The sequence below is a fragment of the Wyeomyia smithii genome, chromosome 2, assembly GCF_029784165.1.
Source record: "Wyeomyia smithii strain HCP4-BCI-WySm-NY-G18 chromosome 2, ASM2978416v1, whole genome shotgun sequence".
Classification (NCBI taxonomy): Eukaryota; Metazoa; Arthropoda; class Insecta; order Diptera; family Culicidae; genus Wyeomyia; species Wyeomyia smithii.
The window spans coordinates 108,404,747-108,476,835 of record NC_073695.1 but is presented as its reverse complement, the minus strand read 5'-3'; the positions used below and the strand labels follow the sequence as shown (position 1 = coordinate 108,476,835).

The following is a 72,089-nucleotide window of genomic DNA, read 5'->3' as shown; positions in this document are numbered from 1 at the left end:
ACAGCATTGCGTAATTTTTACGGGGGAGTAGGTGTTAGCGTTACGTTTTGTTACATATGGGGGATTGGAGGTCCAAAAATTGGGTTTTTTGCGTTACGTAATTTATGGATGTCGCTCAAGACTCGAAAATAATTAATGCGTTCCGTGTGGAAACGCTATTTTATGTTTGCTTTACCACAGCAAACATAAAATAGCGTTTTCACAGGTGACGCATTAACTATTACGGAGTCTTGTGCCTTTGAAAATTTGTAGTAAGCTCAAAATCGACCATTTCTAACTTCAACACAGTCTAACCTCAATTCAATCTATTGTTTTACCGATTTTTATTGGTTTCATGATTCTGCTGTTATCTTTCGGAAACTATTATTCATTTGAGTGTTTAGTGAATGTTGAAGCAATTTTTCTATTTTTTTAGGTTTCTCTTAAAATTTTAGTTGTTTTGGAGCAAAATCCTTATATCCTAAATAATTGGTGGATGTAATTGGTGGTGGAACGGTGTAAAAATAATTGTTGAGAAAATTGGTATTAAGAATGATAATAAATATTAGTTTCAAGCTTCAATATCATTTCTCTTTTGTTCAAATTTCAGTCAAGTTTAAGCATAGAAGCTAACATTATGCTACCGAAACTTTACCTTTCTGTTCATCGGACATGTATTTTGCAGCTAACTTCTAATTACACTGGGAAATATAGGTTTTGCCCTAGCACTAGAACTGAAAAAAGAAAGGTTAGAGCTTTTTAACCATTCCTGTGAATTTTGTTGACTTTAGTAAAAATAACTTTATCAGAGACTTTAATGAGTTTCAAAACCTAATGAGTAGAGTTAAGCGTAAGGTAAGTTGAATGAAATAAATATGCCAGAAGCTTACTAATGGGTTATAATTTATTTTCTGAAAGTGTGAGATGGATCGGTCAACTAGGTAATTTTCTACAACGTTTTTTCCGTGACGCAATTTGATGTGGCACACCCTTCACACTATACCACTGTTATGCCCGTTTATGTTGAAGTGTGTCAACCTGCAACAACGTAACAACGTTAAAAATTTTGATGTTTTCCAGTTTTATTTTCTGAATAACTTTATGTTTACCGACTGATTCACGATGTTTCGCAATAACAATCATTCTAAATTGTATATAAATGGATTATACAAACCTTTATCCATGTAATCCATGCCAAGTTTCGATTAAAAGTCACTTAGTTTTTGTGTATCAGAGAGAAAGCGTCATACACCAATTTCAATCTTCGGAAACACGTGCTTTTTCGCTTGCTAACCTTTGTTTTTGTTTCCACTTACTACGCGTGTAAGAGACGTCAGAAACTTGCACAAATACACTCAAAAGATGGTAGAAGGTTGCACTAACATAAAAACATAGTTTAAAATGACGAAAAAATTCATCAATTTTCCGACTTTTGTCTATGGGTCAACGCACTGTGCAGCGTCCCAGACGGTGTTGTGGCGCGATGTCTGTTGATCGATTGGAAAATTGAAACAATCGCTTTTTAATGGCGATGGAGCTAGGCTCCAGCGTAACGAATGTTAGTCAGTGCTAATAACAAGCAATGTACCTATAGGATAAACTTTATATTTGTTTGGTCAATCAAATATTTTTTTAGTAATCCCACAACTTTCGAAGTAATTTTAAGGCGATTCAGGATGAGCGGTCCTTTAATGGAGGTACCAACAGTGGTTGTGCCACATACAAACAGACTTAGTACTCCATACAAAATTCTAAAAAAATGTGGTTCTGACTAACTTGTGCTACAACTACTGGACATATTCCGCACCAAATAAACTTTCAGTATTTCTAACAGCCATATCCCTTATCTGCGGTTTCTGGCATCACGGCGCGCAACAACTGTCAACTAGAGATCCCCAGAGGGAGAGATAAGCGATGAAAAACCGCTGATTTGGCAACTAGGTTTCACATATCAGAGGTGCCAGATCTCTTCTCAAAGCTTTCTAATTTTTTAATTTGGCTCGTATAACTGATGGTGACGGTGGAAGTCCTGGGGAATAATAAAGTGCATCACTAAAACCGTGAAGGTGTTAAATTTTATGTTTATGTTTAATTTTCTATACTTTCATCATTAATCTGTAGATTATACAAAGGGTTTGTGAACCACCAGGTAAAAATCACTGTGATGAAGGCACTTTGGAGCATTCTCAATTCATGTTTTAGCAATAAAACATGAAAAACGTGTAAAAATAAATATATTCTTTATTGAACCTTATTGCAATACCTTTCAATGTGTTACCTTTCTTGTTCGTTTGGCTCGAATTTTGACATGTTCGTTTGGCTCACAACACTTTCTTCGCATATCTCTCCCTCTGAGTATTGCTACTGCCAACTGAGTTCAAAGAGAAAAAGCACATCAATTTTATTACCGCTGCTGCCGGCATATTCCGCGGAACTGAAACTCATTTGAATTGACCGTTATTTTGATCCGCGAAAATAAATTTCGTGGTACGTTTATTCGTATGTGGTTGTACTGTGTACTTTATAAAAAAAATGACGATTATCAATAAACTAGTTACGAGTATTTCACTTGGTATTAACGCAGAATCAGAGGTGTGGTTGACTTTTTTATCTGGTAGAAAAAAACGAAAGAAACTATTTTCAAAAATAGTTACTAGAGTGTGTCGATTTTCTTATAATTTTTTTGAGCAATTACTAATGTCCCGCTATAACTTAGGAGTAGTAAGATAATATCATTCCACGACTTAACTGTTTTTCAAAGGGAAATTACCTTTTTCAACCTATTGAGAGTATTTGAAAATATTTAAATTAGTTTTTTCTGCTTCATACCTCTGTGCCACTATAGGTTGAGGACCTTTCTCGCATGTTCATTATTTTTTTCTTATATTATATTATGTTATTTTCTTTGTTTTCCAGAAACTGAAAATGGTCATCTTCGAATTCAAAATGGTGTCCAGGATCAATGCTTGGCTTCTTTACATCATTTCGATAACGGACATATCCATATGTAGTAGTATTCGGTTATTTTCGGCCATTTTACAATTCAAACTGGTGTCAGAGGTCAATTTTTAGCTCCTTGCATCATTCTGGTTCCGGTGATACTCATATTGGGTGGTATTTGGTCACTTCAGGCTATTTTTCAGAAACCGTAAGTCGCCTTTCTGACCTCCGGGTGTCATTCTGGCTCCGAAAACATTCATATTGAAGGATATTTGGTCATTTTCAGCTGTTTGCAATTCTGAATGGTGTCTGTGATCGATTTTAGCTTCTGTGCATCATTCTGGTTGCGGAGATACTCATATTGGAAGGAAATCGGCCATTTTTAGCTGTTTTCCAGACACCGGAAGTTGCCATCTAACAATTCAAAATGTTGTCTGAGGTCGATTTGTGACTTCAGTGCATTATCACGATTCCGGAATACCCATATTGGGTGGTATTTGGTCATTAGGCGCTGTTTTCCAAAAACCGGAAGTCGCCATCTTTGATTTCAAAATGGTATTTGGAGACATACCTGAAGAAGGAAGGGTGTCGAAACATTATGGACATGTTTGTTACACCTAAAAACATTCACTTACCAAATTTGTTTGTATTTGCTTGATTGGTTCTCAAGCTGTGCGAAATTTGTGTTTCATTTGTATGGGAGTGTCAAACCATTATGGATATATTTGTTATCCCTAAAAACATCCACCTGCCAAATTTGGTCCCATTAAGTTGGTTAGTTTTCGAGATGAGCAGAAATGTGTGTTTCATTTGTTTGGAACCCCTCCCTCACAGAAGAGGGAGGGGTGTCTAACTATTATGAACATATTTGTTATCTCTAAAAACATTCACATACGAAATTTGGTTGAATTTGGTTGATTGGTTCTCGAGCTGTGTCAAATTCGTGTTCCCTTGTAGAAGAGGGAGGGGTGTCAAACAATTATGGATATATTTGTTATCCCTAAAAACATCCCCATGCCAAATTTGATTCCATTTGCTTGGTTAGTTTTTGAGATGTGCATAAATTTGTGTTTCATTTGTGTAGGACCCCTCCCTTTCAATAAAGGGAGCGGTCTCGAACTATCTTAGTCACCTTTCTCGGCCCTTAAAACATCTATATAAAAAAATTAACGCCGATCGGTTCAGTAGTTTCCAAGCCTGTATGGATCAGACAGACGACAGAGCTGCATTTTTATATGTTTAGATTTGAAAGTTTATGACTACTTTTCGATACACTCCTGAAAATTTAAACTTTATTCTACAATGCGTCACAAACAGTTATGCACATTGTTCAATATGATTTTCGTTGTAAAAGTTATAATTTTTATTTCGAAGCAATACCAAACTTCAAGTCACTTACATTCGTATTAGTTCTGATATTGCAAACTAATAAAGTTGAATTTTGAAAGCTACATTAATCATGGAAATGAAAAAACAACATTAATGTTACAAGGTCCCCGAAAATAATTTAAACCTCATTGTATAAGAGAAGATTGACGGCAGTAGTAGTTAAATTCAAATTATGGCTCGGGCTTACTTCGCACTTCATTAGAAACTCAGTTCGAAAAGCATTTGCTGCATCACGGAGTTGACCACCTGCAAACACTGATGTGATTACTGTCCACGGGACAAAGGCCACGGTTTAAAACAGTGCATGCAGTTGACGGATGAACCATGTGCTGTACCATTTGCTGATAGAACCACTGTTTGAAACGTCAAAGTTGACCGGTTTTAGCAGACTGGGTTTGTGACAAGAATGCCAATCTACTTATTCTCGTTACAAATAATAATCAGAAGTAAATTACCTAAAGGACAGTGTTACGTTTCATATGTCTGTTTGTAACACTCCAATCAAATCAAGCAGCTAAAGGAGCCTACGCATTTGAATTTTGTTACAGAAATTGGTGCATTGCATTTCCTTAAGACGCTATCGCATAAAACCTTAATTGCTCTCTCCATTGTCCATTGTAGGTTGTAACAACTCTAAGAAGAACATTTGCACGTATCATGTTGGCGGTAATTGATGTCGGCATCCGTGGAATTTAATGTCGATGACTGCAGTTGTGTCATGAGTGTAATTTATTTCGCGCATAAACACAACCATAAATGATTTTCAAGCGTCAGTGCGAATATTCCTCTTGTACGAATTATTCATCAAAATACGTTTCGACGCTTGTATACAAATCAGTTAGGGAGGACATAAAATAAACTAAAATCTCTTGCTTCTGGAAGGCATAGATTTTACCTAAATTAATCTTCTATTACTGGTACAAAGCTTAGTTGTTGTTTTTTTTTTTTTTTCATAAATAGATGCTCAAACGATTTGTTGTTACATTTTTAACGAACGTGTTTTAAACAGACAAATGAAGGATTAAACACTAAACGATTTGAAACATTAAATGATGAATAAAAACCTATGAACAGAAGAAGCTGCTATAATGATATTGATATGAAGAGTTCGTATTTTACTAAAAAAGAATAAATCTCGTTTGATCGACAAGTGACGCAACGATCTTACGCTCAAGGCACGGCTGAAAAGTTTTTGGTTACTCCACAGAATTTATATGGGCAGTTGTCCACGGACGGGGAGGGGGGGTTTGTCAAAATCGTTAAAAATCTGTCCACGTGGTATGTGGATGGTCCCTAAGGTGATTTGTCCGTGTTTTATCTGGATGAGAAATTTTTTCTCTAAGTCTGAGCCACACCTTTTGTCCTTCATTTTTCGCATTTCGTTAAAAAACATACATTGCCCACTTCAGTAAACTAAAAACGTAAACGTAGGAAAACGATAATGAATCACAGACCGAAATCGATAAGTGATTCATAATTTACCATAACTAAGGGAACAGCTCTTATATTTATCTCATGCTCTACAGGGTGTTCATTAAGTTCGAATACAACCCTTCACCGTTGTCTAAGTGCGCACCATTAGGGTTTGCAATCCCGGGAACGATTTCCCGGTAATTATCTTTTCCCGGGATTCCCGAATCCCGGGAATAGAAATCTTTATTCCCGGGATTCCCGAGCCCCTCGAAAAATTACCCATACAATATTGCAATAAAACTAAATATCGTATCGAAACGCAAATCTTACGTCGTAAAAGTGTAAAGCAGCTGCATTATACAAAGCAAATATTTGCCTGAAATGGCGATCAATATTTGCTTGCCGTGTAATATCAAATTATTCGCTTAAACTATTTGTCTAAAATATATGCTGTCTTATTCAGTAAACGACAAATTAAGCAAATATTTGCTTCATCCAATGTAATTTTTTTACTAGTAAGTTCACTACTAAGTGGAAAGTTGCTTGATTTTTACTTTTTTTCGACAAGTTTTGAAACCTGTAAATTGCTAAATTGATTACGTAGGCATTCAAAAGCTATAAAACCTGCCCAACACTCAAATATCTCTTCAACTCTTTATCTTCAACAAACTAAAAGTATTGGACACTTCAGTGATTTAGAAATATTTCAGAAATCAGCCACATGCGGTGAATCAGCGATCTTAAGCGAAGTTTTACAGCAGGAAATAACATTATTTGGGCTTGACGAAAAGTTGTCAGCGGCTCTGAAGCGATTGTTCGACGGCATTAAAACGCTGAAACCCACTCTTCTGCTAACATTTGCGACAAAAATCGATCATGAATTTCTGAACATGAACTTGATTAAGTTTTGTTTTTTTTTTTAAATTCATTTTTTTATGTGAATTGATGATAAAATTGTAAACGATTGCTTGATACCTTTAATTAATAAACCTAATAAACTTTGATATGTCATTTTTGCTAAGATTTTTTTTTTCTTTCCCGGTTCCCGGGAATTCCCGGGAAATGAGATTTTTGATTCCCGTTTCCCGGGAAATCAATTCCCCGGAGTATTGCAAACCCTACGCACCATGTGAATTCTGTGTATTGGTATTGGTGTCAACTTTAGTCTCGTGTATAGGCTGACCGACGCATATGGTGTTGGTTTGCTGACATTTGTTCTTTGTTACATTACCCGTCGTAGTAAAATTGTTCGTAAGTCAGAAGTTTGTGTTTTCTGATGAGAAACTTTGTGTTCTGCAACAGCCGCACAATGGCCAAAATGATTCAGCTGTGGGCGCCTACGTTTGCAAGCATCCCCCCGCCCCAAATATACATCACGCGGTTCCAGAGCGCCGCGTCGGTGATGGTTTGGGGCCGTATTCAGACTTTAGAAGTTCCCACTGGTGTTTAACGAGAAAAAACGTGAAAATCCACGCCGCGTGCTATAAGGCCGATGTTCTGTAGAAGGTTGTGGCCCCGGCACTACGGGAAGGATCATTACGTCCGTCAATAGCACGGTGCACCGGTTCACAAATCAAATATCATCCAAACGTGGCGTCGGTAAAATTGGACTGATTTTCTCGATAAGATTTCGTGGCCTCCTAGCCTCCCAAACCTGATTACCCTGGTCTTTTATGGATAGTTGTACATGCTAGTTAAACAGAGCGAACATTAAGTGAGCACTATGGACCAATTTAAAAAGCTTATTTCCCGATGGACCAGATGCGTGCCACGTGCCATTTTATACGCTAAGCTTGTTATACGCTAATATCTCGTGAAGATTCTCAATAAACACTGCTTCAATAAAAATTGATTCAAGCAGGAATATCTCATCTTTTATTTTTTCATACATTTTTAAAATGTATTCGAACTTATTGAACATCCATCGCATCGCTCTCATTTGTCTAAATTACTCTCAAATTTGACTATTTTTTCAAAGTTAAAGTTATTTTAATTTTCATCGCTCGATTTACTCGAGTGGTCGGTAGTTTTAATTTGGAAAAAAAAATATAAAATTTAACGGTGAATTGAACAAACAAGAGCGATGAGATAAATATAGATTATAAGATGAAGATAGCAGCGGCTCTCCTACGCAGTGATACAATCATGCCTCTGTCTGTCTCGTCTGTCTGTCTGTCTCGTTTCGTTCAATATCTGTCACGTTTTCAACGCTTTGCTAGCCATATCGATTTTTTGTTTGCGAAGCGATGCAAAACGTCTCATTGTATGCTTTGTATGCTTAGTAGAATATAATAGGATTATTAAGTGCAGGCTTCTTTCAGAAAGGGTTCATATCCAAACTGAGAATAACCTCATTTTTACTTGAGTCTTTTGGTACTAAATTACTGTTATTCTGTTATGTTTCAAACCCACGACCACCCGTTTGCAAAAGCGGCTTCTGTAACCTTGCGGTTACGAATCTTGGACTTTGAAACTATTTGGGTCCTTCACGAATACCTTCAGCTGGAAGTACTTACCGGGCCGAACGATTTAGAGATGGCCAGCTTCTTCTGTCTTGGGCAGCCGTATTCCAGCCTCCTCTTACACCAGCAGATCGTGCATTTTCTTTCACCGCGTACGAGGCCTACCACGGAGTCGACGGCCTCTTCCTGGTTTTCTACTGAAGATAGTTTTAGTGGTTCTATCGTAAGGCATTCTGGCTACATGTCCAGCCCACTGAAGCCTGCCCCGCTGTATTACCTTCACTATATCAGCATGTTTGTATACCTGGTACAACTCGTGATTCATGCGTCTCCGCCACACTCCATCTTCCAGTTTACCGCCAAGTATCGATCGCAGAACTTTACGCTCAAAAACTCCGAGCACTCGTCGATCAGCTTCCTTCATCGTCCATGATTCATGTCCGTAAAGGGCCACCGGGAGTATTATCGTCCTATACAGCGCTAGTTATGTGCGAGTTTGCAAACTACGGGACCTTAGCTGCTTACGTAGTCCGTAGAAGGCCCTGTTCGCAGCTGCAACTCGTCGTTTAACTTCACGGCTTACATCGTTGTCACATGTTACAAGTGTACCAAGATAAACGAATTCGTCAACCACTTCAAATCGTTCTCCATCTATTTCCACCTCAGCTTCAACACCACGGGAACTCCCACGCTCCCTGCCAGCTACCAAGTACTTCGTTTTGGCAGAGTTAATGACAAGTCCCAATCTCGCTGTTTCCTTCATAAAAGGTTCGAAGGTCTCCTCCACGGCCCCACGGTTGATACCGACGATATCGATGTCGTCCGCAAAACCAAGAAGCATATGAGGTTTCGTGATGAGCGTACTGTTTCTTTCCACGTTTGCTCTCCGTACTGCACCTTCAAGGGCGATGTTGAATAGTAAGTTAGAGAGCGCATCCCCCTGCTTCAGTCCCTCCAACGTTACGAACGCGGCAGATGTCTCGTTGGCTATCCGCACGCCTAATTTCGATCCCTCCAGCGTCATACGACTCAGCTTAATTAGTTTCGCCGAGAAACCGTGTTCCAGCATGATTTGCCACAGCTCGTTCCTTTTCACTGAGTCGTATGCCGCCTTGAAATCCACAAACAGATATTGAGTCGGTAAGTTATACTCCCGGAGCTTATCGAGGATCTGTCGCAGGGTGAAGATTTGATCCGTCGTGGAACGTCCCTGTCGAAAACCAGCCTGGTATTCATCAACAATGGATTCCGTTAACGGTCTCAATCTATAGAACAGGATACGGGAGAGCACTTTATATGTGGAGTTAAGCAACGTAATGCCTCGAAAGTTGCAACACTCCAATCGATGACTCTTCTTATGGATAGGGCATATGAAGCTTTCCAACCAGTCGTTCGGCATTTGTTCATCCGCCCAGATCCTTAGTATTATCTGGTGGATCGCATAGTACAGCCGCACGTTTCCCGCTTTCAGAAGTTCGGCCAGGATACCCTTACTAACACGCAGAGAATCCATCCCCAGGATACCTATAACTCGGTGACGGAATCGTCACCGCAAAATCGCAAACACGATCCGAAATCGCAAACACGATCCGGAGGATTCCCACTCATGATTCTTATTTCAAGAATCCTAGAGCCATACACAGGGTATTCCTGAGGATTTTTTTTTCAGGAATCCTTTTCAAGGACGCTCAGGAATCCAATGTGAGGAATCCTAGAGAATCAATGCGAATCGTATGTGTTCATCCGGGTACCGTCCTTCCCAGCGGCCTTACCGCTTTTCAGCTCACTAATCGCCTTTTTCACCTTATCCTGTGTTGGTGACTCCACAGCTTGTTCGTCACTTATAATCGTTATCCTGTTCCTGTTTTGCTTATCCGGCTCCTCACCGTTCAATAGCGCCTGAAAATGCTTCTTCCGCCTGGCTGCAACCGTCGGTTTATCAGTAAGTAGGTTGCCGTCCTTGTCATTACACATGACCGGCACAGGGAAATTCCTGCTTCTGACACTGTTGACAGTTCTATAGAATCTCCTAACGTCGTTTTGAGCATAGCTGTCCTCTGCGCTGGTGAGCACAATCTTTGAAGAGATTAACATTCACCAGTAACAGATCGTAGCACACGATACGATGAAACCTCATAAAGATTCATGAAGGCGAATGATGAGTAGAGCATCGCATCAGTTTGCAATTAAGTCTAACCCCCTGGCGTTCTGAAAAGTCTGAAATTAGTCATTATTTCATGAAAAATGTCGTTAAGCTTTCAGTCTACAATTCGAATTGTCGACATATTTTCAATTTTATAACACTAAACTGCTAGTTATCTAAGCAGTAGCGTAAGAGCTTCAGGGTTAAGACTGAAACATATGAACAAATTGATTGCTTTGTGTGGTTCTGAAGGTGTACATTGGCGATTTATATTCATATATCATTATATTTGTATTTTTCCAAAAAAATGAAGCGACTAAGTTTAATTTTTATTTATCCTAAACTTAATTTATAATATCATGTTTGACATTTAGTTTTTGTTTCGTACCTGCGTTAGTATTTTGTGTAATTCTATTATTTCCTATCCGTTTTATAGCCCTCCTCATGCAACATATCAGCTCAATCGGACATCATTTAGTGGTGTGGCGAACATTTTTTTAAGTTTCCGAATATAAAAATGTACTGTAATAGTTTTAAAATTCATTGTCGCCATCGGCTCGGTTATTTCGAAAAAAATTCTGTTGGAAAGCGATTGTATTGTACGAACTGTAATAATTCTAGTTATAACATAGAATGAGAATTTATGTTAAATCTGGTTAAAATCTCTAAAAGTTACTCTGCAAGAGCTTTGTTTCACTATAAAATTATAGACTTTCCTCGGTGAGAACAATAAAACGCACAAGCCAACTGAATGTAAAAATGCGAACACAACAAAATAACATCACCGCAGCGGCGTCGGCAACGGCGGCTGTGTATCGTGTGTGTTGTGTCGTGGCAATGCTCCGTCATCCATGTTCACATTACTTGGTGGTTGGTATGCCTGCTAGTTTTATTATTATTTTTTTTTCTGCTGGTTTCTTCCTTCAGCTCATTTATCTTCGGCAGCTGCCTGCGGCTTGGCTTGGCTTGGTTTTGGTTTGGCTGGCTTTCTGCCTGTTGTACGGTGTGTCTTGCCACGCGGAGGAAGGGCGGAGCTATAACGTTAACTGCAGCCAATATACGAGTGTCTGGCTTTGCTGCCTGCTGTGGTCTGGCCTGGCCTGACGAATGCAGATGAAAAAGGGATTACAAACATCGAGAGTGGGACTACCGGTTACCAGTTTCGAGTTTTGGGGAACAGGTTTTTGGCAATACTCCGCGTCCGTTGTCTTCATTCTGCCATTGTGTTGTGAACAGGGACGGCTAATGGATGAACAGCGAGGATGGAAAAATTTTGGTTGGCGGTTGACCCCGAGTTGAGGCTTTAATGACGGGTATTATTTATGAATCAGAGATTTATCAACATTTTGGCTTGTATCAATAATTAACTCATCAAATTTAAATAGGACTGCGTGGTGTACTATATCCGTGATCATCTTTCGAAATTAGAATTGGCAATTCAACTTTAAAACATTATACCAAAAAAATCACGGATTAAATTCTTATAAACCCGTGCGCTGCCACCACAATTACTTTTTTATACAATGGTTATTTTGAGTTGCCTCACCGTTGAAAATATTGTTAACACATCGGATGCAGTGGTGATTATTGGACATTTTTCTTATTGTTTATTTGCCGTCGGTACCTTTTATTATTATCGTGCTACCCATATACACCCGGAAAGATAGTTACTAAGTTACTCGCAATCAGACTTCCCGAGCACGCGCTTTTATTTCAAGCGACGAGAGAAATCTTTCTCTCGCTCGTAGAATTTCCATGCATGTGCGACGAGACGAGACACGTCACATGCAATTTGCAGGTTGCTCTTTCGCTTCTCTTTCGGTTCGGATTGCGATGCGCAAGGCGATGTTTCATCGCACTACGAACTGAGCGAGACGCCCGTACTGTACATACTTGATACAGCTCGTGCGCTACAGCTCGTGAGACTTTCTCGTGTACACAGACTTCCTGTACACGCGCTGAAACGACGAGAGGTTTCTTTTCTTTTTTTTCTTCGGTAAGAGACTGCGGCGCACCACACGTTGTCTTATCGCTTTACGAACTGAGCGAGACGCCCGTACTGTACCTTAGTGAAACTGTATATTAGAGAAATGACAAAGCACTCACCGTTGAGGAAACTGTCAACATCAAAACGGGCGAGCTGTATAATTTTGCATTGCCGTTATCCGTTTTGATGTTGACAGTTGCCTTAACGGTGAGTGTCTCTGCGTCTCTCTGGTATATAGGCTGCCTACACCAGAGAGACACTCACCGTTAAGGCAACTGTCAACATCAAAACGGATAACGGCAATGAAAAATTATACAGCTCGCCCTTTTTGATGTGTACAGTTTCCTCAACGGTGAGTGCTTTGTCATTTCTCTAATATACAGTTTCACTACTCTGGTGTATAGGCTTCCTACCGTACCTACATACGATACATGCCGTCAGACCCTTGAAGAATTCACAAAACTATATTACTACGATCAGATTATCACGAACCTTCAGAACCTGATTTGCAATATCTATACACTAAGGTCGCTTTTACGCGGTTTTTTAAGGTGGATTCTGGAATTTAGGCGGTATTTTTTTTTACTTGCGGATTTCGGTTCCTCTTCACTCGGATTGCAGAATTTACGCGGGTTTTTTTTACGCGGATTCCGGAATTTACGCGGTTTTTTACGCGGCATGTATCCCCCGCATAAAAAGCGACTTTAGTGTACTCAATTCGAAAATTCTATCAAACATCAACATGTACTAGAAAATATAAACAATTTCAATGGTTTTACTATTTTTAACTCCCGAAAAACTTATGTTGTAATTTCAAACCACATTTTTTATCCTTAGAACTACAAAACAAAGTTCTATCATAAGATAGTCAAAGACATCTAAACCGACGAAAGGAACACTTCTGTTAACCAACGTAACACTCTGCATCCGGTGCATTTCCGTACCGTTAGCATAATAAGTATAGTAACAAAACGTTCTTAATTCATGTTAACAAAAGTCGGATGAATTAATCATAGAATTTTGAATTGATAAATAAATGAACTAGGTTATATCATTGATAATTCTAACGGTGTTTTGATGCATGCTGCTATAACACCGTAAATGAAAAAAACATAAAATCCCCTGCCTGTTTCCTTCTGCGCAAAATCAATTTCCTTCTCGCACCATTAGCGCAAAGCAACATGCGAGGCAAGCTCGCGAGACGAGCTCACGAGAATTTGCACGCAAGCTGTCTCAAGTACGCGACGCTCATGCACCGCACTCGTTAAGTTGAGAGACGAGATATCTTCGTGTACGTCGCAATAAAAATTCCCATGCGACGAGACATGGCTCGTACGAATGGTAAGTTTTCTCGCTCGCACGCTGCACACAGCACGAAGCGACTGAATGAGAAACGAGACTTGTAGCGCAAAGCACACTGTCTCTTCTTTGTGCGAGCGAGATTTCAGGAAGTCTGCTCGCAATCCATTACTCAACGTCCGTGCATCACAGAGTTTACTCTCTCGTTAAAAAACGTCTGCAAAACTAACCTGAAATTCATTCTTCATTCATACCTTCATTTGATTCGCTAGGAATGTTATAGAAGTGACTAGATAGTCCAGTCCTTACCAATTGAGTTGAGTAGTTTCGATACGTTCGAGAAATTAACAATCTTGCTCATGGAATTGATCTCCGGAACATCTTCGGGGTTGTAATGCAGGAAGTCCTCCACTTTCTCAGAGACATTGAATTATCGATTAATCCTCTCATCTTCTTTTTTTTCTGAGGTGAATTAATTAAAAATTTGGTTTTCTAGTCTTTTGCGAATTTTCGGAGGGAATCTGTTGACTTTACATGTTTGCCTAAATATGACTTGGTAAGAGCGCAAAAAGTCTCGATTGGCCTTGCCTGGGGACAGTTTGGCGTATTCATCTCCTTTGGCACGAAATTAACTCCGTTGGCCACCGTGTCTTTAAGTAGTGCACTGCCAAATCTAGCCAAAGCAGTACTGGGTGGTCATGTTTACGGTTTTTTTTTCTGTATGGACCCCTCTGCGATCAGTACATTTTGATCTTTTGTGGCATTGTCCGGACTTTTTTGCTGTTCGCACTTTTTTTACCCTTCTGCAGTGTTACTTATTGAGAAGTAACCTGCTCCGTGTTATAGTGCTTTTTGTCTTCTCCTTCAGACTTAGTAACCTACTTCCTTCCTTATCGACCTTACATACCATATCCTCCTGCAAGCTATCACTCTAACAGCATATAACGTGCTATACTCTATGATATTATCGATACTTTGGAACCGAGGGTTATTAAGTCTGGAGGGAAGATTTGTGTGGAGGAGCCTGAGAATAAACCCATACTTAAGTCCTTTTCGCCAACGAATGGCTTGGTTTTACTAAGATTCGAACCTATCACCACTCGTTTATCAAAGCGGACTGTGTAACCTTGCGGCTACGAAGCTCTGCAGTTTACGATTCATGGGCAGCAGATTTCGGCTTGTCCTGAAAGCTACAATCTTCACCATACTTCCCAAGCGCGTTTCGAACCGCTGCAATGCTTAAACCATCCATTTTCGCCAATTTACTCAGCAAAACGTCAGGGATAGTACACCTTTTGTTAACGATCATTTTACGTTTTTCCTGGGAAAATGGTTCGCTTTGTCACAAAAGTGATAAAAACCGACGCTCACAATACACAAAATTTTAGGTTGAACTGTAACCACAAACTGGAGATAAGCTGTCAAAACGTCAGACGGACTGAGCAGGGTCATGTCAAAATTGTGCTTAGACATGATGAAACACCCTATTCTGCCGCCGTAACGTTTTTTTTAAGAAACTGCTCACGTAATTAAGAAGCAAAAAATTCCTATTATCAATATTTTTATAAGATATAATCAGGTTTATGTTTTTGTCTTTTCCATCTCATCTCTTTCACATTCTAACTCCCGCTGCCTTGCTCTCTTTGTCTATTTGTCTCTTTCTCTCCCTCTATCTTTCACTCTTGCTTTGTCTCTTGCTCTCTCTCTCTCTCTCTTGCTCTTTCTCTCCCTCTCTCTTGCTTTCTCTATCTCTCGCTTGCTATCTCTCTTTTCCACTCTCACTTGCTATCTCTCTCTCTATCGCTCTCCGCTCTTTCGCTCTCTAGCTGCCTTTCTCTCTCTTTCGCTCTCTCTTCCAATTTCTCTCTCTCTCTCTCTCTCTCTCTCTCTCTTGCTCTCTCTCTCTCTCTCTCTCTCTCTCTCTCTTGCTCTCTCTCTCTTGCTCTCTCTCTCTCTTTCTCTCTCTCTCTTGCTCTCTCTCTTTCTCAATTTCTCTCTCTCTCGCTCTTTCTCTCTGTCTCTCTCTCTCTCTATCTCCCTCTCAATTTCTCTCTCTCTCAATTTCCCTCTCTCTCTTTCTCACTCTCTCTTCTCTGTTTCTCTGTCTTTCTCTTTTTTACTCTTTATTTTTCAATTGCAATTGCAATTTCTCTTCCGCTCACTTTCTATTGATTAATTTCGTCATCTGTTCTACCATTCTTCTGCTCCGCTTTTACACAGCTAGAGTTGATGAAACCGACACCTTATTTTAAGAAATTTTAAAAAATTTTATTTTAAAAGCATAAATACCATAATACCAAATTAAGTATGCACCAAGAGGTTTAGAGTACACTAGGGTATTTTTTTACGCGGTTGATTGTACCGCGCTGAAAAAAATCCGCATATAAAAAACCTCGTTATTTGAAAAAATCGCGTAAAAAACTCCATTCAATATATAAATAAATATAAATATACATATTAAATAACTTTAAATCACGGCTGAAAAAACATTTACTAGTAAATCAATTCTCAAACATGTAGTCTAAAACCATACTGAAATAATCTAGTTTATAAACTGTACGGTATTATTTAAATAATGTCCGTTCTTTCGATAATGTTCTTTTTTTGTTGTAAGAAAAAAAAGCCAAACATATGTTAATTGTCAAGCTAGTCAGTCTCTATGAGCCCAAGGCTCACAGACATCATTATAAGTAAATAAAATAAAAAAATAAAAATATAGATCCGCTTAACCATAATAACACGTAAGTAAATATGTATATGCTTGAAAAATCATATAAAAATGAGAACAAAACATACAAAATACGTTTATAGTGCTTTAAAAATGAAAATTCATTGAAAATCTGGGCAATAACTATTTTTTAATGATGTTGCCATATTTTTAAACTTTCGTTCCTCGATCGGAAGTTAATCGCAACGAGCTTGACTCGTATCGGTATACAATTATAAATGTATTTTTTTTTTCTTTTCCCCGAATCAACGGAAATTGCCTATTATTTTATAATAATAGCAATTTTGGAACAAATATATTAAAAATATACGTTACATATTCAGATTAAAAAAACATAAAACCTTATTTTCATGAGCCATACGATTATTTTTTACTTTATTTCACTTTATTTACTTCTTAATAGATTTACCTATACTAAACATATTTGATACCGTGTAAAAGAAATCTTCTAAACCGCGTAAAAATAATTCGCGTGAGTTAAAAAAATAGCATAAAAATATTCCGCGTTACTGTAAAAAATCGCGTAAAAAAGGCCGCGTATAAAAAAACCGCATAAAAATAACCCGCGTATAAAAAGACCCCAGTGTATTATCTTCTTCGCGAGACCTTATTTTAACAACAAAATTTCAGGTTTCCGAAACGCATCACGGATTTTTGATTTTTAAATATCAGCTAAAAGAGTGTAATTTTCTGAGCAAAACGTGATTTTTTTAAACTTTATATCATTTTACTTTGATTTTTAAATGAAGAATAAAAATCGTTATAATGACAGTTGGTATATGGACAAACTGTCATTGTAGCGATTTCGAGAAGATTTCGAGCAATTTTAATACGTGATTGAAAAATTTATGGACAACTACAGCAAATTTTGGAAAATCACGTTTTGCTTAGAAAATGCGCTCTTTCAGATGATATAAAAACTGATATAGCTAAACAACCCAATTCTACGATATTCTTGCATTATAATAAATAAGACATGACAGTCTGTATACAAATATAGTCTCTGGTACAGAGACCTTTTTTTTGCAAGCCGAATGCCATGGACCAGAAATAATTGATAGTGAAAGTTCAGCTTCAGCAACTTTGCCTAACGTTAAAAAAAAAATTTTTAAATACCAATACCATATTTTAAATACCACTATTGCGGGGCATTTATGTATTTTCCTTAATTTCACTCAGCTTTCTTCAAGACAGAAGACGCCATTTTGGATTTAAAAAAAGAGTCAGACATTGTTATTTGGTTTCCAGATGTTATCCTGTTGCAAAAAGGTTAATATTTACAAAAACATGAACAGTTTTCACAGATTTCCTGAAACCGGAAATTGAACATTGAACTCCGTTTCGGCTTCTAGACACTATTCCGAGAATACCTTTATACAGTTTGTTAAATTTTACCCAGCTTTTTTCAAGTCCTAGGTCACCATATTATCTTTAATTTAAATATGGCGTCGAACATCGATATACAATGTTGTTGGAAATGAAAATCTCTTTTTGTACTCTCAAGATCCCGGTGATACAATATGAAAAATTTAATGACGAGTGATAGAGGAAATTTGATAAGAGACTACCACAGCTCGTATGTTCAATAAACCAACACGTTTTCGCAATTAAACCATATATTTTACAAATCCCTATAAAAAATCCAAACGAATTTTTAACATTCATTTCAACAAAATTCTTCCTAAAGGTCTATATAGTGGAGTAAATTCCTGTGGTCTGCCTCGGCGTGGATGTCCTAAGCTAATATCTTCACGATGATCGCAAACAGCAGCACTGAGGTGGACACGACAACGCTGGAAACCCCATCGCAAACATCCGTGATACAGGATGCAAATGTGATAGCGTGCGCGATAAAGTTCTGTTCGTATCCTCCGGACAGCATGAACGCCCACGGCCCACTGGCATAGACGGAAGCATCCTCCCCGCCGGTTACTCCCGCGCTCATTGGGACGGCAGCGCTGCACGTTTGTTCTTTCTGTTCTGCTGTGCCCTGCAGCACCGTCAGTGGATTCAAACGACCCTCAGCTGGCTGGTAATAGGAATCATACGACGGTCCGACTGCGTAGGAAAGGCTAAGGTAGGGTTTCGAATCTATATCACTGGTGCCTGCAGCGGTCAGAATCTCGGTACCACGCGCCTAGATGATAACGATAGGAACGTTAGTTCATTCTGTTTGAAAACTAAGTTGGAATGAAAAGAAAAGTTTTAACCTTTAAATGCATACTGTACCGACAACAAAACACTGTCATTAACTTAAAATTAAAGCGGGTTAAATTTCGTGGGTGAAAGTAAGGTAAAATTTTAACTTCATATGCCTTCCAGAATACTACAGCCATCAATAATAATGCATGAAAAACGGAAAAGAGGAATAAGTGTTTGTACAATAACGTAATAATTTATGAGGATCGAACTTTTGCGCGTATGAAGAGTTAGAGTACCGTTGGATGGTGTTCAAATCAGTCAGTTTGCGATCAAAACATTTTTATATGTAATGACTGATACAGTTTCTAAGCAGGTTGCGCTATAAGTTTTTATAACTTCTGTTAACTTTTGTTTTACGAAACCGAAATGATAACCAGGTGCCGTATATCGACTCTAGCGACTATAAATCTACTCCGAGCACTATTTTTCAATACAAGATGGCGACTATCGCTTCCTGAAAATCGGCCTAAAGTTGCTAAATACCATCCAATATGGGTGTTTTTCAAATCGGGAACTAGTTCAGAGGTCGAAAATCAACCCCGGATGCCATTTTAAAAACTAATGCTTCTTCAGGTTTCTGGTGCAGAGCCAGAATTGACCATTTATCATTCAATGTGGGTATTTTCGAATCCGGGATGATGACCAGAGACCGGATGATTAGAGGCCGGACGACCATAGGTAATTTGAAAATCCAAGATGGCACTATCGGTTTCTGAAAAACAGTCCAAGTGGCCAGAACAGGGAGCGTGATGCCAAAATATTATCTGTGCTGTAAATGCGTTTATGATTATGATATACTGTAAATAGGTTTATGATTCCAAGAATGAGGAATAATCGGCTTCGAACTTATCACTCTCAAATGGTTCGATGTCAATCATGCGGTCGTGTCTTGGATTCATCCCTTCTGTAATTTTTATCCACTAGTAGATTTCTTGGATGTACTTGGCAACTCCGACATTTTAGCTTCCCAAGGATTTCATCCTTATAGAACAAACTAAATTGTATAATATGCCGAGGCCTATGTATTATTATGAGTGGCCAATATACGAAAGCTATATCCAACAAAGGAACCCAGAGGACCTTTTTTTTAAAAAAATATGTTTACAGAAGCTCATCTTTTTCTTCTTTATACCTTATTTTAATGAAAAAAATACGTGTACTCATTATATTTTGCGTTGAACTTGTTCAGTTATACATTTTGTTAAGGTGGATGAATCGATATATTTCGAAAACAGTGCTTTCATCATAACATTAATTTTAGGCATTTTTTTCAATTCACGACATTGATTATGCAATTTTAAATTTTATCCAACTAAAAGATGAGTTAAACCTCAGATAACAGACATCCAAGCTAATTTTGCTCCATGTGTAAAAAGACGCAACGGTTTTTTTTAACATGTCGCAATACGCAGTATGGGGGCGCTAAGAACACTTAGTGGTCAATGATTCGATAAAATCGATAGTTTTCCAACTCTTATCGATATTATCGCAATAAGAAGCGTTGCCGTTTTTTAATGTAGAAATTTTGAGCAGTCATAATTTGTACAGAATAGACAATTATATTCAATCCCAGTTTATATTTGCGATAAATTTGTTTGTTTTATTGTTGATATGAAAAAAAAATACACAAACCTCACAAAATCAGTGTTATATCGTTGATAAAACAGCGACTCTACTATTTGTGAGAATTTTCATGCGTCTGGCAGCTTTGACTATAATCCAGTGCTTCCATCACTAAAGTGGTGGAAGTCGCAAGTTCCAGAAAGATGTCGTTAGCATTCCAAACGAGTAAGAATTTGAAAGAGAAATCTTACACGCGATTTCTGGAGTTTTTTGTTCTAGCTTGGACATCTGTTATCTGTGGTTAAACCGAAGTAAACTTTTCCAATAAAATACCCAAGATTGCAAGACAGTGAATTCAATTTTGTGATCATTTGAAAAGAGTGATCATTTGAATAATGGCTATAGAAACAATACTGAATAGACAAAATATTCGCAGTAATAATCAAGCATTTAGGATTTTAGTGCCACCTCTGTACCCTAGCAAAATTTGGCCAATTATTCAAATATGTCATAACCAGATTTTCGCTTGTAAAAACCTAAGGGGCGACATCTGGCTTCTTACTCTTCTTCCTCATCCACCTCGATGATCCCTGTTGTATTTTTCGTAAGTGATGCCATTCACTCGGAAAATACTAAAATGTTTTTAATGCTTTTTATCACCATCATGCACAATTCCTCCTGCAGGCGACAGTTTTACCGTCTGAGGGTTACCGGGGAATCTGCATCTTTAATATACTTAAAATCGAAAGTGTCATCCATCAATGATTATGAATCATTCATTGACCCAACTGCATTGTACTCTCCGCTCAAGCAATATGCTTCAACAGGTATATTTCAAACTTAATCCAGAACGGATTCAAAAGTAGAAATAAGCTCACACTACACACGACATTGAGCAGCGGTATGCTGTTCTTATGCTTCACGCAAAACCGTAATAACTCCTTGCGCACTTTTGAATCATTTGGTAATTGATATAAGTGATGATCAAAGTCGGATCTTTTACTACACCCGTATTTGTATGCTCTGTACTTTATTTTGAATGTTCACTTGAAATTATTTCAAAATATAACAGGTGACATCATAAAAAATATAAATCAAAACAACCAAATATGTTTTTCAGCAACACTGCCAGCAAGCCTGATGATAAATTTTAACGCACTCGGGGTTTTTGATTTCAACCAATCAGTGAGTGATTCCCAAAGTGGATGCAAATCTATACCCAGTTGTCTCCCCTTAGGTAAAAACGAATCCAGGGATTGATTTTAAAAGAATTCCTTCAGTTTATTTTGAACTTTCCTTATCAAAAGATATTTGTTTTCGAATCTTCCGTGATCCAGATGAAAAAAGCATTACATTAAGCAAAACATTTTTAGCAGTTCAATTTTAAAATTATGACTTTAACGATTTTTAAATATCCGAAATTTAACTTTACTGTATGAACACTCAAACTCAAAGCGAAACTTTCTATGAATCAGTCGATAAAAATTCAAAGCCTAAAACTTGAAATCTCTTGAAATAACATTTAATTGTGATTGAGTCAATACCGCTTTTTGTCATAATCTTACCGGATATCCAGGAAGTGACAGTGTACTACCGACGTCGTTCATCGACAACACCAGAGTATTCGTCTCCGAAACCATCATGACGCCCATGTTGATTGCCGTGGAATAATGTCGCACTTGTTCGAAAGCTTTGTACGGTTTGTTCTTCCGGTGAGCCTCCTGTATGTTTCCGTCCACCACCAGCAGCAGGAAACCCTCGGTATGCTCCTTTTTCTGTAGCATCTCCAACGAGTAGTGAACCATTCTAACCAGCGGAGGAGTGTCCTCGTTTCGACCCTCGCCGATGTCAGCCGCGTACGGTAGCCGGTCGTAATCGAATAGTCCCAGAAGATAGTCGATGTTAGTAGTGTTCAACGCACCCAGCTCAGCCTGTGTCGTTAGAATGGAGAGCATACATTTCATTAGAATTAGCACATGCACAACCGGAAGGACGCTCGTAATACTGAATAGCATCGGAGGCAGACAAAAGCGAAATACATAGCCGAAGAAGGAGACACAATAATAACATCCTCATTATCTTTCCGCATCACTCATTTCCATGCCTACGAGCTAGAAAAGTAAAGTGTGGTTCTACAAGGCATATCCGCGAACGACCGAACGGTCGATGCTTTCCTGGGGAGGGTTCTTCTCCTGCCGTTGAAGCTCCGACGGTTGTCGTATTTTAACTCCCAGCACAGTATTTTGTGCCTTTTAAAGTTGAGCGCACTCTTTAAAAAGTTGGTCCCCTCGCTGCAGAGAGCTGTGCACCGAACCCGGCTTCCAGCTTACTTTTCGGCTGTTGGAATAATGAATTTCAGAATGTTTGATGGTACGCGCACAGCAGGCAAAAAGGGGGAAACTTGCACCAGGGGGAACCGAAATGAAATGGAATGAAAATCAAATTACGCTTCGGAAAGCAAGCGACAGTGTTTCCTATCGTTCATGCTCGGCAGAACACGAGGGTTTATCGCTGATATTTTTATTGTTGCAGCATATTTTTACGAAATAAGTGATGTGTCGGATTAATTAGAACTTTGCCGCCGCTGAAGAGATTGTGGAATGGTAGGTATGCATGTAAGCTGAAATCCGGCACCGAACGGGTTTGATGTGATTGGAACGTTTTGTTGAAAATTTGAAATATTTTTACTATGGAAAATAACCCATGTTAACATTTTTAATGCATAATCATTATCAAGTCTATGTTATTACTAAAATCAAAAAAGAATTGTATTGGAAACCTTGGAATGGTAATTTTTAAACATTTTTTAATGCATTTAAGGGTTTTTGGCTACGCTTTTTTCTTGCTCACCTATAAAAATTACACTATTAAATTCATTATTAAATTCGTCCTTTTGTTGGTTGTTCTTATATTTTGAAAGCACTTCCGAATTATGCCAGTTAGTTTATGAAACAGTTAGTAAGATTTGTTTGTGAACTGAATTTTAGATTCAGTACATAAAAACTCAATTAATGACTTTGGTAATATTGTAACGAAAATTGTTTCGGATTTAGGGTAGTTTGGGGTAATTCGGACCCCCTAAGGAAAACTCCTGTTATTTCGTAGCCTGTGTTTTTTATCCCATAAACGTAATGTATTATAGTAATATTGGCCTGTTTGCTATGTTTTTACACGAAAAAATCATGATATTGAGGTCAAAAAAACAAAACAAAAATAACGAAACTAAAACTAATGGTTTTCGGATATAACAAAATCGTTTGGGGTGAAAAAGGATAGTTATTGGGGTAATATTGACAGTGTTTGGGGTGATGTGGACAGAGTAAAAAATGTGAGTATTATAGTATTAATGGTTGCTAAATACACAGTAGAAGGTGGTATTAGGCATACGGAATGATAATTGCAATTTCTAGGCATTGCACAGTGATTCCATATAGACCAAAAAATTCCCCTTTTCCAATTATTCAAACTAGCGCGCGACACATGTATGTGTGTGTGTGTGAGAGAGAGTGTGTGTGAGTGTGTGTGTGTGTGTGTGTGTGTGTGTGTGTGTGTGTGTGTGTGAGTGTATGTGTGTGAGTGTGTGTGTGTGTGAGTGTGTGTGTATGTGTGTTCTTCATCCAAAGTTCATGAGAATCTGATGATATACCAATTTTTGGCAGCACTTTGAATGTTGCTGTGTAAGGCAATTTCAATGATTTTTATGTTCGAAAATCCCAATTTTAAGCTTAACTTCGAATACTTGTAACTCCCTCAATTTTTATCTGATTTTGGATCAACATGTTATGTTTTGATGGGAAACTTTTTTATTTTCCAACGTTTACCAAAAATACAACCAATTTTTAAGTCAAGTTTAAAACATTTTGCCGGAAATCCAAAAACCATGTATTTCAGAACTCATGTGTACCGTACAGTTTTGTGAAACAGTTCGGAATGATCAGATAATCAACAGCCTATAGGAAATTTACCGTACTTGTAGAATTTTCAGATCCCGGTTTGCATATCGTCACTCCAAATCCGGTAATCCCAAATCCGTGAAACGGAAAAACATATAACGAATATACTTTGACGTACGATTCTTCATTTTTCATTGAAAGTTCTATCAAATACCTTAAGTTTTCCATTGAATCTTTGAACTGGTCAAACGGCTCAAAAGTTACAATTTTTTGAAAAATTATTGTAGATTTTTGGTAACCTTTAATCAAAAAGGATCACCCTACGGACCAAACAAAATAATTCGGGTATAAAGTTTTTCGATAAAGAATAAGTATACCAATGTTGAGCATAATCTGAACAAAAATTAAATCTGATAATAAGAAAGGTTCAACAAAAGGTCAGGTGAATAACACTTTCTGACATCAGAAATGAGTTCAGCACTCCAAAATTGGCATTATACGTTTTATTCAATCATTTTAAAAAGACTTTTAAGTTTTTTCCAACTTTTGTTCAGAAATCCGCCACTGTGCGGAGGATTAAAAACACTTTGTGTACAGATAATTGACCCCGGATCACCTGCAATACTCTTTACAGTTCATTCTTTGTACACCGCCGTCTGACCGTCCGTTTTTGTATGCACGCGCTCAGTTCGACAAAAGAATTTACTTCAGACTTACCTGACCATATCACCCCAAAAAACTGTCCATTTTACCCCAAACAGGACGCCTTACAAAAAACGCGATTTCTGCCACTATTTCTTTCATCAAGTTACCGTAATCTTTTATCAAAATGTAGCCTTCTACTAGACAAACACGGCTGCAAAGCTTATTAGACTGAAAATATTTAAGAAGTTCTTAAAAAACCTTAAATACACGAGCGTAAAACTTACAGCGAAATCAACTTTTGAAGTTTCCTTTGTTTACATTGGCACTGCAGTGACCCTATCACAACAAACCATGAAATTTTTATGTTAGGTAGGGTTTAGTAGTTCAAGGAAAGAATTAAGTAGTACACGGAACCCACAAAAGTCATACTTTCCAAGATAAAGCACCTGTCCATTTCACCCGAGGGGTCCAAATTACCCCAAACTACCCTACGTTTGCAAGCGCTGATCGAAACAAAAATCATTTGTAGAGTAGGCAGTGTGACTTTACACTCGTATCCAAGTGAATTTTGAAACTTGCTTGCACATTTATTTTCGGTTTGCACGTAAACCCTACTAACAGTGCAGTACACTTGAGTAATGTCGAATTCGTTTTAACGGCAGGACTATACCGTCCCGGACTACACTTTGCAAGTAAAAAAAACACTTCCCGAGCAGTTGCAATGGTGTGCGTAATATCAGAGGTAGCTGTCACTTTGTTTTGTTTTGGTCATTATCGCCATAGACCATCTCACCGAATTTCTATAACCTCACGTTTCTGACAGTTAGTGGTAACTTTGTTTACATTTTAGACTTAGTGCTCTGCAATTCTGTACGTAGTGGAAATGCTGCTCGATTTATAGTTGTTCTTAATGAGCTGGCACCTCACATTATAAGGCTTTTTGGTCACAATTGAAATGATCTGCTATAATTAAAACCCAAACAGCATCGTCGGAAGGTAAACAAAGTTACTAGTAGCTGTCAAACTCAGATGCGTGAAGTCACCGTGCGATGGTCTATTGTCTTTTTGTCGCGTTTGTGCTACTGTACGAAAAATTTGCCAATTTACTGAAAAATGACGGAACATATTAATTCGCAAGAATATGCATTGGTAGTGAACGATAATAGTACGGTGTAAAAATCAATAATAATCAAAGCAATCCTATTTGACACAATTTTTTTTATTTTGACACATACGTGTGAATGTGTTGGTGTCTTCAAAACTGCAGTCTGTTTCTTTCGCGGATTGTCCGGGACAGAAAAAAGGTAGTTCGGGATAGTCCGGGAAATGAAAAAACACAGTTATAGGACAAAGTGTAGTCCGCGGTGTAGCTACACAGCAAAAACGAAAACGACATAAGATTTGAGTTTGAATCCTGCATAACAACAATTGCATAAAAATCGAATTGCGATAAAATCGCACCACGTCTGCTACAACAATTTATTGTATTGTCCATTGAAAGCATAAATTCAGTCTTGAAACAAAGCTCATCGCATTATTTCGTCGCCTGCATCGGTGAATAAATCGTGCACTGCATGCATTGCGTGCACTTAAACTCAATCGATCAAAGTGTGCTGTGCAAAAAAAAAACTCAAACTCTTGTGAGGAAGCAGATTCAAGTTGAATTCAGATCTGGAAAAAGGTTACTCAGTTCAACTTTGCATGAGTTTATGCCCTCACTGTTTAAAGGTTTTAAAAAATTGAAATATTAATTTTTTATAAGCAGGCTCAGTTAAAAATATTGGTCAAAAATGAAAAACTGATGCCTCAACGCTCAAAATAGTTGTCCCAAAAAGATTATAGCGTTTTAACCACTTCTGTGAATTTTGGTGCCCCTAGTAAATGCCGGGTTCATCACTTCTACATTTGTCTATTAAAAAATGTAAAAAAAAAAAATTAAGAGGAGAATGTAAACGATGCGCTGTGCAATATAAGGACTAGTGAGTTCACAATGGGACACCGAAATTAATAACGCTATTGAAAAGAATGTTGGTGCGAGATGCGACAAGAAGATTTAACACAAGCGCCTAAAACCAAAAACGTCATATTAGGAAAACTGGCAAATCAGGACCGATCGTATACGTCGTTTGAGGTTTTTCAAACCCACAGCCGATCCGAGCCCGATTTTTTTTCGGTTGAAACCCAAACACGAAAATTTTAATTTTGTGAAACCAGGACCTTAACAAAATCCGATTGTGTGAAATCCGAATACTATATTTTTTTCGGGGTCGACTTTTTATACCAATTTGATTCTGCCCTAAAGCTTTGAGCCTTGAATGGTATGAAAATGTTAGTGGTTTTTGCATTTGCATGATATTATACATCCTTATCTTATAATTATGCTTATTCGATATAGTCGGATTCTGGGGTTTCAAATCCAAACTCGATCAGAACCCAACATTTTAAACCCGAACCTGACCCGAGCCCGAACACTTTTTTTTTCATTAAACCCGAATCCGACCCGTAACCGACACTTTTAAAAACTTTCAAACTTAAACCCGACCCGGACCCAACGGATACAGGGTAGGGTTAGGGTTTCAGATTTGAAAACCCGAAGCCCGACCATCTCTAATACAAATGTCAAACGTCAAATCAATCAGCGCTCTCCAATTATTAAAGGCGGAAGCTTGTTATGAAAGCGGTAAGCGTGTATGAAAATTCTGCCTGTGCAATCGGATTGCATTCGCATCGTCAGAACACACACTAGCATTCGTCAGTTCTACCTTTACTTAAAAGACTGTCGCTCGATTTCAGGCAGAGTTCCCCGTATTCATGATTTGATATTGTTGCTAAAGCCGCAATAGTTTCAAACATGTGTAAAGTTTTATAGTGTCTAGGCTTGATATTCTCCTCAATATATGAAAAGAGCAGAGGCAGTGGTGGGCACCGCTAACCGAAAATTTAGCGACGCTAATCGCTAAACCGCTAACCGGAAATTTTAGGTCGATAATCGCTAAACGCTAAACCCACATTAGCGGAACTTTCGCTAATCGATAATCGCTAACTTTCCAATATGTAAATAGTCATATCGCTATATTTATTGCTTGTGTTTTGTAAGATTTGGAAGATGTGATCTTTTTTGGTAAACCAAACGCAAACAATTACTTTTTAGAGCTATTTACAATAAGAGGTTAACGAAACGGTATTCATACTTGATTTTGTAAAAACAAGAATGACAAAAGTTATTTAGCTTGCATTAAAGAAAGATACTCTTAGGAATGTTTTCATAAAAATTAAATTATTATCTGAATCGAAAAAGTAGAACCAAAGTTGTCTAAATTTCAAGCGCATTGCAATTTACAAAAGTTCTTGGTGTGCCGAAAATTCAATCTAGACCTTGAGCTTGTTTTTCAAAATGCTCATGGGGCTTGTACGATAACTGGAACTCCATTCTAGGGTAAAAAGACTGACAGAAGTAACTTTTCGCAGTAAAGTATGTTCATCTCTCGAAGCAATTTACGATTAGGGGAGCTCCGTAGCCGCAAGGTTGCAGAGTCCGCTTTGGTAAGCGGGTGGTCGTGGGTTCGAATCTTAGTAGAATCAGGCCATTTGGTTGTCAAAGGACTTTAAGCATAGGTTTATTCTCAGGCTCCCCACCACGTACCCTTCCTTCAATCTGGATTCTACAGTACCCCTGTTGACTCTCCTCCTAATAAAAATAAGTCCCTATTATAATAAAACTGGTGTGAGTAACATATAAAAGTTCTCTCCAGGGAATTGTAACTAGGCGATATTGTTAGGATGGACAGAGGCTCGGTATAGTAGAACAGTAAGCTTGAAACGGAAAGGTAATAATTACACAAAAGCACTGATATGAATGTTAAGCGTATCACTTGCTTCAATAGTGTTACTGCCAATATGAAGTGCGGAGTACAGAAAACACCTGGGCAATATCACAATAGATCTAAGCTCTGGTCGCAGTGATAAGTCCACACAGGAAAAAAAAGCAATTTACGTACGCCATCAGCAATTCACAGTTTTTCTAAATATTTCTATTGTCGTTTCTCTACAAAATTTAGCGAATTAGCGATTAGCGTTTCGAAGGTCAAAATTTTAGCGACGCTAACAGTTTCGCTAACCAGCTCAAAAATTAGCGAAATCGCTAAACCGCTAACTGAATTTTAGCGTCGCTAATTAGCGATTAGCGAATTAGCGGAATGGTGCCCACCACAGAGCAGAGGGAATATTCACCGCTCACTTCTTACCCAACCTGAGCGCTACTTGTAGCTTTTTTTAACCAAGCTTTTTGCTTCTGCTGTTTTGCTGTGTTTCTGTTACGCGCAAAAAAAATAACACACTTGCCGGGGCAAATATCCCGGGCCTTCCAACACGAACCCCCCCCCCCCCCCCTCCCTAGTCCTGGGCCAGATGTGAAGACAGAGTGGAGACCTTTCTTCTAATTTTATTACTACTATTTTTCAAGAAAAGAAGGCCCCACGAAAATATCTGCCCTGGGACCCCCAGCACCTAAATCCGGCCTTGCATAGAAGTACACCGGTGTGCACTGCTGAGATAAATTCGATGGCATTCGCAGAGCAGTTCTTTCAGTTCGAGATGCAATGCGAACAACGCAACCTCCTTTCTCTACTTTCCTACCTAGATGCTTCGCTCATTTGCTATATGCTTATAGCGAATTTCTTTATTCCATTGCGTCAGGGTAAATCTACCGAGGAATAAAGAAACGACATTGCGATTCACGACGCAAATAAGAAAGAGATGCCAGATAACTGTTTAAAAGTAAGCACGTGCGGTGGTGGGTTGAAACTGACAAACTTTACGGTGCGTTTCGGGAAGCACGCCAGATGTTCCTCAAATACACACGATTCACTGCCCTCTTCAAGCAAATGCGTCGCTTTGTCATCAGCGTTACTAATCGAGTGAAAAGTGAAACCGTTCCACTTTTTTTGCTTGAGAATGAGATGTGTGCTACGCTTCTCCAATCGTTTGCACAGACACTTTCGAGAAACTCTCTGTTATTCACGCACTTGCCAGAGCAGCAGCCAGCATACAACCGCTCACCAATTCTCTTTTGTCTTTCTACTCACGATGAGTACGCGAGTATGGACATGCGAGTAAGAGTGCTCCAATAACAGTACTTTACTAGGAGTGCTTGCAACAATGTGCCAAAAAACGAAAATGCTTCCTTCACCGACTCACGCATGCAATTTGTCAATTGCTGAATTGCTTCTAAGCAGTTTTGCGCCGTGCACCGACAGTCGAGAGTGGGGGGGAAGAATCTATATAGCATCGCATGCTGGAACATGTAAGGTATCGGACTCCCTACTCGTCACTCTGCTTCATCGCGCCACGTCACTCTGCATAATCGCATTGCGTCTTGAAACAACCGCCTTTGGCTGGTTGTGCTCGCGAGTAGGAGAGTACACATGAGTAAAAGAGTATACGAGCGAGAGTGTGTGTCCATGATTTCGGGAGCAAATGTCAGTTTACGTTCGTACGAGAAAACCCGAAAGCATCAACACTCGGTGGTGTGCAATGGAAGAACTCAAAGAGCACGGGAATGAGATCACCTTTTTGATAGCGATTTGCTTTTGTAAGAAGTTATTAGGAGCGTAACAATATTCTGGTCAATTTAGACATATCTGAAACGTAAAGAACCCAGCTGAGACAACAAACCGCCTTGGGCACGTTAGTGATTTTATTCTAGCATCATATACTTTTAATTGTGTCAAAAGGTTTGATTTTGTGCCAAAAAATCGTCATTTGCAGGTAGTGCTTCTTTTCTTAATTCATTCAAAGAAAACGGCGACTGGAGGGCAACGAGAGTCAAAAAAAAAGTAAATGCTGCTCTAAGTTACAAAACGAACCATGATTGATTCCGTAGCTTTAACGAAGGTATTTTAGATGCTAACATTGCTAACGACTGTCCGACCGAAGAAAGGCCAAACGCCTTCGAAAGTACTGAGTTGAAAAAATTGCTCGTTGAAGATTCATGCCAAGCGCTGGAGCAGCTTGCTTCGGAATTTAGAGCCAAACCATTTCTGAGTTTTGGAAATTATTCAAAAACATGGAACATAGCTTTCTTATGATCTGAACTCAAGAAACGTTGAGCATCGTTTTGTTTTTCACCTTTAAACAACTCCAGTGCCATAAAGAAAGGGTTTTATCATCGCATAGTAAGGGGTAATGGAAAACGGATTCATCACAGTAATCTAATCATGAAAGTCAAGAAGACAGCCTATGCTTCTACATCGTAGGCTCGATCGGATATGATTGCTGCGGAGGTTATGGGACCAAGTCGGTGTTGTTTATTACACAGTGCAACAATCTTTTTGCCTTAGCTTCTATGTATGAGTTTTTGAAGAAGTTTGATGCGAAAATAAATTTCCCTGAGTTTGAACATATTTCAACTTAAGGGGCAACAATGGCGCCATTTCGAATTTTTGAGAAATCAGAAATTTTCGATGTTTTTTTCGACGCCATTTTGTTTTAAGACCAAATATCAAAATTTTACGAGTTTGTTCACATATTAGCATCTTCTTAGCCATCTTTAAAAAAAACAGATTTTAAATTTGACAAAAACTGAGCTCAAAACGGTGATTCTACGAAACCGGTTTTGGCATGGTTTTAGTATATTTCACATAGCAAAATAATATCGAGTATCTGAGCATTAATGGTAATACGCTAATATCTTAAAGTGGTAGGGAGAGTTGTCAGCACGGCTAATTGACAACACGTGTCCCGAAACTTCTCCGTTTAAGTTATTGATTTATGAGTGTTTAATGAGGCCAAACCTGTTGAAATGTATGAAGATGTGCTCTGTGATGCTTTGTTTATGTGAGAAAAGTGAAGGTTTAGTAAAAAACGCAGTGTTTTACGCTTGGAAATTGAAATTTGTGAAATTTGTAATGCCGGCAAAGTTGTTGCGCGTGTGTGTGAGTGCTTGCTCTTTGTGTCGACTTTTCAGTGATGCGAGCGAAGAGAACGACAATAAATATTTGGAGAGCGAAGAGAATAGCTTTGCGTTGCGCTGTGATATGTCGCTAGGTGTTCGTTTCACTAACATAAACATCATTAAAACGATAGAGTACTATCGATAAAATGACAAAGCACCACGAATTTGTTTCGTGGAGGATGGCGCGAGCGTGAAACTGCATACAGCTTGTTGCTGTTACTGTCTTTGTGTTGGTGAAAGCGAGGGAAGGCTGCTCCAGTGTTCCTGTCTTTTATTTTTGGTGGCTTCGATGAGGCGGTTTCTACTATGTCGTGGAGAGTTTGGTTCCGGTGCGTCGTTGGATTGCTGCTGTTTGGGGAATGGAGGATGGATGGCGAATGTGAGTTTCCGTAAATGGTGAGCGGCTTCGTGGAGCTCCGCTTATAGGGCTACTCCCACTGCTTCCGTTCCGGGACCGGGTTCGTCCGGGACTTTTCATGCATTCACACTGCGCCGTGCTTGAACCGTGCCTGCGCTGCGCTCTGGCTGAGAAATGTTGATGTGTGTATGTGAAAGAACGTCTTTCTCTTTTTTTCATACCGCAGCTCACTCCGCGCGAAATATGTCACTACAACATACACGCATCCACCCGAGTGCCTTCCGTGCACTCTCCGGCCAACACAAAATATCGTCGGCAACGATAGTTTTTCTCTCGCACTGCAGCAGCACGACGGCAACTCAACGCTGCCCCGGTCTGGACACGGCGGGTCGGTGTGAATGCGTTCATAAGAACGCATGCAATCAATCTCAAACGAGCCCGGACGACACTCGGAACAGCCACGGCCCGGTCCCGGCCCGGTCCCGGAACGGAAGCAGTGGGAATAGCCCTTATATGTTCTATCATATCAATTGCTGTGTACGGCAGACACGCTCGTGCGGTAAATTGCTCAGCAGTGAAGGCGGTGTCGTACAGAGAGGTACGAGAGGCGCCCCACTTGACCTGTGCCAGCAGAACAATTTTACTGAAGCGAGTCCGACAACACCAATACAAGAATACCCGTCGCACTCACATACATCGTCGCAGGGAGTAATAATGACGAGTGAAGGGAGTAATGTGTGTGAAACGAGTGAATGCATTTATTGCGTGAGTCGAGTGTATGAAAGGATGTGTGAAAGTAGACGAAGGTGATTACGAAGGTAAGTTATCTAAATTTCCATATATCAAATTATTCCTTAACATGTTCACATCACTCTATCTTGTGGAAATGGAGATCCTTGGTATATTACCTTTTCTACTAACACAACGCCCTGATTCCTGTAACGTCTATGAAGGTAGTATCGGTTCTCTGCACCTTCTTAAGTAGACGTTGAGCTAACATTCTTATTTCCTTTCCCCGGCGATTGTAAGGACCTAACCAGGTATCCAATGAAAGGCTTAGTTTGCAACTCACATCATCTGTAAGAAGGATACTAGTCACAGGTTTCTTCCCTGTGACAACAGATGCTGTGTTTGTGAATTTATTATTATTAACACTATATTTATCCTAAGCTGATCATTCTATAGCCACCTACGATGTGTGCAATCCCTTTTGCTATGCTATACGCTAATATCTAAAAGTGGTAGTCAAATTCTATCTTATACTGAGTAAAAAAGTCTCAGGAATCGTTTGGTAGGTGTCTGATCTACGTAAAATGTCAGCAACATGTCGATTTTGTCCCAATTCCCCTACAATACTGAAATAGGTTTTTCTCGACGTCAAGTTAACTTATTTGAAATCTGTTTAATGTAATATCAAGAGTGCAAGCGATACTCGACGATACAGAAACAAATTGTCCTCACATAATCCTCTCCTTTTTGCGGGGAGGGGGTCGCATTTAGCTTTATAGTAGACGCGATGATTCTGTCTCGTAACTGAAGCGAGATTTATATGTTTGACCGGTCCTAGCCAAAAATGCAACCCCCTCCCCGCAAAACGGGGAGGACCATGTAAAGACAAATTGTTATTATATCTCTGAGTAACGCTTGCACTCTTGATATAACATTAAACAGATATCAAATAAGATATTTTACGTCGAGATAAACCTATTTTAGTATTGTAGGGGAATCGGCACAAAATTGATATGTTACTGACATTTTACGTGGATCAGACACCTACCAATCGATTCATGAGACGTTTTAACTCAATATAAGACAAAATTTGACTACCACTTTTAGATATCAGCGCATTACCAAAAATGCTCAGATATTATTTTGCTCAGTTTTTGTCCGATTTTAGATCTGTTTTTATTTTTAAGATGGGTAAGAAAATGCTAATATGTGGACGAACTCTTAGAATTTTGATATTTGGCCTTAAAACAAAATGGCGTCGAGAAAACATCGAAAATTTCCGATTCCTCAAAAATTCAAAATGGCGCCATTGTTGCCCCTTAAGTTGAAATTTGTTCAAACTCAGGAAAATTTGGTTTTGCATCAAAATACACAAAAAATTTATATATAGAAACCAAGGCAGAAAAAAAGTCAATGTTTGTTGCACTGTGTTATGATCCAAACCGGAGGGAACGATATCAACTTCAATTGATGCGATTAAGCCGAGCACTGCGCAAAAACCGACCACAATACGAGCAGGGGCACAAAAAAGTGATTCTACTGCATGGCAACGCTCGGCCCCATAATGCCCAATGGGAAGCTCACTCTCCTCCACCGTATTTCCCGGATATTGCGCCAACCGATTATTGCTTTTTCTGTTAGGTCATGGTCTAGCTGATCGGCCGTTCTACTCATATGAAGACATTGAAAAATTTGCTTGTTTCGGAGGCAGTCTCAAAATATGAACAGTAAAGGCATTCGAGCTCTGCCAGAAAGACTAGGTTGTAGCTAGCGAATGATTAAAGAGTGACTATTTTACCAAATTTTTTTATAGGCCAAACAAAATTGCATTTAAGAAAACTGTGAGAAATTGGCTGTGCATCTGATAGTATGTATACTTTTTGTGGAAGAAAATAAAATATTTATTTATTATTTCGAATGGTGTTTACAATTTCCAAGTTCAGTAGCCCAGTCAAACTATATAGCATCAAAAGCGTTAACGTGTGAACCGAAACTAGTTAATTGTTCATTGCAATTGCAATTCAGATTATCGATAAGGTTTGTAATTCATTTCCCGTCGAGCGGGTACACAGAATATTGAAAAACTCAGATCATCCCAAGAATAGTTTACTACCCCAGACATCATTTTGACGGACCTTTGAATAAATTAAATCAAGAGAAAAAAAGGATGGCCACCAGGGGATTCTTTGAATTCTTCTAAATAAAATCAATTAACTCTCTGGTCGTCTCGGTTTCTGCAATTTGAGCGTGTTTCCACTCCTATTTTTACACTGTGCAATGGTCGAAGGTAGAAGGAAATAAAGGTGTCGATTCTAAACTACCGTAAAAGCGGCAAACTTTGATAGCTTTTTTAAGTATTACTCAAATATATGACACTTCAACAAATTTACTCCGGGTTTCGTATTTTTAAAATAAGTACTTGGTATACGACAATGCATGTACAACATCGAAATTCATCAGTATTGTTTCAACTACGCTATTGATTATTTTTTGTAACCTATGACTAGTTTTTCGTTTTCGGGTAACTTTGACAATGCTGGAATAATTAAGGAAAATGTTAGAAAGGTCCACGTTTATGGACCACATAGACTCATTTTGTTCAGTTGAGGCCTCTCGCATCGTTAGACTTTAGTCCATACAAGCATAAATAAGAAGCATAGACTTTCACCTGAGGTTAGTTCATGATTTTTTAGTTTACAACAGTGTTGCATGAAGAACTCTCAATATGCAAAAGGAATCAATTATATTCGGGTTTTGTATAACCATGTTTATTTGTCTCGATTTATATAATAACTTGCTACGGGTGGTAGAGATATAGTTGCTTGCTACTTCCTGTTGGTTATATTTTTCAACGGACGACGGTTTCGAGTTGCTAGCATCGAACCCTTCTTGGTGGATTTCGCTTCGCCTTTAACTTTCGGAGGGTTCACGACATTGGTATCATCGTCAACTTCTGTTTCAACTTTAATCTTCTTGACCATTAAATGTTGAGCTTGCTGTTCACTAACACTGGAACCTGGCTGAACATCAATCAACCGGCGCTTACGTGGAATGGTTCGTTCCTGCGCTAATCCGAACCGCTCTTTCTTCATCATTATAATCAGCTGTTCTGAAAACGAAGATGTGACTGCAGTTTCTCCGGTTTTAGGCTCATCAGCATTGTCGGGAAGGTTCTTGAGCACTGCCTTCTCATTCAATGGGTAAATTCCAGATGCTCTAAACCCAGCTTTCATATTGGTTTCACTATTCTCCCTAATTTTCACCAAAGACTTCTTCAGAAGTCGAGGAAAGATGTGTTTTGGAATGCATCCTTTGTTTTGTTTCTTCCATTCGCTCAATGTATCTTTCCAGGCTTTTTTGAGAGGTCGAAAATAGGCAACATCGAGAGGCTGGCATAGGTGAGTAACGTTAGGCGGCAGCAAAACAAAGCTGATATTGCTGACCATGCAGGATTGTAGAACACGGAAGCTTAAATGTGAAGCAACATTATCGCCGATGATAATACGTTTTTTATCGTTACGTAGTCCGTTGAAGTATGGCAGTGCTATCGTGAAGAACCAGTCTTCGAACACCATAGAGTCGAACCAGCCTAATAATGCATTATGATTAAGAAAATGGAATTTATACTTATATTTCACATGTTACCAGATTTTGTGCGGTTGTATCTACAACCATCTGGTCCCCCTTCAGTCCAAGTTGGATACATGTGGAGAGCTGCATAAACGACATACGGTGGCAGTATTTTTCCATTGGCTGCCCCCGCAAACATTACAGAAAACGAGGATTTAGAATGGTCCATTACTGTGTCTACGTGTTTTTGGCCTCTTTGCACTACGACGCGCTTCGATCCCGGATCATCGCTGAAGTTGGTTTCGTCGTAGTTTATGATGTTTTCCGGAGGGACACCATCCACAGTTGTCGCAAGATTGTCGAAATAAGAGTCTCAAGACTCACTTTGGCACGACTTCGCTAAATGTTTTGAGACAAGCGCGAAACTAATGTGTGCCTTTTCAGGAATGAGTTGATCCAATCTTTTCCAGGAGTGTTGTTCTTGAATTTGGTCTTCATTTTGTTGTGATCCAGGAATTGCTCGACGAGCTTCTTTATACAATCCGCAGTCAGCGGAAATCCCCAAACGCCAGCGACACGAACGGTATCAGCAAGATCGCATTCTTGTGCATCGGTTAGAACGGTTGGTGAACCAGGTTTCTTGCTGTACAAACCGTGTATTTTATGATACAACGTACCATACGGTATGCTGAAGCTCCGGGAAGCCGCAAATATAGAAGACCTTTTCCACTGCACTTCAGCTACAGCTGCCTGTAATTTTTCGGACGTGTAGTCTAAATAGGCCCTTTTCTTGTTTTCACACGACATTTCAGAGGTACAAATGCACTACTGTTATCAGAAAGCCAAAAAGAATTTGTAAATCTCAAATTTGCACTACCGGAGGAACTGGTGGTGAATGATTTGTCTATAAACAATGTGTTGGTCGTTATGGTTACGGTAGTGTATGGTAGCTCATGCGTTCAAAGGCCGTCTGATTCTAATAAATGGAGCAACCAGAATGAACACACCATGGTCAGATTTTGATCATTTTGGGATATTATTTTCAAAAGTGCAAGTTTAAGGGACACATTCACATTTTTATGAATGGATGTTTGTGAAAAATTTGACACTAATATGTCACTGACTCTAGAAACTTTATTCAAATATTGCTTCTTGGGACAGTTATATAAGAAATATATGATTGTTTGAGCACCTTATAAGATAGTTCTAAATCAGGTAAACTGTTTTTTTCAGTTTATTGCAAAATGTATCACGCAAACAACACAAAATCCAAACTGTATACAAACAGTAACACCTCAACTATGAAATAGTAGTAGAACAACTATTGTAAATATAATGTCTCATAGGTAATAGGTAGTTATGCACAGGATATCACGCGCTATCAATGTTACCCGCACTATCAAAGTTTGCCGCGTTTACGGTACCACAAATTCACAATTTAACCATCACCCCGCGGAGAGAAATAAATTTTGACCTCGACAAATGACCTTCGAGCTCTTTTTACTTATCAACTACATGCACAACTGGGGCACTACACTGCGTATTGAAGGTCGGTCTATTTTTCAACCGCAATAAATAGTTTCAAATAAAAGTCGTTCAAAGTTATAAATTTAGTGGTGAAATTGAAATCAAAATTCAGATGTTAGCTGATGCCATGGCTCATGGCTTAATACATTTGTAAAATATTCAGTACACACAACTGCATTAAAGGCTTTCGTCGAACGCGTTGAAAGCATAAGTCAGTTAGATTATTCTGTGAGTCCACATGCACACTTCTTGGTATAGTGCTTTCAAGCTAGTAAACTCAAACCAAACCACAAAACCAGAAAAAGTGAATAGCAGATCAAAACGAAAAATGCACCACCACGTTGTACATCCACTCATTATGCTGCGCAGCATAAGGAGACAAAGACCCCAAGGGAAGACCAGCCCGACACAGTCGGTACGGCAAAGCATACTGTCCAACAATCAGCTCCAAGCCGTAACAGATCGTAGAAGCGGCGAACGAACCAAACCGAGCACACCAGAGGGGACAGACGGCGATGCAGAAAGAATGCGAAACGAAAAAAAAAGCGATGCAAAAAATATACACACCGAAGAATGCAATTGACGTGAATGATTTATATCAGCCATTTTACATCGAGGCGATGTACGATAAATCAAATGCGAAATCGGTCGATTTGTGCATGCATCGCACGAAAACGAAATACGAGTGCGGCCGGGTTGCGCTGTACAGCCGCCACAACACAACGCACTGCGGAAACGAGCGCGCCCCGGTCCCAGTTGTGCTGCGGTAAGAAAAGGTCATGCCTTTAGTCAAGCTGCTCGAAGTTTAGAACAATGAATTATAGTTAGCGACCGGATCGATGATGGGTGATGGGTTCAAGAGCGAGAATGTATCAATTGATTATTTACATTTGTAAATGCCAGTTTGCGATGTGAATAGGAGTACCTATGCAAAGCAACATAGGACTATCGAATGCATTTGGTTATTTTCGCGAAGTTAAGAATGAATTTAGAATTGTGTGAATTTGTGTAACCTAACTTTTGATCACTTTAGCAATTTTAGTTTACTAAGGTTTTGACGAAGATAGACAAAAAATTTATGATGAAAATGCTTAACAACATCTCGGCACACCCAAGCTCGGCAACGAGTTAAATGTTCTGAAATGTTAAAACAATAATCATTTTACCCAGAAACTCTGTGATGACCATCAAATTTACATACGATTTCTTTAATGTTTTTGGACATAAGCCTAACGAAAGAGCCATAATATGCGATCAGAGCTTCTTTTTATATACACACACTAAATGATTCATTGCGGTATACTTACTAAAGTTGTTATGTATACTGGATTTCCAGTTTTGGATTGTTTCCACTCCTCGATAAGGTTTTTACCGTCGGTTCGTAGGCCAGCAGCACCACTTTTATCCGTTTCGGTGGTTGGAATAAAGTTTTTTCTTCCTCCTCCCAAAATGACCTGTCAAAAAGTTAGACGGTTAATATTTTCAACACGTTGTAACACGGTATGGTAAAAAGTATAACAATGCGACCAACCAAGCAAAAAATTATTGTTAACAGTCGTAAGTACCTTAAATTGTTTTCCAATCTCTCCATGGATTAGCTGATATGCTATATCTTTGACCTCGTTAGTGTTACATCCAGCCTGAGACACTGCCGCATCATTTTCCCAATCCTTATCACCAGAGTTTGCATACAAAGCTGCATTTGAACCGGCCGTTACACGTGCTGTTGTAACGAGACCTGCAATTGCAATAGTAAAAGAACGACATTGTAATTTACTGAAATTTTGCGTTTACATAATTACGCACACCAACGCGGAGTCGATTGATTCTTATTCAATGAATCGTTGCAATAATAAAATTTTAAAAGCTTTAGAATAGCCTCGACGAGTTGGTTGTGCTGAGTAAAATAAAACAATTATGTAACAAATCCTGAAATGAAGTAGTTCTGAAACAAGAACTTCACAGCATTATATTTGTTACAGGCTTTTCTCATGCCTAACAACTTCCATTACATTTTTGTTATGCCCATCAAATCGTGTAGCTAAAAGTTTTTTCACACATTCCCATCCATTTCAGTGTTATCTGATTTATCATAGTTTTACTAAATAGAACAAATGCTTGTTGATGCTTCATTAACACAATTTTGTGAAACAAATCTTTTAAAGATGACTGGCTACAAGGCCTTTTTGACTTTGTGCGCGTTTAACTCTACAGCATGTTCTTTCCACTAGAGCTGTTTTTGCCTAGAAAAATAAGTGTATCAAGTACAAATTGTAAATTTGATTATTACTGCTAATCGACATAACGGATAGGTCATTTTAAGAAGTGATTTATACATCAAGGATTGAAGCACTTTTATCTCGTTTTGTACGTTACGCACTTAAGGTCCAGTTACACACACGGCAAAATGACGCCTTCTCCATACAAAATAGAAGGCGTAATAGCAATCACGCCTTTTATTTTGTATGGAGAAGGCATCCTTGCGCCGTGCGTGTATCTGGGCCTTCAGGTTTCTTCCATGGAGCAATCCCAATGAACTGCCTCACTATAAAAATCGTTGCCGTCTTCAGGGAATGGACACATTGGAAAGGAGGCGTAAACTGGAAAGAGTATTATTCATACGAAACCTGTAACTGGCAGTATAGATTCAGCTCGTAATCGAATTGGTTTTGTCTCCGCTTGGCGCATTGCATTTCAAACTTGTATGAAAATTTATATGGGAAAACCTACTTTTCTGCATTTACCTTTTTTTTGTTAGGGAATTAGAATTACGTTGTCCATTGATGCGAACTTTTGTAATATGCATTTACCTTTCTAGAGACCTCAATAATGATCTAATAATGCACTACATTATGTAAAAGTTTAGTATTTTAGATGCCTAACAACTTTGCAGAAGGCACTGAAGAGTTAGAATGACCCTAAGAAGAGCTATAGCTGTTCAGAGTTGAGTATGTCGATTTAAATGCAGAACATCTTGTTTTCTGCCAACATTACCAATGTACCGGCGCCTGTAGGATTCCCATCAGAAATAACCTGTCGTAACAACGTGCTTCAGAGGTTACTTCTGATAGAAATACTGACTAACGCTGGTACACTGGCAGTGTTGGCAGAAAAAATGATTTGCAACATAAATTTCGACATACTCAACTTTAAACAGCCCCAGTATTTTTTGGGACACCCTAGCTCTTTGATGTCTTCGGCCAAGATGTTAGGCATTAAAAAACCTACCATCTGAAGTCATGAAACCTATGGTTTGAGCCACTTTGAGATCTTTAGAAAGGAAAATGCGAAAACGTTGAAAATAAATTTGAAATGCAATGCGCCAAGCGGAAACTTAACCAATCGACTTCCGATAAATTTAGGATTGTTTGGGGCTCCAAATAGAACAAAAAAAACTTGGTTCTGGCTTTCTGCTATCAAGTTTCGTTTTTTTTTTCCATATAACAATTCCCCACCCTAGTAATTACGTACATTTAATCCAAGAAGCGCTACAGAGCACAAGGCCCTAGGGGTTGTATAAAATGGTGACGTTGGACTTGTAACCTGTGCGGTTGCAATTTTAGCATCGAGTAGAAAATTCACCTAATTTTGGATACTGCTGCGTAAGAGTGTATGAGTAAGAATTACCCTCATTTGTACACTCCCGCATAGCATGTACCCAACATGACAACTCTCACCACTTGCGCTGAATATCGTTCACATAAGTTAATTTTCGTTTAAAATAGTTCGTTTTTTGTTTCTCGTGTTAGATTGGTTTGATATTTTTTTTATCATGTTTGTGAATAAATGTTCAGGGATAGTTAGGCCGGAATTTTCCTCTAGCTGCGAAAAAGTGGTACTGAATTTGGTTTCGACAGGTTTGTTTTGGTCGGCAGCGGAGGCAGCCATCGCGGGAACCAGGAGTTTAGTCTCGACCTTAGTAAACGACACACGTCGCGTTTTGATTTTTGTCTCTGTGCGCGTTTTTTAACTGTTGTATTTTTACAGTTTGTGGCGTGTGATAGTGAAGTATAAGTTCAACGAAGGTTGTCTCGTTGGCCCATGGATTGAGTGCTATCGTGTTTGCTCGCCGGATCGGGTTAGCAGAGCAGACCCGTGAGCAGCAGAAGCAGCTGTAAAGTCGCCCAGACGATCATCCCAGAAATCTCCACTAACGACAGCTGGAGGAAAATCAGGAATAAACACGACAAGTTTTTGTTTTGTATATTTTGATTGTTTTTCTTTGACAACATTGGAAGATATGTCTAACAAAATTCTCAACAAGTTCCAGTAAAAAATCGTAGTAATCAACAATTACAACGAGCTTAAAGATTAAAAAGATGCATTTTTGATATTTGTTATTTATTAAGTTAAAAATTAAAAACCAATGCTGTCAGATAGGAGTTGTCGAAAGTCATGTGAAGACATTCAAAGTGATTGCATGTTTCATTTTCTGTTCTACCTTAATTCTCAAAAAGTGATTTGATTTCAAAGTTATAACTATAGAATACTACTGTGCTTAAGCCTGAAGGTAATGGTAAAATTTATTTCTATTTCAATCTAAATTAAAAACAATTACAGAAAAAGACTAAACATAAGTCAATCTCGCCTAGTAATTGTTTACCTCTACTAGCAATTAATTTGTAACCATGAGCTGTTATATACCTTACAGGAAAATAATAATCCTCCTCAATAGTAAATCCCTAGTCACGGTCGTTTCATTTGGGGACTATTATTCAGAAATTTATCCCAATGGTTGGCAATTTCCAACATCTACTATTTTTCCTAATGAATATTCAAAGAAGAATTGATTGCGATTTGAGGATACATGTTTGAATATTGGTAACAAATTACAGTGCGCTATAAAGAGTGCGATTTCAGAGCGCAGTGGAGGTTTCATTTTTCTCGAGGAGGTAAGGATTTCTCAACTTCACTCATTCTTGTAATGTTGCGAGCAGAACAAAAATACTACACACTCTGCATCAAAGCTACCGCTCAATCTGCAGATAAACGAGGCACTAAATTGCAACATAAGTAAAAACTCGGGTATACGCGAATCATGCTACTTACATACGAAATCATCATGTGGGACGAACGTCAGGAAAGCTGCTCTCAGAGCTGAATGAGAGCTGAACATAACTCGGCTCGTTGTAAAAAGAATGATAAATAATATCGTTGAGGCAACCATTTTATTCGGTAATTGCAAAGAAGAGAATGTTCTATGGATCCGCCATTTGATTTTAGGCGCTGTCATTCCCGATACTACCGGCCTCTGCCATAACGATCAACAAGGCTCAAAAGCAGTCACTTGAAGTTTGCGGATTGGATCTCAAACGATCATGTTTCTCCTCTAGGACAACTGTCGCTTGCTCCCGCGTAGGAAACCCGAAAAGATTATTCAATTGTGCGCCAGGAGAGACACAGAAATATATTACAGGTCGGACTCGATTATATATAGTCTCCGATTTTTTTTTTCACTACATATAATCGAATTTTATATATAATCGAGTCAGAATAAAAAATGTTTTATTTTTATGTTTCATAAAATTTTTGTTGTTTTCGAATAAATAAAAAGAATTTTATTTTTGATTCATCCACCTTAAAGTCGGAAAACACATTTCATTCAGAAATTGCAGTCAAATGTAGAGAAAAATTATCAAAAAAAATATAAAAGAAAACGTAGATTTGTCAACTTGTTGGTATTTAATTTCTCAAATTTAAAAAAATTAAATTTATTATTTTTTTTAATTTTTTTTTTATTTTTGAAGTTATTTTCATTCAGGTATTTTTGTTTAAGTTTTTTAGTTTTTTTATTTGTAAATTTTTTGAGACAATTTTTAAAGTTTATTTTTGAATATTTTTTCTATTTTTACTTTTCTAATCAAACGTTACGTATTCTGTAGATACACTAAAGTCGTTTTTAACGCGGGGGATACATGCCGCTAAAAAACAAAAACGCGTAAATTCCGGAATCAGCTTAAGAAACCAGCATTAATTCTGCAATCCGAGTGAAGAGAAACCGAAATCCGCGTAAAAAAATACCGCGTAAATTCCGGAGCCCGCGTAAAGAAACCGCGTAAATTCCGGAGTCCGCGTAAAAAAACCGCGTGAAAAGCGACCTTAGTGTATTCATTTACGATATTTTAGCTCTAGATAAGTCATATTTGAAATTCAAGAAAAAAAAATTATTTGCTTCTATATATAATCGAATCTTAAATTATATATAATTGAATCATATATAATCGAGTCAATATATAATGGAGTCTCTATATAATTAAGTCCGACCTGTATATCGTAAAGCACCACAGGGACAAAAATACAAGAAAAAAAAGAATGAGGAAGGCACTGAATCCAATGACTACCGAGCAGAAGAGAAACCGACCGATTTCGAAACACAGAAGCGCATTCCGTTGCTTTGAGTTCATGTTTGATGTTTTGAGGGTAAAGTTGCTTAGAGAAGCTCGTGACAACCTCCTTTATTAGACAATTTCACGATCTGCTGTTAGAATTTTATTAATACAGATGTCTTGAAAGAAAAAATGCTGAGCCAGGTAACAATACTGCGCCAAGCCATGTATGAGTGGAGTGAACCTTTTTTTCTAATAAGGGGGGTTTGTTAGTAGCTTAAGTATTTAAGATTAATATTGAGTTTTTGTGACAAATCACAAATGGTGACTTCTCAACACTGTTCAAAGTTTGTAATTTTAATTGTTAGGATTTGTTTGCTTTCCCAATTAGGACTTGGGCGTCGTACACGAATTACGTAACGCTAAAATTCTAAATTTAGGGCCCCCTCCCCACTATGTAACGATAGATAACGTTCGATATGACTCCCCTCCCTGAAATTACATAACCCTGAACAACCTGACACACCTCCAAATTTTCAATTTCAAGCAAACACCGCAGTTACGTAATTGTATCTACTACTCTCTCCCTCCTATGTAACAATAAGTAACGCAGACACTATTCTATGGTTGCTTCACCAGAACAACATAATATGGCGTCATCCATTAATTATGTAGGGACTTGTTTCGAAATTATCGACCCCCCCCCTCCCCCATAATAAGGCTTAGTAAGATTTTGCATTACTCCTCTCCCCCCCACGAATCTTACGTAAGAAAGTCTTTTTGGGGAAAAAAATATTTTCGAAGGTTAAACAATTTTTTTACACATAGCATATTTGTAGAGGATAAAACAAAACAAGTTAATACAGTTAATACTCTCCCAGACGGTCTCGAGGTACGACGCTGGCCTAACAATAACGTAATTTGTGGATGACCCCTATAGCGTTTTCACAGATGACGCATTCACTATTATGTAGTCTTGTGTCTTTAATAATTTGAAGTGGTGGCTCAAAATCGGCCATTTGTGACTACACAGTTTAACTTTGGAGCGGTTAGCTACAAAAGAAATTAGCTATTTCGATTTTCTTGACCATAAACACTTCAGTATAGATAATAACAGTTTTAGATTTAAGAATGGCCGAACACCCAGATGCTGTGAAATACCGAGTCATACAACAAGGATCGTGCTACCATCTGGACAGAGCCGGATTTACGATTGTGGAGGCCCGGGGCCCAGTTTACAGTGGGGGCCCCGAAAAAAAAAACAAAACCGTTTTTTATCGTACGATTATATCGTATTCAAAAGTTACCAAAAATTTGTTAGATTTTTTTTCAGAGAATTTATTAAATAAATAATCAACATTCAACTCTTTCAGTATAACGAACTCTCAACTCAACAATGCTAAGTTCATAGTCGAACGAAACCTATTTTCAATCATCTTCATCTTCGAAAAAGACCTTTCTCCAGTTACGTTCGAGATCATTATGCCTTGTTTAGACTACGCCGCATATCACCTGATATCGCCAGATGATATCGGATATCAGTTCGGGTGTTCACTCTACAGTCAGATGATATGTTTGACATTTACCAACTGTTGCCAACTGCTGCAAATCTAGTTTTTATTGGTTTTCGAACATGATATCCGCGATACCAGTAGCCGAGGTGATATCCAATGACAGCTCGATTGTATGGAATATCAGGTGATATGGATATGACATGGTGCTATGGCCTCGACAGCACGAATGGCCCGATATCAGGTAATATGCAGTGTAGTGTGAACGGGGTATCAGGCTCAAATAAATCCTCAAATAAGATGATTTTTGAAAGCACTAACGAGTTTATGATTTTTTTCTTCGTGTAATCTTTTTTTTTTTTTTGAGCTCCACTTTGATATACACGCGGGGTTTGTGGCGATCGCACATTTTGAACAAATGTAATAATAAATTCGATGCTTGCTCACTGTTTACAGCCAGATCTGAAATCTGAAAATTTTTTCTTGATATCTAAAAAAAATTCTACCGCAATTTGAAAAATTGTGATCCACAGGCAAAAATTTGCACACAATTTGAAAAAGACTGCGCAAATATAAGGCGACCCTGGCAATAATCTACAGAAACTAGGAAAAAACTACACACATCTGCAGGTCAATAAAATCTGCGCACGGACAAGTAAACTTATTTTTATTTGGAATCAACAGCAATGCTTAAAAAAAACTTTTAGATTATGTTCTTTCTCCGCTTAACCTCCCATGAGCGCTGGTTCTATTCAAATGATGTGTTATTGTGTGTCATTCCAAGAGAATCGGAGGTGAACTCTTATGGATGTAGAGTAGGGAACATGTTCTAAGCAGCTTTAGGAACCGCCTGTGTATTCAGACGAAATACTCGAAATGTATTGGGTGAAACTCGAACAGTAGTATATCAATCTGTTCTCTATCGTTTTCTCTATCAGAACTTGTTTTCATATTGTAAAACTAAGTTAGCAAACTTTAATAATCATCAATCAAAGTTACCAATCGAGGGACACTATTCCAATCACCCCGAACCTATTTAAAGCAGTTTCCATCTGTTTTGCAGACGTTTTTTTTTTTCAGCACACGAAGTGGCTCCTGAATGGCTGCAATATAGGTCGATTTATTTCAATTGCAATTGTTCACAGATTTCTTTGTGATTAACGGTATTTCTTATATTCGTAAGACAGCTAGACAATCAAAGTTTTCGTTTCCATCATTGAAATTGTCGATATTGATCAAAATGCAGGAGTTTGAGGCCTGTTTTCTTCGACTGATTAAACAAGGCGCTACTGCTTAAGCTGTTCCCTACCCTAGTTGTGATATTGGCGCTTCCAAAAAAATAACATTGAAGCAAAGTTTCAGATTGGAATGGTCTGTTTGAATTTTCTTGCTGTAAATTGAACTTTTGATTGAATCTCATTTTTGATATCGAAAAGAACTTTTTCTCGTTTTGTGGGGGCCCCAAAAATGGGGGGGCCCGGGGCCCGGGCCCCCTGGGCCCCCCCTTAAATCCGGCTCTGCATCTGGAGATCTAGATCTGCACCTTCTCCCTTACACTATGTTCCTTGTAGGATATTTAAAAAATGCTGTATTGTTGAAATTACTACTTGTTATTCGTCTAATGCTTTAGTGCATGTTTTGATATCGTTTTATATGAAGGCTTTTTTCTACCTCCAACGGCAGCTCATAACGTATAGACAACGGAATAATGAACAGAATGAGAGAAGCTATCAGCCAGACTTGCGTTACCGTCTGTCAGTATTATCAAGTGACAGATTGCTAATAGATGCTACTTTAACTCTGATTGTGTACTACATAGGACGACATCAACAATCGGTTGACATAGCACGAACAGTGCACAACAAAATTCAATAATAACATACATTACCGACCACTTTTCCGGAGTCCAGAGCCCACTTAGCTACAGATTCCAGTTGTTTCGTTTTGTCACCAGTTGTAACACAGTCACCCCTATTGACAGTCGGATGGACAGCCACGGTACCCAAGTTCCCCTTCACTCCGGTCAAAAATGCTGTGCTAGCACAAGCCTCATCCGGCACCCGACTATCAACGCAATATGTCTGAAAGTGGAAATGAGAAAAACATTAAAAAAACGATCAGACTAGCAATCATATCACTTTTTGCCACACACACACCGAAACCCATCGTCCACATCCGGCACATCCCCAATAATTCATTCCAGCCTTTCACCGAAAATATGTTCCCAATCAATAAAAACTGACAAATCATAAAGCATTTTCCATCCAACCCACAATCCACCGTTCATCGTTTGGCTTCTTTTTTTTTCATTTCGCTTCCCATGTTTTTTTCGCTTCACCTTCCCAACCCTCCGCACGAGCATACCTGATACGAACGCTATGTTCAAATGCCTGAAGCACCACTTGAAATCCCCAATTTAATTCAATCGATCAACATAAAAAGCCGGCAGGGTTGCCATCAATGTAATAATTTTGAACAATTTGCTTGGGGACTACCAAATGGTGTTCCGGAAATCAATACAGAGTGGATTTTATATAAACTCATTATTTGAAAAAAACAAAACTTCAAGATGAAACAGAAAACTGGCACCCCTCCCTTTCAAACCATTAATCATGCTCAACTCAAACCTCAACTTTGCCCGGTTCTCCTCTGACTCAACCCCTGTTCTTTGGTCGTTTGCAACCTTTCAAACATAATGTGAAACGTTATCCACTTTTCTGGTTGAGTCAAAACACAGCCTAGACAGACGATCGCTACCATTAACTGGCCGGAGTGATGGAAGTGGCAGAACGGGAATAAGAGGAACTGATTTGTTTCAGCAACCACACAACACATCCCCTACTCATACTGCTGGCGTGAAGAAAATGGGCATTCTCCAGTTGAAGCGCCGCAGCCGAGTAGCTCGACAAGAGTTTAGTTGAAACATCACAAAATACATACACTGATGCTATCTTTCAGGCGAGAGCATATTTGGACATTTATGAATACACAAAGAAACTGCTTACCCTTGCATTACCACTCCATTTGAGCTTCTCGAAGGAAAATGTGGCATTTTCGCCTCCGTTCACTGTTCTAGCTGCTGTGATGGTTGCCTGTGACATTCCGGCCCCTATGAATATCATGATGTTTTTGGCGATATTCTGCAAGAAACAGTCAGTTGATCTAGAGATATATTATATATATTATGCTATAATAGCAATCAAGACAGTTAGTTTGAAACTTGGTAATCGGTATGATAACAGCCGATGCTCATTCTTGGAAGACGACGCTAATTGCAACACTAGGCCGTATATCGTTTCGGTCATATAATTCTATTCAGTCAATATATTGCCAAAACTGTATACGGAACAGTAACCGCAAAACACTTCAAATATTATATTTCCTCGTAAAAACACTATCTCATAGTTCAACCAGATACGTCACTTTTCAGCTGAGTGATTTTATCCAAAAAGAATAGAGAATATCTGATTTAATACTGCTTCTTAGATTACAATGTAACTTTTAGAGGTTTTCGGTCTGAAATTGTAACTCGAAAATCTTCAGTTCTATCGTATAACTGTCCAAGAGTTAGTTCATGACTATTTGCTTCGATACATTCCCAGTCCGCTATTAGGCAGTTAGGAACTTTCCAAGATCAGCGAACGGGCTGTAAACAACTTTTATTGAAAAATTATTATACTCATGTGCAATGCATCCTAACTGCACAAAAAATTCTGTAATATGTACATCTACCTATTTGGCGATAAATGCATTATTGATTACAGTTTCTGTATCAAATTCCATCCTGTTCAAATTCACTAACTAATTTTCTTTCGCAAAGTCTATTAGAAACTGGTAGGATTACACATAGAAAAAATAATAAGTTCGATAAACATAGACCAGAAAATAGAAAAGAAAGCACTCCCAGACCCAGACTGCTCAACAGACATTTGCAAGCGTTGTTGAGACTGGAGTGGCGTGCTTCTGGACTACCTATGTTAAAAGAAATTGAAGTAATCTGATGGGTGGTGTTCTATAGATTAACATTGGAAAGGGGACCACTATAGGTTAATTTGTCATAAATTCAAATTTATATCAAGTGAATAAGCAGTTTTGATAGCAGCAGTTTGAAAGCAGCAGTCAGAATGAGAAGGAATGCAGTTCTGCCCTACGTTCCGGTCTACTTGTTTGTTTCGATTTACTTTATTAACCTATAGTGGACCATTCGTCAATTAACTCAATTTCACTTATCATAAATCAGAATTTATAAATGTTTGTAATGTAGATTGGCTAGATAAGGTGTTTCCCGATGGCGATGGAAGTTTTCTGAAAGTCTCTCGAATTTTCGCATACATTACATTATACAAGTCAATCTAGTGGGTGGTCCACTATAGGTTAATCTACCCTAATTCTTAAGTTTGTGCACTCGACTGAGAAATCTAATGTATTTCTGATCGTTTGAACATCTCGTTTTGAAGATGATGAACAACTTTTCGTATAGGAAAATGAACACAATAAGTTATATACTGCCTATAATCGCATATTAGTCCCATCTGGAAAATCACCGAGTTGAAAAAACAGCGCTTGAAGATATTCTTCTTGTTTTGGGTATTTCACTTGTCTGGGTGGGTTATTCTAATTTTTTCGTCATAATGTAATGAAATAGACCTTAATCATAACTTCTTCATCGAAAAATTGCCTTTTCCGTGAAAATTACATTGAAAAATAAGGAAGAGACTGATATGCGATTATTCAGGCCATCGATTAGCAAAATAATCGCATACCAGTTCCACTTTCAATCGCTCGGTGTGGGAGCAGTCGTATTTTTCTCAAGCATTTTAAATATGGGCAGACGTTTGTGGCCGCAGACAGCTTCTAAATATGCTGCATGGAGATGGGCGGAGACGTCCACCCATTACTCACTCCGACTTTAAAGTCGTCGTTGCAAAAATAAAATATAAGGTTGAAGGTTGGATATGGGTCATTCCATGTCAAGTGATCAGGCAAATGCAACGACCCTCTCCTATTCGCTTTAAAATGAAGCGAAATACGTACCGAGTGGTTAGACACTATCACTGCTGGATGTGATATGCCCTTTGATCAACTGCACTACATCTGCTCGATTTTAATCACCTTCAATCTATCAGTTAAGTTGAAAAAAATATTAAATCACTCAAACACTAAACCGAAACTTAAACAACGGGCATCACTTCTGCCTCGCGGAATAAACCTTAAGAGTTAACACCTAAACGAACCGCGGACTATCTATAACGACGTAGGCACCTGCCTCACGAGGGGTATCACTATAACGACCTCGGACTTCCTTGAAGTCCCAGCTTAAGTATTCGCCGCTACTCCGGTCACTCCGAATTTTCCCGCGGCGTCGTCTTCTCACGAGAGCGGGCCGCTCTTCCGTCTCTTTCCTCGCGAACGTGCCCGTGCACGGCTGATGCAATCGTTGTTGACTTTTTCGCAAATCCGCTCGGTCGCATGTTTTGATTAAACATCCGCGAATTGGAGTTTTTTGCTGTAAATATAAACTTAAAACATTCGAACTTGCGTTCGATTTAATAACTGAGGTATTGTTTTTGCCTCCATAATCAAAACAATACCTTCTTTGATTATGATCCACTTTTCATATTTTCATAACATGAGTGGTGGATGGAATTTCAAGTTTCAACACTTGCGATGTTGAAACAAATTGACAAGAGAAAATGATTTCATCATCTTGTCCATGCATATTAATGACAAGTTTTTCCAAAGATGTTTTTCCATTTAGGATTTTTCTTAATCCTTCTTTGGAAGAGAATGGAAATTAATTGTAACCGCCTAAAATCAGGTCGGCTCATAAAACCCCCACTGATCGAGTTTTTAATTAATGCAATTCATTAAAAACCTGATGAAAGTATTTGGCATGGGTTACAAAAAAAAAAAAATTTGAAGGAACCTGATTTTTGGATAATTTGGAAATGAAAGATCTTTTGCCTCTGTACCCTACTACTCTATTCTCTAGCTACTACTGTTCTATCCATACTATTCCGTACTCCTTCTCCTTCTCCTTTCCTGAGAGCCGTCCGCTCCCTTTCGTTCGCTCCTCTATCCACTCCTGTCTATCCTCCTTCCTTGGTATTATCCGTCCCATTAACACGAAGAATATTTGTTGTTTCAGGATCTTTCTTGGTTGACCTAAGTCCTGAATTCTGTTGAGATATATCCTAGATGTTACAGCTTTTAATCTTTATGCTCGGATATAACACCGATCATTTGTTGCACGTAGTCCTAAGACTTGATCTGGTGTTTCTCTACACTTATAATCCTGCCGATAAATTTGGGATTCTTCCTGTTCCCTGAAGACATAAACCCGTTGCAAGTGGTGTAAAGTGTGTGTATATAATGAATTATCCGGCTTCTCCTAGCTGATAGAATAGTCTTATCTCCTTAAACATCTTTCTTGATTGATGATGAAAGACTGCTTTTCTCTTCCGTTTTATTCAACTGCTATATTAATTTCTGATTCAGTCAAATATATATTTACTGAATCCGTTCTAGATTCATCTCTCTCCCTCCGTCTTTTATCTCCGCCGTCCGTTCGTTGAGTACTGATCCTTTTATCGTTCTCCTACTGTCTGACCCTAGTCTTAGTTCCTAACTTTATATCCCTATCTTTACGCTCTGAATATTTTAAATTGTATGTTACTTTACTTTTAATTTTAGTGTATTTTATTTATATTATAATAATTTTTTTTTTTTTTTTTTTTTTTTTTTTTTTTTTTTTTTTTTTTTTTCTATTCTCTACTCTCTCCTATTGTCAACTTCTTCCCAATTTGATACCTTTTTCATGTTTTCCCATTTAAGCATATATGTCTTTAATATTTATTAATAATGAAAACAATTTTAATTTTAATATTTCCATTTTCTTACTCAAAATATAGAGTCAAGAAAAATATTTTTCTCACAAATATATAATTTTGAGAATTCATGATAATTCACCCCTCTTGTCAATAATTAAGCCAAAAAATCTTATACCAAATTAAAAGTAAAAATATTGGAAATATGAAAAAAAAAAACAGGTCTACAGCAATGCAAGTATTTAATACCGAAAAGGATAACCCAAAATTACACTTGCATTACCGTATAGCAGCAATCTACACTCACCATACCATCATTCTGTTTTACCTTCCTTCTATTCACCATTCTGGTTTATCTTCCTTCTCGTCTTCTGTGGATCGCCTGGTAAATTGCTGTTGACCTAAAACCCCCCCTGATTTGAGGTTTTAGGCAGGATTAATCTGTAAATATACTCATTTTGTTTTCTATTAAATAATTGTATAATAAAATGTAGAATAATCCCAAAAATAATTATGTACTATTAAAATTAAACTCTATCATACTACATAGTTATATATCTAAAAAAAAATATGCTGACAGATGTGTGTAAATCCATAATTTTTTTTTTTTTTTTCACACGTCTTTTACTCGGAGCCCAATCGTGTTATTTGTGACACAATAATTTGTGCATTCATGTTTTCTGTCTGTGTTCAGACTCCTTTTCCAAAAGTCCTTTCCTTGAAGGCACAAATAGTTCTCTATTGACTTTGGTAATTGGAAAAGTTTGACATTTTCTTTGAAATGTATTGAACACATTCCTTTACAGATTGTGTATTTGCACAATTCCTGTAAGGTAATTGGTTTAGACTCTAAACCACCTAAATATTCCATTTTTACCTCACTTCTGCCCCAAACTGTTGAAATTATTGGGTATAGTGTCTTATTTTGGAGACCCTCGAAGGCTTCTCCAAAGTATTGGCCATTGGCTAAAAAGCTCAGTGTGCCTTTATCCATATCCAGTATCACTTTAATAGTCTCGAACTTTATTTTGAACTTTTCAAAAGATTTTCGTTCTCTACCATTTTGTTTTTTCGGGTACGTGTCAATGATTGAATCATGAAGCGTCATGCCCCTGTTTATGTCAAAGCCCCAAGAATTGCTATCTAGTCCTAATAGACTTTGATAACCCATGCATTGTAGGGTTGCATCAGACGTTGCTATTCCAACGTATGCATGTGTCCCCCTCTGTTCACTAGGCCATGTTATTTCCCATACATGGAGACCTTTTGTGAACCCAACTTTACCTCTTATGCAATCAGTATTGTTTCTTGCATAAGTTCGATGGGCTGTGAGACCATTAGTTTCTACAAATATGTTTTCAGAACAGTCTTCCTTATTCCAGGAATGTCTTATCTGTTCTTCCAGAGATACTGTTGGTCTTTCCAACAAAATTTTTAATCTTTGTGGTATCTCATAATTTTCGTGTCTTTTCGGTCTTTCCATATTTGTAATTTGAGGCGTTACACTATGTTTTAGTCCTCTTCGTTTGTTTAAATGTTTCTTGGCATACATTTTACGTAGTGTCAAAAGTATTTGTTGACTACTACAAACAGGATTTAAATTCTTATTTTTTTTTTCTATATATATTTACCTCAATTTCCTAGGCTATAGGCCTGTTCGTATCTCATTTGCTCTGTCTGCAAAAAGAAATGAGTAAAATAAATTCTTAATACATTGCTGTATATAATATAATTAACAATTCGTATACTCAATAACTACCATTCTGGGTCACTACTCCCTTGTTATTTCATTCAAATCACAGTCATTCTAGGTAGTGTTCCCTTGTCCAATAATTCACTATCCATTCAAACATAAAAAATCGTAAAAAAAAATTCAGTTTATCGACAATGTTCAATTTTACTATTGTCGAACGGTAAGTACGATCTCATTTAACATTTCCCATGGGATACTGATTGTAACGAGGGAAACTTTTATCCGCTCTAGGTCAATATTTCATTTCTTCTATTTTCATTTGAAAGGCCCTTCTTTCAAATAATGTGGGGTCTCTTCCGATTTAATTAATCAAAGTTTTACTCTTTCGCGTTATTTATGGGAGGTATGTTTCCTCTTCCCCTTTTAATTCTTTTATAGTGCTCATCTATTTGACATTATTACGTGCAGACATTTTTGACAATCTTTGACAAGACATTTACTTATCCTGGATTTCCAGCTCTTCGGTTCATTCAAATGCTTTTTTGTTGCTATTGGCGAACGCATTATGTTATAATTAGCTGTAGGTTGTCGCTCTGTATCAACTTTTTCTACCACCGAATTCTGACTGGTGGTCTTCTAGTTTGTGTTTTTATAATTGTCTTATTTTCTGATATCCCCTGGATATCGCTTTCATTTGTTATTCCTGTTGAGGTTTGAAATATATCTGGTTCCATATATTCTTCTTCTAATTTTTGAATTGCTGGTAAATTCGCTTGTGGATTTAATTCACGCATGAGCAGGATTTCTCCATTATGTTCTAAATTTGGATTGGCGAAAATATCTTTCATCCTTTTAAGCATCTCAGCGTCTGAATTCGGTTCCCGTGGGTCGATCAATGGCCCTAAATGGGTAATCTTTTGTCCTCTCAACGGTATCTTTGGAGGTGATGAACGAGGTTTTTTCAGAATTGAAACCTTTGGATTCCTTTGTTTAAAAGGTTTCGACTTCCTTTCCTTGGAATATGAAGAGACGTACTTTTTGTTTTGTGGGCAAGAAATCTGCCCTTTAAAGCAACAAATAAAAAGTACTATCAACGTTGCCAACATAATTATTGCTCCAGTCCCTATACTAGCTATAGTCCAGCCTGATGAAAGTGGAGAATAAATTAAATTTTCTAGGAAGGGTCTTTGCTTTTTGAGAACTTCAACATCGATTCCTAAATCAAAAAGCTTCTTTCGATCATAGAATGAAACTTTAGAGAAATTTCCACTCAATGTTGGGATCAAATGCATTGTACTTTCTTCCCACGTAAAATTCATTATTTTGTAGTTCATTGTGTTTACTAATGCTTTGTTATCCGATACTGTAGTATCTGAATACCAAATTTTTGTGTTATTTGTTTGAATCCTCATGTTTGGGGTTAGCCTCATTCGACCTGTACCCCTAACAATCAAATTTGTTTTATTTTCTCCATGGAAAATATTTACTTCAACTTCTTGTGGGGTTACATACTCCCAAACATTTGACTCCTCGGTTTCAAACCAAGCGTCGTGATTGACTCTCAGAAGTTTAATCTTACAATTTTCTGTTGAATTTCTGAATCTGAGATTCAATAGGCACTCGTTTTCTGAAGTTAAATTTTCCTCCTTCAGTTTTAATTCACAAATTCTAAAATTCATGTATATTTTGCAGTTTTCGTATTGAGTTGCCGTTAATAGGAATCCCCAATAGCTATCAATTTCCTCAATTATTATATTCCGATCCAAATTAATGGTCATGATAATAGTTCCATTTATTTGTGGAATAAAACTTCCCTTAAATGCTTTGAATTTCCTCTTTGAAACTAACGGTATCTTCAGGTCAATTGACAACATTTGGTTGTTCTCCGTTTTAAAGGATACATCCGTTATTCTCAAAATCTCTGACAATATTCCGCTATTTTGTCTTCTTGGAAATTCGAGGCCCCCTTTGATCTTACTTTCAGCCTCTTTTAATATTTGCAACAAAATTGCTGGCTCTAGTAATTGAATAAACCATGTTATACTATTGTCTTTATTAAGCAAGACTTGTAGTATAATATTCTGTTGTTTATTTAAGTCATTTATTAAAGATTGAATTCTAAATCCAATTTCAATTAATTCCGACTCAAGTTGTAGTGCCTTTTTATATGTACTAGCGAAACTTAAGTCGTCTTGGACCAGTTTCCCTAATGTGTTGAACGTATTCATCACGTTTTTCATCTTATCATCTATATGCAACATTGAGCTGTCTACAAATTTGTACATAGCATCAATTGTCGCAGTTTGATGATCTAGTGATAAGACCAAGGATTCCTCGTTCCTTCTTAATTTGTCCAGATTTATATCCACCCGAATTCTATCATCAGAATCCATACCTCCAATGGCTGTTATAAAACCACGAGTTCTTCGGGATGGAAAAAATTCTTTTATGAACTTATTCATATCCATGCTTTTGTTGAATGCCCTTTCTAAATCACTCAGCATGACATTACAATGTGTATTTTTTATTATTTTTTGTAATAATACACAAGTATAATTATAATCTGCCTTAGATTTTAATAAGGCCTTCCCTCCTTCTTCTAATCCTAATACCGGGAATCTTACCTTCAACACGTATGTGCCCATTCTTATCAACGGCTCGTGTTGTTCCTCTAAAATGAATCCACCATTCGTTAACCAGAATAGGTTAACGAGAAGAAAAATGCTCCTGTAATCGAGGAGAAAAGAAAATATTTTGATATTGGCTAATTTTTTTTTTTTTTTTTTTTTTTTTTTTTTTTTGCAAAAAGCCTGACCAATTCTGGTCAGGGATCATAGGCCATTAGACGTAGACATTTATTCATTGAGAGACATTTTTATGTAATAGACTTAAATATTATGTACGTAATAATAATTTTTTTTTTTTTTTGATAATATACTAATATTTTTGTAAAACTTTCTTTGTTAATCTTTATGTTAACAAATGTAATATCACATCCTTTATTGATTAATAATTCGTCTTTCGTTGTGGGTTTTACCCCCTTTTTTTTTTTTTTTTTTTTTTTTTTTTTTTTTTTTTTCATTCTTTTAATTATGGTATTTTCTTAGGCGATTATTGTGGATCTTCTCTAGTTTGTTGCCGTTTTTGATTACCGTGGTTTGCTCACTGGGCAAATCTACGATTTCATAAGGGCCTCTCCAATAGCTCTGGAGTTTCTGCCCTACTCCCATGGGGTTGGCATGTACTAAGACCAGATCTCCCCACATAGGTTGCCAATCGTTTGCTTTTCTGTCATAGAGCTCTTTGCGCTTTTCTTTTGACAGAATTAGGTTTTCTCTAGCTTTTGAGTGAATGTTTTTGAAAACAGACCTCATCTCTTTTGAGTAGCTTTCGTAATTTAGACCATTTTCCCTTTGGTTATATATGGATGCTGGTAATCTAGCTAATCGTCCATATACAAGTTCGAACGGAGAGTACTTTGTCGAAGAGTTAATCGTCGTGTTGTACTCGAACGTAAAGTATGGCAGATGTTGGTCCCATACATGTGGGTTGCCTACTACGTACTGACGCAGGTATGTTTTTAATTCACGATTTGATCTCTCAACTAAATTGGCTTGAGGATGATACGCGCTTGTGTTGATTTTCTTTATTTTCAAAATTTTACAAATATGTTTGAACACCTCACTCATAAAATTTGAACCTTGATCTGATACTAATTCAGCAGGTGTTCCAAATTTACAAATGTAATGTTCTATAAATGTCTTGGCGACTGTTTCTGATTCTTGATTCTCCATTGGTGCTACTACCAAGAATCTGGTTAGGTCGTCTTGCATGACAAGTCCATATTTATTACCAAAATCGGATTCTGGTAAGACAACTATGTCTATAAAAACCTTCTCAAATGGTTCTGATGACGTAGTTGTTATCTTCATTGGGATTTTGTTATGGCTCCAAATCTTGTTCTTCTGACATGAGTCACATTGTTTTACATAATTCTCAATGTCTCTTCTCATGTTAGGCCATACAAAAAGTGTGCCTATTCGTTGATGCATTCGTTTTGCTCCTACGTGTCCACCAAGAGGCGCATCGTGGAATTCATGCAAAACTGTTTGAATTTCGTCCTTGTTTACTATAGTTCGTTCACTGTCTGCGTTGTATAAAATGATGTTGATATCCAATTTCCACGCAATATATTTTACTATTTGTAAAATCTGATATTGCTTTATCTTTCTAAACGAGATCATGTGAATTGTCTTTGCGTTTAGAATGAAATCCGGGCAGTTATTGAAATATGTTAACATTAAATCAATAAAATTGTCAAAATTCATTAGGGAGTTGTTCTTCCCTTCGAGTAATATTCCTGCTACCTTATTTGAAGGATGTGTCAAAAGGTTATCTTTGACCCAATCTTTGATACCGTGAGGGTAATCATATAAAGATGTTAACTCATTGAAAGCAGTTTTGCTATTTAGGATGACAAATCTTGCGTCGTATGATTTTTCATCTTTAATAGTTTTTGTAATAACCACTTTTGATTCATCAATCAATTCCTGTTTCAGAGCGATTTTGAAGTCCTCCGCTGATAGATATGTTGCGTCTTTTAAGGCGTCATTTGTGTCGTTTAAGGTAACTTTTTCGTTGTCCGAAATGTCAGAGTTTAATATCTTGGAGATTTCATCTTCAGGGACATCATCGGAATTCTCATCATCATTTATGGGTAAATCCTGTTGTCGTTTTTGTTGACGAGTCAACACAGCGACCGTATTTTCGTTAGTGTCGTTGGCCTTTTCAACATTTTCATGTTGAAGTCTTGACAAAAAGTCGGCTACTATATTTTCTCGTCCTTGTTTATATCGTATGTCCATTTCCAGACCTTGCAATTTCAATCTCAACCTAGTTAAGGTGTGAGATGTTTCTTTCAGATTCCACAGAGAAACTAAAGGTCTGTGATCTGTATAAACGATGAATTTTTGGTTATATATATAGTGCTTGAATCGATTTACTGCCCAAACAATGGCAAGTAATTCCTTCTCGATTACGTGATACTTTATTTCGGCCCCTACTAAGCCTCTACTAGCGTAGGCTATGGGTCGATTTGGTGTTTTTTCATTTGAGAGGACTGCTCCAATTGCGTAGTCACTCGCATCCGTAGTTAACACAAAGGTATCGTTATACTTTGGTCTTACCAAAAGAGTATCCGATGTTAGAAAATTTCTCAATTTCTCAAATGCACTTTGGCATTCGTCTGACCATTTGAAACGAACATTTTTCTTTAATAAATCATTCAAAGGTTTTCGAGTTTCCGCTATTTTTGGGATGAATTTTCCATAAAAATTCACTGTTCCCAAGAATGAGCGCACTCCTTTTACTGTCTTTGGAACTGGCATATCCCTTACAGCTTCAATATTATCTTTCATAGGACGTATACCGTGTTCGTCAATAGTGTGTCCTAAATAATTTATCTTTGTTTTTAATATTTGACATTTTGAGGTTTCCACTTTCAAGTTATGTCTTCTCAGAGCTCTCAACACTCTGATCAGATTTTCGTTGTGTTCTTTTATGCTTCTTCCGTATATTAAAATGTCGTCAAGATAGACCCGAGCCCTTATGTCTGGCAATTCATATAGCACTGAGTTCATTAATTTTTGAAAAGTTGATGGGCTATTTCTTAGTCCCATGGGCATTCTCGTATATTCATAATGTCCATTCGGGGTTGAGAATGCTGTTTTCGCCGCATCTCTTGGATCAATCGGAACTTGATAAAATCCTGATTTCAAATCCAATGTAGAAAAATATTTACTATCCCCTATAGTATCTAACATCTCATCTATTAGGGGAATGGGGTAAACAAATGGTTTAGTAACCAAATTGAGAGCTCTAAAGTCTACTACAATTCTGTACTTTTTGTTCCCTTCCGCATCTAAATCCTTCTTAGGTATGCACAAAACTGGTGCATTCCATGGACTTTTGCTAGGCCTTATTATGCCTTGGCGATGCATTTCGTCTATTTCTTCATTAATTTGTTTTTTTGTAGATTCTGGGAATCTATACTGCCTCTTATTTATAGGGACATTGGTTGTTGTCTCTATCTCGTGCATTGCTGCATCTGTGATAGTCAACTTATCCCCTTTTAGGAAGAATATATCACTATATTCTGCCATTATATTTTCCATTTCAAAAAATGTATTTTTTTCGAGATGTTGGAGTTTCAGGCTATCCAAAACCTTTTTCACTCTTTCTCCTCCTCTTGCTTGTGTAATTCCTTTGTTCTCCAATAAGCTATAATCTTGATTGGAATCCAAATCTTCCATTTTAAATTCGTTATCGGGTTCTGTAATTGGTTCCTCTTCGTTCGCGGAAGATATTTCGAAGTAATCTTCATCTCCATTGTCGGCAGAGCCTATTTCAGGTTTTAAACTATTAAAGTAGCTTGAATTATTTTCTCCATGATCATCTGAACTTTCTAAATATTCACTGGTGTAATCATCTTCGAGGTATTCATCTTCAGATTCACTGTTAGATAATATAGCTTCATCCTGATAATTTGCTATGAATATTTGTTCGGGTTTTCTAGAATTATTATTGGTAATCTTCGATACTTTAATATCAACCTTGTCTTTATCTTCAATTGATTTCTTTGGAATGTTCAATTTGAAGATAACATATTTAAAGTTACCTCCAATCGAATCAATATGGCTTTTCATGAATTTTGCTCCAAGTATTGCTGGAATTGATAATTCGTCAATCACGTAGAATTTTGTCGGGATTACATGTTCTAATATCTTTAGGTTTATCCAAGTAGAGCCAATGGAATTCAATGCTTCACTATTGGTCACTCCCTTGATTTCTGATCTGTCGGATTTATCTATATATACAGCACCGACTTTTCTAGCTCTTCTTAATGATATTATATTTGGTTGAGCACCTGTATCTAGTAGATAATCAGTATACTCATTCGATCTTTCGAGTGTATTTAGTATTAGACTAAACCTCTGATCGTGGGTCTCTTTTATTGGAAACTTAATTTCTGTTGTTTTATTTATAGTCTCTTTGTTTTTTAGTTTTTGTGTTCTTGGTTTTGATGATGTAAAAAGGCAGCTTTTAAATTGGGATTCCGTCAACCTTTGGTTTATTGAATCCCTCCTTTTTAGTTTTTTGACCCATCTCTTCTGTAATCCCTGTTATTACCATATTGGCCTTGGTGGTTCCTAGGTTGGTTTCCCTGAAAGGGTCTTCCTTCGTAGGAATTTCTACCATTGTTTCTGTTGTTATTATTGGTATCATTGTTTCGGTCATTATTCCTATAATTTGAATTATGACCGTTTTGATAATTACCGCGGTTATCATTTCTGTTAAAGCCATTATTTTGGCCATTTCCTCGGTAATCGTTATTCTGTGGTCTAAAATCGGTATTGTTCCCCCGGAAACTATTACTGTTCCTGTAATTGGAATGGTTATTATCATTTCTTTGATAATTATTATTATTCCTGTTTCCGTGGTAATTACTACCATTATTTTGGTAGTTTGTATTATTACCATTATTTCTGTAATTATTGCTACTACCATTGTTTTGGTAGTTGTTCTGGTAACTTTGATTTTGATTATTTGCCTGAGGATTGTGTCCTCTGTTCTGGTTTCGGTAATTGTTATTATTGTTTCTTCTGAAGTTGTTATTTAAATAAGCAACTCCTTGAGTGTTATTGTTCATGTTGTTATAATTTTTTCTGTGAGGAGAATTTGGTGAGTTCTCCGGTTTCGTCCTTCTGTGGATATCCTGGAGTTCTTCTTCCTCCTCACATTCTTTTTGTAGCCATTCGAGCAAGTCCATAAAGGATTTATCTCGTTGAGACTTTCCTGCCGAAATCAAAGTGTGATTTCTCAGGCCCCCTAGGAAGTGTTTCCTTAGGTGTGTTGACACATATGAATCATTTCCCTCCTGTCCTGGGATATCTCTCACACTTTCGTAAATTTTTGTGGCTCGTGTTTTATACTCCTCAAATGATTCTGAATAACCCTGGTGTAGGGTTTCGATTTCTTTGAAGATTGCCCCGATGTTCTTTTCAGGCTGGAAAAGTTTTTCCATTTTTAATCTAACTTCGGGCCATTTCTCGGCCCTTATATCATTGAGCCGTTTGAGTGCATCCCCTCTGAGCTTTGTGTACACCACATTCAATAATGGGGTGTGACTAGCTGCTGCCGGGATGTCTGTTGCAAAATAATCAACTTGTAGTAGGAAGGGATCTAGTTCTTCCGCCTTTCCACTGAATATTGGAATGATCGCAGCTGCATCGATCATCATTTTTGTTGTTTCTGCTGGCATTTTGGTTTTTTTCTTCTTTAGTAATCTATTGAAGAAAAAACTATCTTTGTAATATTTATTTTTAAGCCTCTCTAAAGTTTCAATGAAACTTGTGTTATCGAAATCAAAATCCTCTGTATGGTTTTTATTTTCCGGATTTGTTTCGCTTTCCAGACTAATATGATCTGGAAATTTGAAGCGGCTTGAAGCGTCTTCTTGTAATATAAATGAAGACGATATCGGATAGTCCTCTCCTGATGCCTTTTCTCCCTCTCTATCTATCTGATTCTTGTCTTGTAGAAAGCTCTTTACTTCACCCGATATATTAAATGATGAAGTAAAGGGTAACGCTTCCCAAATTTGCGAATCCTCGAGGGATATCGAGTGGTTTAATCCTTGTGTAGGAATTACCACTTCGATATAATAGTCTGAGTTTCGTCTTTGCCTCTTATTTTCTTTTTCTGGGATTATCGAAGTTCCCTCTAATATTCTAATGGATTGCTCTACTTTGGTTTTTACAAACTCAAAGTCATCTGTGAGCTTGTTCCAATCTTTGTCCTTTAGTCTTTTATCATATTTAAGGACTAAAGATTCGAATTCTTCTAGGTGATCCCTCAGGAGTTCTTTTTTCGTTAGAATTCCTTGAAGTGATCTTGCCCTATTTTTGCTTTTGAGTAGATTTTTATATTCCCGTTCAACGTATTCCTTGATCTCCTCTAATCTGGTCATTGAATCCTGCTTCCAGCAGCATATTATTTGACCTTAAAAAGAGAAAGGAGATATTTGTAGGGATACCGAGAGTTTTTTCCAATTTTAGATTGTTTGGGTCTTTTTGCTCTATTCTCCCCTTTTCATACTTATGGGATTAAGTAATTTTAATGTATTTGTGGTACTAAATTTAGTCCAGTATCGGCTGAACGTGCTAACTGCCTTCAATCGTGCATGTCTTTATATGTCTTGGTATTGGGTATAGAACCTTTTTGTTCTATGTGTAGTCTTTTCATACCACGGCTTTGTTTAAATTGTGTGCGACGTGCTTCGCTTCGTTCGAATTGTGTTCCCCTTGCGGCTCTGCGTGAATTGCTTAGTATGCAATTCTTAAGTCGTTTTGGTCGCTACTCCTGGAGCACCACCTTCATAGTGAGTGTTGCATGATGGGCTTTGCTCCGATGAGTATGTGTCAAATTTGTAATTTTATTGCTAATATTTTATTATCTTTTCTAGTGGAACTCCCCCATTACTATTATTTATAAACCCGTCGGGGCTCTAGACGAACTAAACAACACCAATAGTCTTGCAATTTCTTCCATCTGTTCTCAAATTATGCATTTGTGAAGAAACATTTCCCTTTAATATATAAAGATAATTATATTATTTTTTTTTTTTTTCTTTCCCTCTAAGCGTAGTTCCTAATTACGCCTTGACCACTCCCTACTGCCGTTTGTGTTTCAACCGTGAAAATTAATTTTGGACTTTTATTCCTTCATTACCGGCTCAATGTGCCATTTGTTTGACGGTCAAGGTCTCGCGTAGCTACCAAGCTTTGCAACTACTGACGCAGGTCATGATGAAGCTCTAGTTTTCTTCCTCCCACTTTTGTTCGCAATAATCGCACACTCATACGCGTTCCGCGACTATTGCTGTATCGGAGACGTGATTAATCCTACACAACTTGGCGATGCCTGTCATCAGTGGATTAATATTTGTGTCATCATCCATCTTGTCATCTTGTCACTTGTCATCCTTTGTGATATTTAGCTTATTTTCATTTTTTTTTCTTTTTTTGTAGGTTGAATCCTGTTGCTGGTTCCAGTGCCCTGTGAGCCGCTCCCTGTCCGTGGGATCCATTGCGATTGGATTTCGAAAACCTGAATTCGCGTAACACTGGTCAACAGTCGATCTCGGATTGTTATTATTGTTCCTCCAACACTTTCACTGTTTCTTCCTCTAATCCTTTTTATCCGTTCTTTTAGGTTTCGACCATCTTCGAGGAGGAGCCCTTAGAAACACCGGACCTGCACGTTTCGTGGCATTCACCTTCGTTGATTTGGGTCTGTCTTTCCGACACGTCAAAGTCACTTAAGCACGTAAGTTTTTTCTACCTTCCCACTACTGGCTCAGCCAGAAAACGGCGCACCTGAGCCTATCTTTTCAGGCTCCTTTGCGCTGTCACCAATGAAGCGAAATACGTACCGAGTGGTTAGACACTATCACTGCTGGATGTGATATGCCCTTTGATCAACTGCACTACATCTGCTCGATTTTAATCACCTTCAATCTATCAGTTAAGTTGAAAAAAATATTAAATCACTCAAACACTAAACCGAAACTTAAACAACGGGCATCACTTCTGCCTCGCGGAATAAACCTTAAGAGTTAACACCTAAACGAACCGCGGACTATCTATAACGACGTAGGCACCTGCCTCACGAGGGGTATCACTATAACGACCTCGGACTTCCTTGAAGTCCCAGCTTAAGTATTCGCCGCTACTCCGGTCACTCCGAATTTTCCCGCGGCGTCGTCTTCTCACGAGAGCGGGCCGCTCTTCCGTCTCTTTCCTCGCGAACGTGCCCGTGCACGGCTGATGCAATCGTTGTTGACTTTTTCGCAAATCCGCTCGGTCGCATGTTTTGATTAAACATCCGCGAATTGGAGTTTTTTGCTGTAAATATAAACTTAAAACATTCGAACTTGCGTTCGATTTAATAACTGAGGTATTGTTTTTGCCTCCATAATCAAAACAATACCTTCTTTGATTATGATCCACTTTTCATATTTTCATAACATGAGTGGTGGATGGAATTTCAAGTTTCAACACTTGCGATGTTGAAACAAATTGACAAGAGAAAATGATTTCATCATCTTGTCCATGCATATTAATGACAAGTTTTTCCAAAGATGTTTTTCCATTTAGGATTTTTCTTAATCCTTCTTTGGAAGAGAATGGAAATTAATTGTAACCGCCTAAAATCAGGTCGGCTCAAAAATGAAATCAACCCCCCTCCAATTGCGGGGCCCTCCATTTTAGTATTTTTTGACAAAAAATCATTCTACATGTTTTGGAAAAACATCATATCTCGGAGACCGTAAAAGCTACATACAGTATTAGACACTCTTTTGAAAGGTTATTAAATTTGCAATCGAATGGCATTATCAGATTTTGCAAACAGTGTTGCCAATATTGATATTTTTACGTTTAAAAACTAAAACTTCGTTTATCTCAAAACACCCCAAATTGTTTTTAAATCTGATGTCACCAATGTGCTCAGCGGAAAATTGTACATAAGAATCACCTATCCAAAAAATGCAATATGCGCCGTTGCGGAGATATTCAACGTTTAAGATAACGAGTTCGTTAAATTCACAATACAAATGTGACCAAATGTTGAAATGCACTCGTAACAAAAGCACTATTTCACATCTCAAGTGTAGGTTTCTCATGGCCTTTTTGATGGTTTATTCTTTTGTTTTCATAACGTGGTTTCTGCCAAAACATACGCAGGTTGATTTGAGTCTTCACGACAGTGAAAATAATGGTGTGTTCAAAAGGTTTGAGTTTAAAAAGTAAGTGTACACTGCCCCTGTTTACATAGTTGACGTAAGAGCCAAAATGTCCAAATTGCACTTTTTCGTTGATTCAGCTTCCTTTCCCTAAGATACATACACTACAAACAAAAAGAAAAACCATTTTGTTCTGAAACTTTTGAGAAATATTGGAAAAACGTTTTGGCGTAACTGCCAATTGGTTGCAAAAACTGGCGTCACTCCATACAAGGTGCAATTGTTTATGTTATGTCGTTTTATTCGACTGTCTAACTACTGTCTGTTTGCCTAAGTTAAGTCGTTTAATTCGACAAATATTCCATGGACAGGGGTAAAGGGGAAGGTGGGATTGAATAATTGTATTGTATATTAATATTTTTCACAAAACACTCAGCCTCAGGAAGGTGTAAAGTCACCGTGTCCTTTCCCCCTACCAGTGGATATTTGCATCAGATGAAATAATTAAATCGTGTGTGTATATTACGGTGGGTAAACTTAATCGATTTGCCAGAACATTTTTAAGGTTCTATTTGGGGCCCCAAGCAATCCTGACACTACCGGAAGTGGATTGATCGATAGCTCTCTAGAAAGAAACATGCGCAAAAGTTTTCCTATACTAATGTTCATACAAATTTATGTACATGCATATGTAATGCACCAATCAGAGGCACAAGTAATCCATATCCGGCAGGTTTAGCATTGTCTGGGGGCCTAAATTGAACCAAAGAAAAACTTTGTCCTGGCACTGTGCTGTCAAGTTTGCATTTTTCCATGTAACGATTACTCCCCTTAGCGTAAATGTAAGTCTTTATGCATGTGTTTATATGTGTGTTTGTGCGTGTTTGTCTAATTGAAACTGCCGATGGACAATAGCTGACGTTTGACCGAAACACGATTGATAAAACTGAATCAACTGCGAGGCAGAGTAGAAAGTAGTCAAGTTTTTACGCCAAGCTATGCGAACAATCTGCGAGAAAAATACATGTTTATTCGCATAAACTGGCGTAGCGGTTTTTCTGGATCAATTACCACGGGCCGACTCGTATAATCCATGGGGCCTCTTTTCAAAAATCAATCTTCATAAAATTGACAGACTATTTTGTTGAAATTGTATCTCAATATAATGATTTGGGTTAAAATAACAAAAACGCGTTTTTCTCGCAATGATGGTGTTGGTTGTTACGTCAATTATGTAAACAGGGGCAGACAGCTGAACATCACAATCGACCGCACTTAAAATCGCGAGAATGGATTTTGTTCAAACTTCGGTCTGGTGTTCAACGTTTGCAAACTATATGCGGAAGCCATGAAAAACAGTATGTGAAGTAGGGAAAGCGGAAAATAAGCAAACTGGAAATATGATCCAGATTTGGAAAACAGATACCGCATCCCGACGGGACTTGAACCCGCAATCTCCCTGTCTCCGAAATGGTGTTTTGACCAATTAAACTACGGAGGACGGTGATACTGTTCCACAATCTAAATCGTATCACATTCCACTGCCGACTTATCCTATTGTTCATCCCTAACTACACATACTACTGTGCAAACGTTATTTATAGACTGAAAGGAATGTCTCACACACGGTAGAGTCAGTTGATGCTGATAACTTTTATAGAACTGTGTGATCGAAACCAAAGTCAGTCTGCGTCGTGCTTGCAAGTGCGACACAACAATGGAAAGTGCTCCGTACGGCTAAATTTTTAGAACTAAACTTTTATTTTTTAACAACGGCTTTTACCTATAACCACGCAAGTTGAAGTAGTTTGATTGGTCAAAACACCATGCCGGAGACAGGGAGATTGCGGGTTCAAGTCCCGTCGGGATGCGGTATCTGTTTTCCAAATCTGTATCATATTTCCAGTACGCTTATTTTCCGCTTTCCCTACTTCACATACTGTCTGCTTAATGAACTCAGGTGTTAACGGGTAAAAGCCGTTGTTAAAAAATAGAAATTTAGTTCATGGAAAACAGCTTGGCCAATATTTCGCAGCTAGACAGAAACAATGCTGCAATCCGCTGAATTGCCATGGCGGTTCTCGTAAGAAAAATTTAAGAATCATTTCGTCACGTTTTCATGACAGGTTTTATGAGTTCAATCAGGAAATAGTAGAAGGTCGAAAGACATGCATCCAATGTGATGCAGCACTGAGAGCGGAGGTTGTAAGGATTAATTCGCAAGATAGAATGATGGATCAGGAAACAGGTGTAGCAATCGATAAAAATAATATACCTCAGCACAAGTAATGTTACAAGCATTATAGTTAACATTCATTATTTCCTTGTTCAAGGTACTGGTGAGTTGTATCATTTATCTGATAAATTGGAAACTCCGCATGAGCTGAGTAACAGGATTTTTCACACTATATTCTTGACAACATGAAAATGTTGGCAATGATATCAATATCACTTCAGCGATGTCACTATTGTTTTGTTTTATTTCAAATTGTTTTTAACCTATTTTAATTGTTTACGTGTATAGTAAAAACACAGCTGGTTTGCTCTAACACGGTTTTGCAATCTCTTGTTCAATCACCCGTTAGTGAGTCGAAGGTCAAACAATCGAGTAAATACAGTGGAGAAAAACTTCTCAAGGCATCAAAAGCTTCAAAAAAATCTTTTGAGGCTGTTTCTAGTCATCAATGAAGGTCTAGAGAGTGCTGGATAGGAAATGGTTCGGCAACTTAAAGAAAAATTTCAAATTTGTAATAAAACGAACGATAAAATCCGTCAGTTGTCAGTGCTACCAGGTTCGATTCAGTTAAATCTGTTCCAGGGATCCGAGGAATGCATTCGGCGACACCTCAAGCTGACACTACCAATTGAATGAAGACATTGTCAAGCTCTGATCGGGTACCTATTTCAATTTAACTCCAAAAGTTAAACGAAAATAGTCACGTACTACAAAAATCACACGTTAATTTCTGACAAACGTGTTAAACAAATATAATTTATGAAACGCACGTTGTACCTTATTGACTGTTAATTCAGGTACCATCAAGTAGTATATGAGAAACCAGTTTTTGAGATTCGAAGCAGTGATTTAGTTTGGAATGCGTTTTGGTAAGGCTTATCGCATTTGTAGGCGTATTGTTGGAATTTAACGAACTCGTTAAACTGTTTGCAAAATCTGATGATGCCATTTGATTGTAAATTTAATAACCTTTCAAAAGAATGTCTAATACTGTCTGTAGCTCTTACGGTCTCTGAGATATGATGTTTTTCCAAAACATGTAAAATGATTTTTTGTCAAAAAATACTAAAATGGAAGGCCAATTGGAGGGGAGTTGTCCGATTGACCCAAAACATCTGGATTTCTCAGTTTCGACCCAAAACAAGTAATTTTATTCATTTTGAAGTGAATCGGAGAGGGGCGTTGCGTTTGCCTGATCACTTGACATGGACTGACCCATAAACTACTGAATAATTCCCTTTCTTACGTTTTTAGTGTTTCGCAATACGTACTGAATAGAAAAACTCCGCATTAGCCCGTGCATTTAGCATATTGGAAAACTGGTATTGAGAAAGGGAAGTTTAGTGTCTACCTAAAATTAACTTTTGTGTGGAGTTTATTTGCAAAAACCTTGCATTTTTTAATTATTTGATGATATATTAACAGTAAAAAGTTTTAAAAACAGCACTGAGTATTTATTATATGGATTGAAGAAAAAAATATGGCCATACTCAGGAATAACATTTGTTGGGACTGATATGCGATTATTTTTAAGATGGGACAATTTGACCTCACATTTTTTTCTCACTTTTTCAAATAAAACTTACTTTTTTGTTTCCTTAATCGATGGTAAAACAAGAAATAGATGGAATCTGATATTAAAATCAAAAACGATTAAAATCCATATGGGACTGGTATGCGATTATAGGCAGTATAGCTATCCAAATTTCATCAATTTGGAGGGAAGTTGCCTGATATGGAATTTGACCTTCTGTTAATCCGACAGACTTTGCAGCTGCTAGTGTAAACAGCGTAATTAAGTGCCTACGGCTACAATCCGATTGTCTCTAAGGGTCTTTCTCTATCGAGATTCGAGCACACTTTGACTGACTGGTTAGACCAGGATCTTAACTTTTGGACCCATTTGAAAAACACTTATGAGGAACAAATATATTTAATGAAAGATGGATGGTCGTACACTTATATTCGTAACTCGGTGTAACCATTAAACCACATTAGGGTTGACACATTCTCTTGTTAGACGAGAATGTGCGCCAAAAATAACATTTACACATACATGCGCACTTATTTCAGAGCATTATCTAACGCTGACCTGATTTTTTTCGAACCAGACAAAACTAGTAAAAAAAATCCATTCATAAGCTGTTATCAATGCACAGAATTTCTTATCAAATTCACTCGATAGATTTTTTAGCCGCTATTTCTTGAATCATTTATGACATTCACACGCACTTCACTTTTAGTTACCAAGTTTCAAGCTGCAACTGCTGATGTATCTACAGTAATTACAATTTTTTGCATGGTATAATCCTTCTTTTCGAACAGCAGATCATGAGCCTGTTGATTCCAGTAATCCGGATCATGATCCGCATGAGCGGCCACTAGTTCGATTTGATACCCAGCTAAAATTGCTAGCACTAATATTAACGATAACTTCTGCATTTTTCTCATCGCAAACGATTTAATATTACTACACGGCGAAGGAAAGCACACTGATGACAAAAGTCAATCAGAATCCGAATAAGAACTGAATGAACCAACAATGCGGCTATTGAATTTATAGACTGCTGATAAGTAATCACATAAGATATGGAGAAAGCATTAAAATAAAACCTCCGCTTGAAGACATGTTTGGAAACAAGAATACTCTTTTTCTTTCATGGTTGCACCCACCCAGAAAGACCAAGCTAGTCAACAATCAGACTCAATTTAATATATATTAAGATGTTGAACCAGCATCAAATGAGATGCAAAGGACTGATAAAAGGCAACGGACACCGAAGGAGAGTCAAAGAATGAGGAGTAAAGTGATCCTCAAACCGGTCCTGCAGTAACTTTAAGGCGTACTGTAGCTTGTCCACTTTAGCAAACTCGAAAGTCCATTACATAGAAGGATCTTGAAAAATGATGCCTCTATCCAGAAGAGAAGCTATTCGTAATTTGTTAAATTCACTATTGCAGCTGGATAAATCTGCTATACAGACTAGCGCATGCATAACAATACAATGTTACAATTAACACGGAATGAATGCAATGAATTTATAGCAGCGTCCGCGCCAAGTCCAGAGTGAACGGTCGCTTGGGGTAGTGTGCAAAATTGCTGCTCTCTTATCTGCCCACGGCACCAATGCACCGAACAAGTCCAAAAGCGTTTGGTACAATGGAGAGACAATCACTCAGAATCGACACTTGGACTGTAACTGTTATTCAATTCCCTAGCTTAGTGATTAGCACCACTTTCTAGCGACGAAGATTTTGAAACAGGTGAACAAATAATAAACCGAGCGATATCTTAGCATGTGCCGGTGTCGGTCATGCGAGGCTCATTGGAGTGCTTTACGACAATGTGACAAGTTCGTATCATTCATTAGATCATCGTAAGTGGGTACGGTGTGATTCGTAAGGCCTTTGGTTGTTGACCTGTTCAAAATTAGGAACTGCAATAAATTTTAAATCGATGAAGAATGAATAAGCACAGTTACTTAATCAAACGTTATAAATTTATGGTAAATATAAATTTATGGTAAATTTATGACAATTACGTTTTGCTTAGAAAATGAGGCTCTTTCAGATGATACAAGAAACTGGTACAGGTCGGACTCGATTATCCGGAGTTTTGAAAAATATTTCACTCCAGATAACCGAATTCTGCCGGATAATCGAACCGAATAATTTGTTTAAGGCCATCACCCTTAATAGGATCAACAAATGTAACTCTACACAACTTCACACCACACACGGAAAAACTTATTATTTCATTCGCTCTCCCTTAGCAAGATCAAAAGAATATTTCATCCTCATTCGAATATAGTACATTATAGACACCGCATCATACATCTATTTTTCTATTGCGATCAGTAAAGTTTAGAGCAGAAAGTACCCACGTTGTTCAGTGGAAGAAGAAAGATAGTGTC

General features: G+C 37.9%; 2 protein-coding genes across 3 annotated transcripts; both read right to left on the bottom strand.

The window, feature by feature from the left end:
• Positions 1-17,938: 17,938 nt before the first annotated feature.
• LOC129725524 (membrane-bound alkaline phosphatase-like) lies at positions 17,939-70,689 on the bottom strand. 2 transcript variants are annotated; one of them, XM_055681481.1, is made up of 7 exons: positions 70,465-70,689; positions 48,622-48,756; positions 47,505-47,697; positions 39,345-39,517; positions 39,087-39,233; positions 21,671-22,036; positions 17,939-18,477 (listed from the first exon to the last, which is right to left on the bottom strand). In XM_055681481.1, exons 1-7 carry the CDS (start codon positions 70,624-70,626, stop codon positions 18,076-18,078), a joined length of 1,578 nt encoding a protein of 525 aa, XP_055537456.1. In that variant the 5' UTR covers positions 70,627-70,689; the 3' UTR covers positions 17,939-18,075. The 2 variants fall into 2 exon arrangements, with proteins under 2 accessions (XP_055537456.1, XP_055537457.1); XM_055681482.1 differs by lacking the exon at positions 70,465-70,689 and adding an exon at positions 50,651-50,669.
• On the bottom strand, positions 35,326-37,003 carry LOC129725525 (uncharacterized). Its single transcript, XM_055681483.1, has 2 exons — positions 36,328-37,003; positions 35,326-36,271 (listed from the first exon to the last, which is right to left on the bottom strand). Exons 1-2 carry the CDS (start codon positions 36,479-36,481, stop codon positions 35,508-35,510), a joined length of 918 nt encoding a protein of 305 aa, XP_055537458.1. The 5' UTR covers positions 36,482-37,003; the 3' UTR covers positions 35,326-35,507.
• Positions 70,690-72,089: the final 1,400 nt, after the last annotated feature.

What these genes read in the sequence shown, in the direction of transcription:
- LOC129725525 (XM_055681483.1), bottom strand. Translation starts at nt 36,481, where the DNA reads ATGGACCATTCTAAATCCTCGTTTTCTGTAATGTTTGCGGGGGCAGCC. An exon ending in ATACAACCGCACAAAATCTG is followed by an intron (nt 36,272 to 36,327) that starts GTAACATGTGAA and finishes ATGCATTATTAG; the next exon opens with GCTGGTTCGACTCTATGGTG.
- LOC129725524 (XM_055681481.1), bottom strand. Translation starts at nt 70,626, where the DNA reads ATGAGAAAAATGCAGAAGTTATCGTTAATATTAGTGCTAGCAATTTTA. An exon ending in GGACTCCGGAAAAGTGGTCG is followed by an intron (nt 39,518 to 47,504) that starts GTAATGTATGTT and finishes TTGCAATTGCAG; the next exon opens with GTCTCGTTACAACAGCACGT. An exon ending in TGTCACTTCCTGGATATCCG is followed by an intron (nt 18,478 to 21,670) that starts GTAAGATTATGA and finishes GTTATCATCTAG; the next exon opens with GCGCGTGGTACCGAGATTCT.